The following is a 72,089-nucleotide window of genomic DNA, read 5'->3' as shown; positions in this document are numbered from 1 at the left end:
ATTATTGTAAAATAATAATAACCACGATGATTTTTAGGCTGAGATCGATATATAGTTGCTATCTCGATTGGTCAGTTTTCGAATGATGTTTACAGATTTTATTAGCTTTTCTACAAAGTTGGCTTAAAATAATGTACCTATTATATCAATTTAGGGTTTTGGTTAATTAAATGGGCTTCAGGCTCATTCTCTGTTTTTTTTTTTTTTTCTTTTTCGCGACCTATCGTCAATTTACAACCGATGCAAAAGAGTTTTGCGTTAATTTAAACCCAATGCAAAGCGCAATGCAAGTGTAAAATCAATAATAAATTTACCAACTAAGTAATTGCATCAGTCATAAGCGTTAACTGACATAAATACATTATTGTATAGTAGCGAGCATATCTGAACATACTCTCTAAACACAATTTTTAACTAAAATAGAGAGTAAGTCTTAAAAATATATCCCTATAATAAAGAATGGATAAGGATTTCCTTACTTTTGTGACAAATTTTTTTAATAGTATTTTACTCAAATGCATTACGTACTACTTATTTATTATTTTATTAAATTAATTTATATTTAATAAATTTGAATTGTAAAAACATATTAAAATAATCAATATCTTATGCTTAATTAAAGTAAGATTATGAAAAATAACTCTACTTTATATAATATTTTAGCTCAAATGTGACTAAAAACTAAAGAGTGTGCCCTTGCAAAAGTGAATTGTATTACTACGAGAGTTAGTTGAGTACCCTCGAGTGAAGTTTAACAAATATAAAAATGGAACCTTTTCATATTAATTAGTGATAAAGTAATCATAATTCATAATAATAAAATTAAAAAGTGGGCGTGCATGTTTTTTTCACGAGAAAAGTATCTCAGAAAGCCAACTAACACCTAGCTGTAAATATAATGAAGAGCTTCCTCTCTACAAAATAAATAAAGATAAAGCCCTCTTATATTCTTTGATAAAAATAGTTTTCTCAATTGTTAATAGTTTTATTATATATATAATGATAAAAATATATATATTATATATATATTTTTTAATGTTAATACATTTTTTTTTGGGTAAATACTCTAAGAAATGTTACTTTTGTCAGTACATTTTTACGTTAGCAAAAATTTGGTATTGTGCTGGCAAAACAGAATCTACTTTTGATATGTTGGCAAAAGAAATTGTCAGTGCAAAATGAAAGTGTTGGCAAAAATAATTTTTTCGAACACGTAAATGCGGTTGTAAAAGTTATACTTGTCATTGTAAATGTGTGGTAAAACTTTGACCTATTTACCTGCGCAGTTTGCAAGATAAGCTGGTAAAAGTTACTTTTACTAGCATAGTAGCAAACTTAGTAATATTTCTTGTAGTGATATTTCAAATTTGAAAGTTTTAAATTATAAACCACCCTATGAGTTATCATTATTTTTAAGAAATCATGTAATTTTATTAATAGCGATCAACTAATATGACTAGGATTTGTTGGTGAACTTGTTATTCCTAACCAGTAATAGTGATTTGATAGCGAGCCATCAAAAGAACAAAAAAGATGAACCAACAGCAAAACTAAGGTGACACATCGGGTGGATTTGACAAGTTTCAAGTTTTTTGGGTTCGGGGAAATGTATATCGAACCCGCCTGTTGGGGAGTGTAGGATTTTGAGTTTCAAGTGTGGATGGGTCGGGCTCGAGTTAGGACGTGTACGGGTGGGTAAGGACTGGCTTTTGGGTTGGGTAGGACCAGCAAAAGTGGCTTTCTTTATTTTTTTGTTTTTTTTCTAATATCATTTTTTACATTAAGCTTGAAGCACGAAGGAGCTATTGGATGTTGCTGCCAGAGTTTCTGCATGTCAGATGGAGGGGGAAGGAGGGATGAGCATTCCTTCTATTCGTACATGAGGCGAAATAACAAAAAGAAGAAGAACAATCACATGGGGGGTTTGTCGAACTAGTGCTTCACTGTTCTCGAGGGGTTAGGGATATGGTTATGTTTGTTGCTATTGATAGAAGAAGAAGAGAGGGAAGGGAAGGTTCGACTCAAGGGTTGTGATTTAGAATTAGGTTTTTTGGTTTTTTTTATTTGGGGTCTAGTGAGTAAGGTTGATAAATATAAAAAAAAAAATAAACAAATAATGTAATCGAGTTTGGGGCGGGTCTAGGTGAAACTCGAGTTCTGGAAGTGTGAAATTTCATCAACCCAAACCTGACCCAGTGTGTAGCCAAAGTTTCACCCGAATGCGCCCAAACATTTTGAAACCTTTTTTTTTTAGTTTTCTGGGTTCAATTCGGTCTAGTTTACCAAAAGGGTGGGTTTTCGAGTACAAATATGTTGCGCCCTAAACGAAACAAAATTAAACAAACTATGTCGCAAAAACAAAATTAATCGTAGTAACATAAACAAGTTAAAGACACTCAAAACCATCTCATAGAGACAAGACTAATTTTAGTAGCAAAAATCTAATCAAAGTAGCAAAACTATAGACCTTTACCAAACTACGCCTAAGCCCAAGTAGAGTTGGTAAGTTTAGTCAGATAAAAAAAAATAACCTTCTGGATTTAGGAATAACAAGAAATCCTAACAAATGATATAAAATATTTAAAACAACAATAATTAATTAATTAGCTAAAAATATGTATTTAAGATGAAAGATATTCTCTGTTTGTAATTTTTCTTTTTCAATCAACATAAAAGCATTGTGCTTATTGTGTGGTGTACATTGTGGATTTAAATAAATTAACCAAAATAATCAAATTAATTAAGCTTGCATATATACTCGACATTTATATGATTATTATGGACAATAGTACTTACATATTATAAAATATAATTACACACTCGACATTAAATTAATTAATTATGTGATTTTTTTTTTTATGAATTAGAGATTTGTATTGCTCAAAACAAATATATACATTCTATTAGCACCCATTTAAGGGCCTAAAATAATCAACTATACAATCTATACAATTATTCTTGTTAACTTCTATTGCACTTCCTTTTCGATTTTCCTTGACATGTTACAAAGTATACTTTGTCCATCGATCTATCTAACATTCTTAGGCCAGCATAGAACGATTTTTGGATTACACCCTTCTTTTAATCCTTTAGTAACATGTCTGGTTCTTGGAGGATGCCTTCCCATATCCTGATGTTTCTAGATCTCCACAGGGTATAAATAAGACTAGCTAATGCAGCAGATAAGACATGCTTCTTAAATTTGCTCACCTTTGATCTTCTTATCCATCGAATTAGTTTGGGCAGTGATGTGGCTACTGCTTTTCATTGAAGTTGAGTTTTAACTTCCTGCAAACAGTACACAGCAACAGGGCACTCAAAAAATAGATGAGAAGATATTTTATTCTACTGATTGCATAAAACACATTGTTCTTCTACTGCAATCCCCATGCTGTTAAGCTTATGTTGTATTGTAACTCACATGACAAAACTATGCTTTTGTGTGTTGAGTCTTCCCCATACTTGTTGACTCCAATGCACTTTTTTTTAAGCCTGGGCACAACATTTTATATCCATTAGACACACTATACTTTTGCTGCAGCACCTGTTGTCCATCTAGTAAATTTTTCAACTGGTCTTTTAGAGTTACAAGACACCTCCAATACTAGCTCCCCTAGACTGGAGCATTGTAACTCCACCAGTCTTCCTCTCCGACATACACACTGTGTATCCATCTTAATCACAAACTATTTTCCTTGTTATCTATGGCCCATATGTATTTCTCTATTGTAGCCTTGTTCCATTCGAAAACTTTTTTTAAATCCTATACCTCCAGCAGCTTTTGCTTGACATATAGAATCCCAAGTTATAGGACCTGGCCCATTGAAAAATGCTTATCCTTTCTACAAGAATTCTCTGCAAATAGACTCTATATTCCTAATCACTTTCTTGAGTAGAATTATCACCTGACACCAATAAGCATGTACGACCATCAACATTGAGTTGATTAATACCACTCTAGCTGCAAAAGATAGATTTTTGGAGCTTCATGTTCTTATTCTTGCTGTGATTTTCTCAGCAAGTATAGCACATTCTTTTCCATGATATTTTCTTTGCATAGATAGGTACCCCCAAATAAGTGAATTGCATTTCCTGCACGGTGAAACCAGAGGCCTCAAAGATTCGATTTACATCTTCCTTTAGTATGTTACTATAATAAATTGTAGATTTGTGTGGGTTTGGTTGCAGGCCTGAAGTCATTGAGAACAGTTTGAGACCTTGTAGCAAGTAATACACACTTCTGAAATCACCCTTGCAGAACAGTATGATATCACCTGGAAAAGCAAGATGGTTAAGCTTGAGCTCAGTACACATATCATGAAAATAAAAATCCTCCTTTGCTCCAATTTTCCCCAAAATCCTGGATAAGTATTCCATCCCTAAGATAAATAGCAAAGGGGGCATTGGATCCCATTGTCTAAGGCACCTCTTAGCTTCAAAGAAACCATCAATGGATCCATTAAACATGAGAGAGAATTTAAGAGTTCTCACACAATTCATAACAAGTTTAATGAATGCAATGGGAAAATGTAGACCATAAACCATCTCCTCTAAAAAAATCCCACTCTATGGTATCATAGGCTTTCTATAGATTTAGCTTGATCATGCAACTAACTTTGTTAGACTTATTTCTCCCATAATGCCTCACAAGGTCTTGGCATATCATAATATCATGTCCTATGAACCTCCCTTGAATAAAACCTTCTTGATTCTTTGAAACCAGATCAGGAAGGATAGTTTTAATTCTAGAACACAGTAATTTATCTTATAAATGACATTGCAATAAGCTATTGGCCTAAAATTATTGGGGCATTTGACCTTGGGCACCAGTATAAGAATAGTTGAGTTTATCTCTCTCACTATTTTCCCTGTTTCCAAGAAAGAGGTGATTGCTCCATATCAACTCACGGTTGTCTTGGAAGAAGTAACTTGAAAATTCATTATGCTCAATTATGTGAGTATATATTAATAATGTAACTTTGTGTGTTTTTATATATTGAGGTCACAATTATACAATACATCTTCGTTCTACATAATTCAGATTTTATAACCATTAATTATTTGGTTTAATCTCTTAATAAAGTCATCAAAATATTTTAAAAAATAAATCACATTTTTTGTGGTTCTAGTCTTGATGCTAATGAATTAGATATTGAATACTATATGGTATATTTTTTTAAAAAATAAATAAAACAATAGTGATTCATTTGTAGTATTGCTATATAAAATTATACATATATATAGACTATAGTCCTTGTGGTGTTGGTGTACAAACTTCATCATGATCTGTGTACACACATTATAAACCTCTATACTATAAATAGTCTTTGTATATTGTACTTATTGTACATGCTGGACGACATGAAACACTAAGTTAAAGAATTTTTTAACCATATTTGAATTTCATGATTCATGATAGAGTAATTAATTATACCTGATTTTTTTTGTACAGTACAACTTTGAATTTATATATATAAATATATAATTTATATAATAATACTAACAATAAAATGATGAGTTGTTTCTCTCAAAAATAAATAAATAAATAAAATGATGAGTTGTATTGACTATATGTACTGAACAAGTAATAATTAATTTTAGATAGCTAGAACGATTCTAGATTTTGTACATGTAGAAGTACGTAGGCCCCCAATAATTAATAGTATTCGGTGTTGGAGTCCAATTTATTTGGTGGAATTTATCTAATTTTTAATTAAAATAGTAATGATAATAATTTGAAAATACATAATTATTCCATTTCTAAAAAACACAAATAATTATTATATTTATTATAAAATTACAAATGATTATTCAATTAAATTGAAAAAATATAAAAATAAAATAAAATAAAAGGAGTGATATTGATCTTGAATGTCTAACGCAACCCACTTGTGTAGGTAGAAAATGGATGCAAATAGTATGTTAGTGTCTCTGCAAAACCAATACAAAGGGCTTGTAGGGTTTGTGTGACAGTCAATAGCAAGTTCTGTGATCAGTAAAGAGAAATATTATGTAAGCTATGCGATATCACATTATTTAGAGAAGGTCAAGTGTGATTATTTAGAGAATGTCAAGTGTGATGATCATTTTAAAACTGTGTTGGAATGAGACTACAGTTTAAGAGAACTTAAATGAATTGATGGGTACTACCTATATCAACATATTGCATCTTGTTTTCGAGAGCTCATTACTTAAGAACACTAAAATTAAGCGTGCTTGACTTGGAGTAATCTTAAGATGAGTAATCTCTTGGAAAATTTTCCTAAGAAGCATGCGAGTGAAGATAAAATATGCTAGAAATACTTGTGTTGATTTACAAGTTAGTCGTCATTTCAAGAAGTAATCAAAGTGAAGTACTCGTGTATAAGAGCTATTAATCTGTAGGAGTATGGCCAATACAAACTTAGAACGGATGTGTTATAGTTAGAATTTCCAAAATAGGTGTCAGCTTCCACTATAAAAAAAATCTTACTTTTAGTCACAACAAAATTTGTGGTTAAAAATAAAATAATTGTGACTAATTACAAATCATTATTCCTATATTGTGACTAAAATGTCTGTAACTAAAAGTATTAATCATAAAAATTACAAATTATTAATGTGACTAAAACTAAATTAGTGACAATTTGTGTTTAAATACATTTTTTTTGTCACAAATAACATTTAATGTGATTAAAAGTCACATTTAGTCACAAAAAAATTATGTTGTGACTAAAAAATTGTCACTAAAAGTAACTATTTTTTGTAGTGAATTTGTATCAGGATTCAGAAAGTTATGGTGTGGCTGCTATTAATACAATTCCGTGTATAGAGTATATATGGGAAGCAAGGAATGTTTGTTTTGGGGAACAAAAAGTGTATGTTGTAAATACTATAGTCAAAAACATTAATAGATTTTCTCATTTTTAAAAGAAAAAGGAAATAAGTAAAGTGAATAGAGATTAATTGGACTTGCTAAGAAGTTTGGCTAGTTGTAAATTGTTAGTTGTACAATGAAATTTTGCTCATTTCTCAAAAAAAAAAAAAAATGAGATTATGATTCAGTTTATAGAATTACATTGTCCAAATTAAAAATTTCACTACATCATTAAATAGTCTATCCTTTATATCGATTTAAATATATAGAAGCAAAAATACTAATGGTGTATGACACCTATTTTTCCAATCCAAATCCTTTGCATTAGTTTTTCACATGACATATATACTATTTGTATTGGTTTTCTATCGATACTAATGCATTGTGGTACACATTCAAGTGGGAAATCTTTGATGAAGATCATATAATATTTCTATTACATATATGATCTTGACAAATATATATATTTTTTACATTGTTAATTTCTATAATATTGTTGGAGGTCTTTATATGGTTTATTTATTATTTATTAATTTTATGTTTACTATAATATTATTTTTATCTTACCGAAAACATAATTTCAATCAAAGAACAAAATAAAATATTTAGTATTTGTTGATTTTCTTTAATTTATATTTAATGATCACAGTTATGATATATTTAAATTTTTATTGGCATGGAAATGACAAATATTCAAACATGTAGATAAAACTTAATTGTACATTTTTAAATGCATCAATATATCTCCTTAAACATGACAATTGAAATATGTAAATAATTACTGATTATATTGACACATATCTAAACAACTATATATTATAAATATTATATGTATAATTATTAGTTATGAACAATATATATATATTTCAAATGGGTAATATGAATATGTTTATTAATGACATATGTATATTTATATATATGAGAACAATAAATTACTGATTATATATATATCATACACATTTTCTTATTGGACAGGTTTATTAATGTGATTGGTACATATCACATATATATTTGTCAATAATGAAGTGTGAGAGCCCACAGGCCAACATGAATGTATTATATATGTATATATAAGACAAATCATAGATGCAGCCACCTTATTAATATCTTGTAAACAATATTATCAAGCCCATATATATATTTTTATTTTATTTATATATATGATATAACTAACATCCTCATCAACAACTTGTTTTTTTAATTTGATTTAGTGTCATTCTCATTTAAGAATCGATTAAACTATATATATTTTAAATACACATATACATATAGTTAATTATTTATATTTATTCTGCATGCATGATTATATACATATAATTATTTTATTTTTGATTAATGTATAAATTAATATATATTTCTAAAATGATTCACACACATTTCAGAGTGCATATCTAAATTAATATATATTTTCATACATAATATATATGCAGTATAACTAGAAGAATTATAATATGTAGTGTATCTATATGTTTATATATTTATGTTCTTAATACTTACAGAGGGGACAACGTATAAATTTATATATATATTTGGTTGATGTATATATTAATTTGTTTCATATATATATATATATAATATTCTAAGAAAAAAGATTGGTGAAAGAAGGTATTTTTGAGCTATATAGGTTGTTGGTTAGTTACAAATTATCACCATATATTTTTATATATTTAATCTTAAGGAACGTCCTTACTATAACTAAAGAAGAACGTGAAAACTTTAAACGATATAGATAAATAGTAGAGTAATATCTTTATATATCTTTAAACGATTAGGTTTGATCTCCCGTTAACAAATAAATCCAATAATTAAACCAAAAAATTAAACAATCTTTTAAATATTAATAATCTCTTTTTAAATTAAAAAAATCATCTTAGCCACATATCTCTCTAACAAACCTATCAAACCTATCTTGGGAGAATATTAAAAAAAGAATTAAATAGAATAATCTACTACTCCAATAATAAATTTATTTATAATTTTATAATTACACTAATATTATTTTTAATACATTATTAAATAATATTTCAAATATAAATATTTAATTTTTTCAAACAAAAAATTTATAATCTTTAAAAATAAAATATATTCAAAATTTTAACAAGACCAAAATCTTAAATAAAACTAGCAATACGTGGTTCGGCACGTACATTCACCTAGTATGTATATGTATGGCAAAAGTAGAACATTACGTTCCAATTAGATTTTCCTGAATTAATTATATCCTCATATATGTATATATATTTATAATAAGAGGACACGTGCAAGTCACACGTGAGTGGAAGATGAGTTATATATTATTATTAATTGATGAATTAATTTACAACTTTTTGAAGCGTGTGAGAAAGGTAGGGTGGGATTCACGTGAGATGATGACCCAAAAAAAAGACGACACATAGAGAAATTAAACTAAGAAGAAGAAGAAAAAAGGTTGGGCTGTCAATTCTAAATTTGGTTTGCAGTTGAAAAGCAAGTTTTTCAATTTTGTCTCGACGAGTTTTTTAATTTATCATCAAAAATTAATAAATTAATGCTGTAACAAATACTACAACAAACAACAACAACAACAACACTTTCAACCTTAATTTATAATATGTCTTTCTTCTTGACTGATCATTTGATCGAAGAAAACCAGACAATTAATTCAATTATATTGCTGTGTATATATATATATATATATATATAACACATTCAATTATACCATATATATGCATGTTATTATTATTGCCCATTACGTACGACTCTACATACTCCTATAGCAAAAGTAACTAGTTTTAATCACTTTGAATTTTAACTGGTAATGAGTAAGTATTTTATGTTTTTATGTATCACTTAATATTTTTATATTTAATCTGATGTGAGATAATATTGTCCAATATCCGAATGACCCTAACTACTATGTACATATATGTACATGGTAATTTAATTATAAATTTGGACAATTTTTTTAAATATGTCATGGAATTTTATTAACAGGACTTAGCTAAAATATTAGCTTACAATCCAATCAGGATATTTTTTTAATCAATCGTCTAATTTTTAGATCGTTTGACAAAAAAATTAAAATAAAATCAGATAAAAATGATTGCAGCATCACAGTTAACTTAAGAGCACCTATATTATGTTTCATCCACTGCTCAAAAGACACAACAGTAGAAACTATTGCAGTAAGTTTAACCTCATAGCTTGAGCACTCAACTATTGTCTAAGGTATGTAACTGCTCTACTAACATCTTCCCGATCACAAAAACTTGTTATTCCCAACCACTAACATAGCGATCGAGCCATTGAAGAGCAAAGCATGAATATATTTTCTTATATGTATAGACTTAGGGTTCTGGCATGTAAATCTTGTCATGCTAGGGGTGTTCACGGTGCGGGTGTGGTGCAGTTTTTGACCATTTTTCAAATCAACCCGCACATACAGTTTTTCTAATTTCTCAAACCGCACCCGCACTGCAAAACTAAAATGCAAAAACCGCACCGCAAGAAATGGTGCGGTGCGGTTTTTTCAATTTTTGTAGTTTGGACTATCACCAAATATTTAAATTATCACAAATACAAAAAACGTGAGCAACACTTGTCAAAAATACCATAAAGCTTGAAAATAAATATGAAAAAAATTAAGTTTTAACAATACAATAATTAGTGGGCTTTGAGTTGAACATTCACATATTGAACCTAAATAAATATAAAAAATTGGTATTTTTATAATGTGCGGTGCCGTGCGGTTTGAACTGCATATTAACAATTTAAAACCGTAAACTACACCGCACCGTGCAGTTTAGGAAAAATTTAAACTGCGAACGCATTGCAAAGAATTTCAAACTGTATTTTTTTAGTGCGGGCAATTTGAGCAGTTTGAGTGGTTTGATGAACACTCCTATTGCCCACTAATGGGGTAAATATAAATAACTTATTGACTTCGGGTTCATCTTGTGAAGCCCGACCCATGAGGCATTGATCTTCAGCTGGCGTAGATGCCACGTCATGTTGATAGTTATCAAAATTTATACTGCTTTTGTAGATAATAAAGAAACATTTATACTTGATTAGTAATTATCTTTGAAATAAATTCTTGATATTATGAGATTTAATAATAAATGAACGTAATAATATGCTCAACATTCAGAGGCTCATTAACTACTCTTTTAGAAGCACTACTTGCTGCTATCCAAAGATCTTTTTTGCTACATCTTTATTTCGCCTGGACGAGTCATATGTCCATCATCTGAATGACTTGACTTTAATAAGGATTTGATCTATTATCTTGATTGGACCTACGTTTGGACATGTAGTATCTGAACTAAGAAATCTTAGAATTACATATGTCTTCCTTCTGGAAACACGAATAATATTTAAGCCCCAAACTTTTGGAACTCTGGGGTTTTAGAGGCTTGTATTCTTTCTTCCGGATGGCATGAGGATATGTAGATTCTTAAATGGTGAAGACCTTTTCAAATTCTAAGTAAACAAGTTGTGGTTGACAATTTCTTATTTTTTGAAATGGAATGACACAAGATATTATTTCTTTGGTTCATGCAGATTATGTTTATTGAAAGAGCGCTTGCAGTGTCGAATTGTAAAACAATAGCTAACCATGTCAGTGAATGTCCTGAAGAGAATATCATCTTTTGAATATCACAATTACAAGCAGCGCATTAAATGCAAAACTGACAGCTTTTCTTGGATAAAATCTGAGCCATTGATAAACATGCACGCGAATTACCATTTTTTTTATAAATAAAGTAAAAATTATCTGTTTACCACTTTTGCCCATTTTTCGCTTTGAATTTGAATTTTCTAAGAAGGAAAAGGTGAAAATTGTTTTTTGGTTAATGAACCATTACTTCGACGAGTGTCTTCACCTTCTTCTTTGGATTAATGCACGAAAAAATCCAGGAGCACCACTGTCAGTTCTCACCATTGATTCCTTAAAGCCGTCAGAACCACTAGATCTTCAGGAGGAGATCGAAGCACTTATAAGTAAAAATTGCTCCCTTTGAACCAGGATTGTGTGTCTTGATCGACCTCCCATAGTAAGAATCTCTTTACGACCGATGTGTGACATTCTAATTCCTTACCGAAATTTTTTGTCTTCATCCATAGATTCTTTATTCCTCATGTAGGTATCGTTTATATTTCTAAAATGTGTTTAGATTTTGTTTTTCCTCTTTGATATTTGCATGATTTCCAATAAGAAGTAAACGAATAAGATTTAGGCATTTGGGTACTTTTGGACATTTTTCAAAACAATGTCATTAATTTATCTTTATACTGCTTGTAGTCAATAATAGATTTTGTGAAATTCTATCTCCATTAGTAATTTTTTTGATTAGATAGCCAAACCTCAGCAAAATACATTCAAGGATGACTAAATTTAATTCTTTTATTCAGGATTCTTATGGTTTTGGATGACATATCTTGTGAATTTTTACTTAATTCTCTGTGTACAAATCTGATCGTCTTGGAGCAATGTTAACTGAGGATCATGCTTTCGGATGTAGGGTTCAGTGGGGACCTCTCCAAGTACTTTTTGGGGAGGACTCTTTTGTACCCTTGCTATCTTCTTTAGTGTGGATATTTAATTACTTGGCTTTTTTTTTCTGTTCTTTTCCAGTTTCTATCATGGCTGAAGCTGCTCAAATCGACGAGGTGTAGATTCTAGAGCAAGAGGAAATTGAAGCTCCAAAAGTGGTGTGTAATTTATTTTAATGTATCAATACAAAAATAATTTCAAAATTAATGAGGCACTTTGAACATATGAGGAAGATTGAGGCCTCAAGAATATTCCTAGCCTGTGCAGGAATAGGCTTTCTGTTTTGGAGGAATCACCATGTCGATGCGCAGATGCCTTCGACGTTTGGAGCTGGGCTCATACGGAGATGTGAGCCCATCTTCCACTTAGAAGTTACTTTGCATGCTTCTTCATGAAAGTAGGCATCTCCCCCTTCAAGCTAATCCCCCAAGTTTATAAGCTATTGGCAGGTTGGTTCGTTCTTTGTAGAGCCAAGAAGGTGGAAGTCCCATCCCCAAAGAAAATCCTTTATTTCTACTAAGTAAAGTCAAATCTCATGTGGAAGAATAGGAGCGAAATTGGTTTCTACCAGCTTGAGAAATGATTCAGGACGTTGATCTATCCAACCAACACTGTAAAATACACTCATAACTTATAGGATTACTAGTTTTTCACCATTAGCTTTCCATTGAAGAGGGTTCCAACCCTGTCTTTGTATTTTAGCATTACAAGTAAGTAATGTCACATTTTTTCTTTCCAGCTTTCGTTCAATTTTTTATTTGAACATTTGATTAGGATTTCTTTTCAATATTTTTAGACAACATTGTTTGTTCAGCGGCTACTCCTTTGTTGCTCGAGAGAGAGACTTTGTACAAACATTTTCCTCAAGAAGAACTAAAGGCGGAGAAGTTAGTGGCAAGTTGTTATAATTGCTCCTCACCAGAGCATTGATGCCTACCACATATGTGATGTCCATAGAGACCCTCCCAAAGTTAAAGAAATCCTTGCGGAGATAGTCGTAGATGAGGCGAGGAAGACCATCAAGAGAGGACAAGCGATAACTGGAAGTCTGGACTCGACTACATCTGGAGTCTATGAATGAAGAGGTGAAGCTGGAAGTTCGTTTCAAAGCAATCATTCCGTGGAGGTGCTCTGGATGCCAGTACGTCCTCAAGAGATAATTTTCCCTACCGTCATTTTTTCACTCCACGCCTGAAAGAATTAGGTCACGTTGATCAGGGAGACTTTGATCTATATTTTTTTGAACTAGACAACTAAGATATCCTATGAGTCATTATTATGACAGGATAGATGAAATAGTTTAAAGTCCAAACTATTTTCTTCTGCATTCCCAATGTGTTAGAGTAGATTCGTTCGTCTTGATGAAATATCTAGGCTTCTCTCAATAGAGTAGCTTTTTAGGTAGGAGGATGTTTCATTATTTGTTTGCGAGAATCCAAAACACCATAGTGTTAATAGTTAGATCCTAACGTAAGTTTTTAACTTGTTTCCTGCTATTGCTTTTTTCATATGTCTTCATTACTTCCATATATATATATATATATCTAATTTTTATGTTTCTCTTACCAAAAATCCCATACTACCTAGATAGGCATTCTCATCGACTTCTTAAGCACCATCATCGTCCAAACCAAAGAGGCCAGGGACCTTGCCAAGCTGGCCAAAACCAAGAATAAATTTAGAACATCTTCTCAGACCAAAGCAAAGCACCAGCACCCCCAACTAAGGTGCCAGAGGCTGTTCTAGATGTTTAGGTTTGGGAAGCTACTTTTGGATCTCAAGTCCAAGAGGTGGCAGTGGAAGGTCATGCCTAGGAGGAAACTGCTCTTCATGTGGAACCTTTGCATCAGGTTTCACTTCCTATTCAATAAGTCATCACTATTGAAAAAGATGATGAAGAGGATGGAAAAGGAATGGTCTTCAATAGGAAGAGGCTAGGGTCCAACATTGACAAGGAAGGCAAGAAATTAAAGGGGGAGGCTATTTAACAACTAAGCTAACGCCATAAAAATAAAAGAGAGGAAGTTGAACGGAGAGAGGCGGAGCAGAGGGAAATCAAGAGGAGGGACGCGAAGAAGAAGAAGAAGAAGAAAAAGTCAAAATAGAGGAAAATGTCCCATGTTACCAAGGAGATTACTAATCCCAAGTCTTGGGAGGCTAGACCTAGTTTCAGGACACACATTCAAAGTCCTTTCGCAAAGCTAACACTTCCTCTACTTCCTTCCGCAAAAATTAATGACAAAATACATCGATAATCTCTTTTTTCTCATGAACCGCCAAACCTAAACAATCAAGGATAAAAAAATACCATTCTTTCTTCTTCTTCCAGAATCACACTTATGGAAGTAAGAAGAATCTTTGTTCCCTAATTTCAGCCAAGAACTTTTGCCACGAGAAGCCCAATACTTTCCTTTTTTTTTTTCATTAAGAGCATCCAACTCTTTCTCAATTTTCCTCAAATCCTTGCAATTAGATTGATTAAGGTGAGAGTCAACAAGTACCAGCTCTTTCTTTTTTGAGTAATGGCTTTTTCGTGACATAGATGAATATTATACCCAAGAGTAAAGCTTGGTAGCCACGACACCGATATTGCTAGACACATTAAGTAGAGGGTCGACGTGCTTCACTCTCCATTCTTGTTTAATAATTTTAATGCGATCTTCCTTATTAGCCCATGAATTCTCAAAATGAATGCAAAATTAAAAAGACTTTTTTTTTTTAGAAAATGACACAGGTCTACCCACGGAGAAAAAAAAAGGCCTATGATCAGAATAAACATTAATGTGTTATATTTTAGATTAAAATAAATATTTTGGATAAAGATTAGAAAATTATTCTGGGTTTAATTGTAATAAAATATGATCATATTTATTTTTTGATTTCCAATTTAAATTCAAATATATAATAAAATTTTTATCTAAAAATATAAATAATAAATTAGTAATTAATGAATCCAATTTATCCAAAAAAATCCAAGTTTATAATATTTAAATTATAATTATTATTTTTTAGAGATTCATGATTCATGTCCAACATTATTGGACATGAAATATAATAATATTAAATTATTATACTTTATGTCTAGCATTGCTAGACATAAAATGGGTTTCAGTTGTGGGTCCCATTGTCACATCCAAAATTGCTAAACGTGAAAAATACACATTTCATGTCCCTACACTACTAAGAAATTCAGAATTCCTGATGGTTTTACACCGTCTAGTAAAGAATCTCGATAGTCTATAAAATTGTCGCCTATACAAGTGTCGCAAATACTGGCCTATAATAGTCAACAGTGGAAAAATATCAAGGAAAAAGAATTCTCGACGTTTTAAAACTGTTGGCTATAGTCGACACTATAGGCCACGGTTTAAAACCGTTGACTATACTATAGTGGATTGTTCCAAAAAAAATTATCGTCTTCATCCTCCTCGAAACCACTTCTCGCATATGTCGCAGCCGCTTCAAAACTTTTACAAGCTTCATCCTCCTCCACTGTCATTGTGCTTGTCTCATCCTCCTCAAAATTTTCTTTTTACAAACTTTGGGTTACTTTTCACTTGACAATCCTCGTAAATTTCTTCGTATTGCAAGCTTCAGATTTCTTTTGCACACAAAGAGATCATGATTAAGAAACTAAATCATGGCTAATAAAAATTTAAACAATAAATAAGAGAATATTGTGCTTACCTTTGTGCTGACACGAGAGAGTGGAGGGAAGAGACAAAGAGGAGGAGACAGATGGTGTGGATTGTGCCCGCGGAGGAGAGAGAGGCGGGAAATAAAACAAAAATTACAAATGACTTTGAAAAAATGAGATATAATTTTTTTGGGGGGTGGGGGGGGGGGGTGTTATATATAAAGAGGCGGGAATTGAAATTTTAAAGTTTAAGATGTGGAAAAATAAAATTTCATATCTAAAACGCGTTAAAACCATCGGGCAATGTGCCGTCACCTATACATTGCTCGACGGTTATAAACCGTCGGCAATTTCCCTTTAAAAATACACGTGATTTTTTTGCGCATGTTTAAAAATTGTTGTCTATACCTCTCGATAGTTTAAAACTGTTGGGAATACCTAATTTTTCCCGACGATTTTAAACACTTACTTAATTTTTTAGCGACGGTTCTTAAAAAAATACATTTTTAGGACTGCCACGAATACCCCTTTTGTAGTAGTGCTAGATATCATGTCCAACACCAAAGGGGACATGATCAAAGACTTATCATATTCAACTTTAATGGCCATAAAAGATATGTTTTTGTAGTAGTGGCTACCTTGTATGCCAAAACAATTCTATAAACCCCAATCGCTCTTTTTTTTTGGTTTACATAAATCTTCCTCAGCCACATTCCTTAGCCTTGCAAACCCATGCTTTACATTTCCACAAGAATGCTCGGCAAATCATAGTTATTTCTTTTAACACTCTCTTAGGAATTAACATAATTTGTGACGAGTAAATATGAATAGTGAAAAAAAAATTAATGAGAGTGACTCTTCCCGCATATGAGATATTTCGGATGCTTAATTAAGTTCTTATCCTTCTTGTCATTTTTCCAACTAATAATATTTTACACAGGTTAGAGATAATAATTTGAGCCCCTGTAGCATATAATATATGGATTAAAAATCACGATAGCCAATCATGAAATTTAAAATCTTCTTTTTGGTCCAACTTATGCATTATACTTGTTAAGTACTCCATTCGAAGGACAAAGCAAGGGGGTGGGATCTTATAACATTATTTTGTTAATTATGGATATTATAATATTTATTTTGTTGTTTGGATTTCAGATTTGGCGCGGAGTAATTCGTGGCCAAGTCTAAAAGTTTTTTTGGTGGTGTCGGTTCTAAATTGACAACTATGGTGCAAAAAAATATTTTGTACCTGTGTTGGTTTAGCGCTAACATATATGTCCAAGAGTATTGGTGTCAGTTCTGAATAAACACCAAAGAATATACTTTATATGTTGACGGTATAAGTGTCAGTTTTATCATGAACTAATACTTTAGATATAAGTGTCGGTTTGAAACTGACACCAAATGCAAAATTTGTATTAGTGTTATTTTTTAATTAAGTGCACATGTGACATGCATATGTTACATTAATAATTTTCATCTTGAAATTAAGGTTCGACTTCCATCAACAATCATTTTCTGAATTGATTTGTAAATATTTGGATATATATCTATATCTTGTATGGTAGTTAGTAATTTCTTTTTAAAATGACTACTTTGTAAAGTAACTAGTTAATCGACACCTTTAACACAATACTAAATACACCAGAATATAAAAATATATTTTTATATAATATATATACATATTAATTTAATTTAATTACTTTTGCTTCAACAATATTATGCAATCAAATAAGAGAAAACATCACATCTATATAGAACCTATATATATATATGCATATGGAAAGTATGTATTGTATATATATCTTAATAAACAAATTAAAATCAATCTGTTAATTTGTCCAATTTATGAAATAAGATGTAATGTAACTGTGTATAATACATGTGAAAGCTAAATAAGAAATTTCTCTTTCAAACAGTTCGACATAATAAATCAGTTAATATTTCGTTATAATCATATTCTTTCTATAGCTAACCACCACACTTAAGTACATGCATGGAAGTTAAAATTTCTTAAATGATATGTTAAATTAATGAATCAATCGATATGTGTTTTAATTCACTTTTGTTGTCTTTGTTTTAAGAGATAGATATATAGGCCTATATATATAACATTATCTAGTCATCATGTCACCCAGCAGCTGGGACTTCATAAACAATTAAAATCCACATAAAAATCTTTATAATGTAATTGATATAAATATATATATATATATTTGTATATTAAATAAAGCGATCTCTTATTAATTAATTAATTAATTTCTTATATAGATTAAGATTTAACAACCGACGTTCAAAACTTACATTAGGTGCATGGAAGGTTCACCGGCCGGCCTCTCAAGTCATCAATTATTAACATCTCATAACTCAATAATTTAATGTATAATAATTTAAAGTAAACAAATAATTATTAGTATTTTGGAAAGGTAAATACCATTTTGAATTGTGTTTTGCAAAAATTATGAATTGGACTATCTATTTTGTTAAATGAAAAAATAGATACTGTATTTTTCAAAATTGTACAAATAGGACTCTGAACTGATTTTTTGTTAAAATAAAATATAATAATAATCCAATTTACAGATGTTATGATAAAATTGGTTATATTTTCTGTATCTGTTCGTGTAAAAAATTGTCTTAAAGTTAGTTATATTATAAAATAAAATTATTGAAAATTGAGCTAGAGTCCTATTTGTACAAAAATATAGGGTTCCTTTTATCATTTAACAAAACAAAAAGTCCAATTAATAACTTTTACAAAACACAGAGTCCAAATAGTATTTACCCTATATAATTTGGGGCTATAATTTATTATTTATAATAGTAGAGAAACAGAAAAAGTACAGTTATGCTAAATTCTTAGAGAATATTAATTAAAAAATTTCTTATTATTATCCGAGTTCTTCAAATTCTCAAACAATTTATATTCGTACTAATTATTAAGAAATCATGATGATTACACGATTAGAAATATTTTTATAACAAATATATATAATTTTGAGATGGTTGGAAAGCATTTTGAGACAATTAAATCCTTGCATATACATAGTAATATATAGTGTGGTTGATCGATGTTGATCCCAAGTACCAAATAGCATGCAAAGTTAATTATTGATTAAGCTATATGTATACATATATAACATTGTGTGTGTAAATGATGATGATGAACATTAATTGAAAGCACCAAATTAAAAGAAAGAGAGAACTAAAAGCAAAAGAACAACATCTGTAAAATCATAACAAGGACGTACCAAAAGGGTAACAACAGAACATGCCCATCTTGACATTTCCCCAAACCATAAAGCGGTTATATGTGGTTTTCAACCTCTAATAATAATATACAATCTCATCTCTTTCACTTTATTTTATTATTTTTACAAACCTAATTACACATGCCCTTTCTTTGCTACCCCAATTCTACCCCCATTACTTAGGAACCTCTTTGTTTTTGAATTTAGAAAAATTATAATTCAATTTATATAAATATATATAACATTACACATAGTCATAAAAAAATTCCTAAAACTAAATATTTTTCTTTTGAGAAAAAGTCTGTTATTATTGTTAGAGATTTTATAACAATGGAAGAAAATCAAGATTTATTACAACTCTATTGTAAAATAATACAAAGACTAAAATCAGAGATTTATTAAATATATGTTACAATACATATATATACACTATATATTACATATATATATATTTGAAAGGTAGAAGAGAAGATTACAACACATGTAATATAATATATGTATATATATAACAAGAGAATAATATATATATAAACACTCACTCACAACCTTGAGTGTAGATTAGTGGGGATCACCATGACTTGAACAAGGTATTACACCTTTGTCCAAAAGCTTATTTCCCCCTATCTCTAAGCACTAAGGGAACACTCATGGAAATAGCTTTGGGAATTATCAAGCATTTTAGGGTTTTCTAGCAAAGTGCTTTCTTGATAGAAAACTTCATCTCTCTCAAATGAGCACATTAGACTCCTTTATATAGTGTTTAGGTGATCACACTTTGAATTCAAACTCACCATCTCATTTCTCTCATATAATGAGCATTAATATAGTTTGTAACAACTATATTTCAAACCATTTGAATCCTATCATCAAATTGTGTAACATCTCTTTTATTACACAATATTATGATCAACCAAAAGAAGTTACAAAAGCAATTAACTTTGTAACTCTTCTCCATGTTATAAAGTGTAGGTTACAATTTTAGGTTAAATAAATTATATGTTACACAATTTATTTACCAAACACCTAATACATATTATTCACATAATAATATATATTACTACATTTTAATCTACACTTATTATATTATAAAATAATATAACAATCCCCCACTAGATTAAAATGTGTAACACACTTGTAACATTTATTTAATCAATCAAAATATTATATCAAAACATAACATTCCCCCACTTTGATTGAATAAATACACACTTTCAAAGAAGTCTTACTTAGGTGCATTAGGTAAAATGTCTTTCGACTTGAATTTTACCTTAGTGTAGTTACCACAAAGTTTGATGAAATTTTGGTTGCCGTAGCATTGAACCACTATTTCTTTAGTACAAAACCGGTGATAACACACACACCCTCGCTAATGCTCACTTGAGACCGCTTGTCTCGCTCTTGCACCGTTAATGGCCATGTGCAAAATTCCAATTCATAGACTCTCTAGAGAATACTCCCAATTCTCATAAGAGGCGGCACCACCTCTAGTCCATATAGGTGGAGTTTTAGTGTCTCACCACTCGTTAGACACTTCTTAAGCTTAAGTGAGTTTTCTTAAGCTTAAGCTCCATTAAAAAATCTTTTGGTTTTAACCCTCAATTTTACAACATGTACTCATCCATAGATGGGACAATTGAGTACCACATTCACTCTATTGACTTGTTATTACCTATTGAACTTAAGACTAGATTTTTACTAGTGTTAAGATAGGTTACCATCAATGAGCAAAACGCTAAGGGAGTTCAGGTCCCATCCCTCGAAAATTCATGCTTTAATCTTGTACGGAGATTAAGCGATTTGTTATAACCTCTCACTATTGATTCCATGTGAATCATGCATGCCAAAAATATAGTGTTCACTTTGTGACCACTTTTCTCCTTAAGTACTTAAGCTTTGAAAATTTAATCATAAAAGATTAATTTTCACACAACTCAAATTCTCAATAATTTTGATACCATGCATATCAAAATTAAACACTAATTTAGACACCAAACATGTCTAAATTATACTTTATTTTAAGACACCAAACATGTCTTAAACTTTTCATATTGGAGTATCACCCCCACACTTTCACATTTCACTATCAAGATAATATCTTGATTTTAAAATATAAAAGACCACTTTGTCTCTATAATTTTTCTTAAATTTAATTTCCTTCTTGAAATTATTTTTACCAAAAATTTGACACCAAATATGTCAATATTTTCACTTATGCACATAGCCAAACTTGATTTAGAATTTGAATTCAAAATCAAATAAATTAATCAACAATGTCTCAACACATTGTGGCTCACACATTGTGGCTCACCCCCACATTTCTAGCATAGTGTATATAAAATATCACTTTTGTGTATTTCCTCTTGAAATGACTTTTTAAGGTCACCTTAAAAAATATCATTTGACATTTTTAGTTTTCTCAATAAATCTAAAATGTCAAACTCACATTACTACTCATAAAATAATGTGATTATTTTACTCATAATTTATGGTTATCTCCTTATTGAAATTAGCCCAAAATTATACCAAAGTTAACAAAATTCTCAACAATTTTGTTCACAACTTTGATCATTTAAGATTCAAAATTGCTTCTCCAATTTTGTTATCTTTTCACTATTTTTGAATCCACAATGATTCATTTACTTTGAGTCTAAAATTGCTCTTTCAATTTATGACTCATTTCACAAGTTTGGATCCACTATGATCTTAATTGTTCTTGCTTATGATCACAATGCAAGTCCAATAAAAGTGTAACTCTCATAGTCCACTTTTCCTTATCTCATAATATGAGATGATTATCTCTTATAATCCAATAAAAGATGTAACTTCTCAAAATCCATCTTTTATTATCTCATAAAGTGAGATGTTCACCACCAAATTGAATAAGAATTCAAATCTATTCTTTATTCACAAAATAGATGATAATAATTTTCACATCAATAGTAATAAACACTATTATATTACTATCAACATTATTATCATACTATATAACTCATACATTAATATAATATGTATGTTACTAATCAACATCTTATATGTAACATACACATAATGTCAATATTAAATTTACAAATATATATGTTACATATCTCATATATATAACATATATACTATAATATACATATCATATACACATAATATATATATTTATTACACAACTATATATATTACATACCTCACACATATATAACATATATATACACATTAATATACATAATATATATTATATACACATATATAACATATATTATATATGCATGTCTCACATAAATACATAGAAGTAATTATTTCTACATATTTAATCTCACTAATATATATTATATCACATGCTCTACATATATATAATATATATTACTCATACATACATATTATATATTATATATCTCACATATATACATATAATAGCATGATATAAAATTTAAATATCATATTATATACTACTATATATATTAATATAATACAAACACATAATCACATATATGTCACATATATATAACTCATATATATATATTATATTACTATCATATAAAATAGTAAATCACATAATATTCACCATCATGCTCACCCATGAATGGCTTTCACATAAAATCTCTTATCCTTGTATTCTCACAATCTTGATTTATCACCTCTTTCATTGAAAAGGGGTAAGCTTTTGATTGTTAGAGATTTTATAACAATGGAAGAAAATCAAGATTTATTACAACTCTATTGTAAAATAATACAAAGACTAAAATCAGAGATTTATTAAATATATGTTACAATACATATATATACACTATATATTACATATATATATATTTGAAAGGTAGAAGAGAAGATTACAACACATGTAATATAATATATGTATATATATAACAAGAGAATAATATATATATAAACACTCACTCACAACCTTGAGTGTAGATTAGTGGGGATCACCATGACTTGAACAAGGTATTACACCTTTGTCCAAAAGCTTATTTCCCCCTATCTCTAAGCACTAAGGGAACACTCATGGAAATAGCTTTGGGAATTATCAAGCATTTTAGGGTTTTCTAGCAAAGTGCTTTCTTGATAGAAAACTTCATCTCTCTCAAATGAGCACATTAGACTCCTTTATATAGTGTTTAGGTGATCACACTTTGAATTCAAACTCACCATCTCATTTCTCTCATATAATGAGCATTAATATAGTTTGTAACAACTATATTTCAAACCATTTGAATCCTATCATCAAATTGTGTAACATCTCTTTTATTACACAATATTATGATCAACCAAAAGAAGTTACAAAAGCAATTAACTTTGTAACTCTTCTCCATGTTATAAAGTGTAGGTTACAATTTTAGGTTAAATAAATTATATGTTACACAATTTATTTACCAAACACCTAATACATATTATTCACATAATAATATATATTACTACATTTTAATCTACACTTATTATATTATAAAATAATATAACAATTATAAATCAAATAATGTCATTTACAACAACAGAGAAGATGGTAGAAGGAATATCTTCTAACCATATACATTCATTATCCAGCTGTAATGCATGTCTAGCCAAACTATGAGCGGCTTGGTTAGCATCTCTCCTAATATGAGAAACACAAGCATTAGAGAAATTGGACAAATGAAATTTAACATCAAAAACCAGATCATAAAACCCCGAGTGTTGTGAAATACAGCCATTTAAAGCATTGACAAGTATTAGGCAATCAGTTTCCACAAAGTCGATAGGAAGTTGATATTTCTGTGCCCACGAGAGACCAACAGACATTGCTTTAGCCTCTATTTCCTGCGGCTTGAAATTACCTATTGCTGGTGTAGACAGTGCTGCAATAACCTGACCAGCTGAATTCCTAACAATAACACCAATTCCAATCTTGCTCCTCGAAGAATCCAAAACCGCATCAACATTTAGTTTGAATACTATCATAAAAAGAGTTATAATTTATATAGACAAAAATAGTGTCCTACTATAAACTTTTCCATTATTTAATCTTTCAATAAAACTTAACCTTTTCTTATTAATGAGTGAATCCTAGCGCACTCTTTTTCTCCCTATTTACGTATAGGGTGCAATTATAGTAGACATTATTTTTGTACATTTCCGTAGAGACATGTATTTTTTTTTTGTAATTTACAAAAATTGTAAACTAACGTATATTTATATTATAATCTACATTATAATACAAAACAAAAGATAAATTAAATAGTCAATAATATATGTTATAGGGTAATTCCTACAATGCACCCTCTTAAAAAGAATGTACTGATACACTCTTAATTTGTTTCGGCATCCAGAAGAATTTTTTAATCTGATTTCTTTTTCATATTCATGTACGTTATATCTATTTAAGATATTTTAAAAAATTTTGAGAAATTCGGAATAATTTACAATATAGAAAATAATATTCAAACAATCTATTTTACACGCGTATAGAATAAAATAGTCACGCGTGCAACACATTGTTTGAACGTAGTTTTTGGTGTGTTAAACTTTTTCAAATTTTTTAAAATTTTGCATGATACCTTAAATAATTATAACGTACATGATCATGAGAAAAAATTTGACTAAAAAATTATTTCGGATGCTAAAACAGATAGGGATGCATTAATATATCCATTTTAAGGAGGTGCATTGTAGAATTTTCTTATGTTATATATATAATAGTAGTTAAATAATTAAATTTAATTTTATTATAAATTATTTTAAAAAATTTATCAATAGAGAATGAAATATTATCATATTATAATACAATGTACATAATATAATCATATTAAAAAAAAACAAATTATAACTTATCAAATTACTAAATTAAAATAAAAATAGTACTTCCATAATTTTTTTTTTCATTTTTCAATCTTTTATTAATAAAAAAAAAAGTAGCTTTTTCGTATTAATGAATGAATCCTAGCTCGCAGTCTATCTCCCAAAAATAAATACAGATTTTTTTAAAAAAAAAAATAATAATATATATTTATTATTATTATTATTATTTTGGTGCTGGTTCTGATAATATGTTTGTCTCCCATCTTACTGTGGTTGGGTTTTTATTAATGCATTTAGAGGAACCGTGGTGAAAAGACCAAAGTAGTGTTAGCAACGATATGATGATAATGATTGGTAAAGGGTATAATGGTCATTTGAAGAGAGGAGGGGAGGGATGGTGGTTGTGTGGATCATTGAGATGACTTTGTACTGACCTTATCTCTTTATTTTATTCCGTAGTTTGCGTTGGTTTCCAAAAGCCTCTCTTCTCATATAAAATGACAATTATAACCGACACATCTTTCTTTTTTTCTTTTTTCTTTTTCTCTGCAAAAAAATAAATAAACAAATTCTATTCTAGTTATAACAAGAGAAAAAAGAAAAAAAAGAAAAAAAAATAATTAGCTATGACTAAACTCTAATAAAGAAACATATATATTCCACTAACAAAAGGAACAATTTCTACCAAGCAAAAGGGTAGAATATTATTAACTCATCACTTTTATACTGTGCAATTAAATTCTTAACTTTTTTCTTTGATAGAAAAAAGAAATAATAACAGACATTTTAACACAGTAAAAAGTCATTTGTTATTTGTATATTTTAATATTAATTTATGTATATTTTAATTTAATAAATAATATAAAAAAATTATTATAAATATTTTAAGATGTCAAATAACAATACTAAAAAAGAAAGTCAGCTAAATTAGATACTTATAATTATTGTTGGGACATTAACTCAAATCTCATATTAAAAAAAAATACGTAAAAATTGTCTTAAATATAAGTATTCCACTTACTTAATTAGTAGGAGACTTTTAGAAAGGTACCCAAAAACAAAAGATTAAGTTTAGGAATACCTCTTTTTATATCGATTAATAAAAAAAAACATTCTCATATTATATTTTATTAAAATGTTCCTACTTTTGTAGATGGATTGCCAAATTTACTATCACCATTCACTTAAGTCACATAATTTAATTTAACTTAAAAATATAATGAGAACATAAATTGAGTATACTTTAAATGATAATATGAAAATAAAAATAAAAATAAATAAATAAAATAGATATACAATGTAATTTTCTCAAAAACAAAACTCATTTAGTCTCGAAAGAACTGGACCTAACAATATATCTATTTTATTTTATTTACATGGTATATGTATATATATCCCATAATTCACAAAATATACATATATCCTTCAGCATAATAGGGTCATTTTTGGAAAAAGGCTAATAAATAAATATAAATATATTTATTTATTTTCTATTTTTTAAAAAAAGAAAAGAAATAAACTTGGTCATTTATTATGATTATTATATTTTCTTAAATAAATTTTGATACGAAAGAATAAAAATTGAATAAATATAAAATAATGGTGAGATAGAGAGAGAGAGGGTGTGATGTGAAATTGAATTGTGAAGAAGAAGAGAAGAGAGGAATAGAGAATAGCGACTGCTTGCTTCTCTCTCTTTTTATTTTCTTTTGTGTTTGTTTGTTGGTTTGAGAGATAGAGAAAGAGATATGAGTAATTAACCTGTTCCTCTCCATATCCCATCATCATCATCATCATCCATCTTAGCCTCCATTTTTAATTTTTCATAATCTCTCTTTTTCCAGAAACAAACACTCAGTAGTACTAGTACACACTATAACCCACTGCAGAGAAAATTTTTTAGAAAAGGAGAGAAAGAGAAAGACAGACAGAGAAAGAGAAACAAATTCAAGAAGCTTTCAATCAATACCACAGAAGAGGAAAACGATGTCTCAGAGCTTTACATCCTTTCATATTCTGCAACTCCAACAGGTATATATATATATATTATATATTTATATAAGAACAAAGCAGAAAATGATAAAGGTATGTATAAATAAATTAAAATAAAAAAAAATCATAAAGGCTAACAAAAAACAGTTCAATACTTCTTTTTTTTTTCTTGGATGTGTGTGATTAATTTTATAACTAATTGATCCATATATACTGAATTGAACAGTAATACTAAAAGGGTGACTTAATTGAAGAAGAAGAAGAAGAAGAAGAGGTAGGAGAAAGAAAATGATGATGAAGAAGAAGATCATCAACATCATCATCATCATCAGCTTCAGATATGGAAATAACTACAACAATCTTCTCAAACTCTAATTATCATCAAAAGCTTCTTCATCATCAGCAGCACAACAATAAAAACAATAATTACAATCACAATTGTTGTTTGAATTCTATGTCCCAAGATTACCATCACCACCACCACCACCACCAAGCTCAAGCAGCTGCAACAGGCATCTTCAGTACACCCAACAACAACACTTTCACTTCATCATCCAATAATGGTAATTTCGACAGATCATCATCATCAGTAGTAGTAGTACCCACGGCTCCAGCCGCCTCACACCAACACCACATAGCTCAACAGATCCGAAGAGACAAACTGAGGGTGCAAGCAGCAGCCGGTGGCGGCTACGAGCCGCCGCCATTGGTCGGCTTAGATCACGAGGAAGATGTTGATGATGAATCAGGAACCTTACCATCCGCTGTTTACGAATCGGCTGGGATGTTATCTGAGATGTTCAATTTCCCTCAAGGACCCCACACTACTTCTGCAACTGAATTGTTGGAACAACAGGCGATGGCGCCGCCTCCTCCGAGTTACCGGTCGACTCCGAGGCCACCGCAACAACAACAGGTTAGCGAATGGTACGGTAGTAGTGGAAGACAAGGGATGATGATAGATAATAATAATAATCATCATCATCATAATTCAAAGTCTAATCATCATCAACATCAACACCAGATTTCTGGCATTAATGCAGACTCAGCAGCAGCCATGCAGCTTTTCTTAATGAATCCATCACAGCCAAGATCTCCATCTTCTCCTCCTCCTTCAACTGTTGTATCGAATTCCAATTCTACCCTTCACATGCTTCTCCCCAATCCTTCAACTACTACTAATTCTTTAGTTCAAGCAGGAGGAGGAGGGGGAGGAGGGGCTTTTGGTCAATTCACATGGATACCGGACACTAGTAGTTCTCATGAAGGAGGAGGTGGTGGTGGTGGTCCCACCACACACGAAATTGGCGGAATTCCTCATCATCATCACCATCCACATCATCATCCCCATCATCATCATCATCATCATCATCCGGTTGAAGGTCAAGGACTATCGCTGACGTTATCATCGCCGTTAGATGCAGCTGCCAAAGCAGAAGAGCTTCGAATGGGAAACACCGCCTTATTGTATTACGGCGGAGGAGGTATTGGTGGTGGGTCTTCTTCTGGACAAGATCACCATTATCCTTACAATAAGAATCATAATAATTACGGTAATGCCCCTGGTGGTGGTAGTGGACTAATTAACCACCACCAGGTCCACGTCGGATTCGGTTCTTCATTGGGTGTGGTCAACGTGTTGAGGAATTCTAAGTACGTGAAAGCCGCACAAGAGCTTTTGGAAGAGTTTTGCAGTGTGGGTAGGGGTAATCATTTTAAGAAGAACAAGTTATTCGGTTATAATAATAATAAGAATAATAGTACAAACCCTAATCCCGCCACCAGTAGCGGTGGCGGCGGTGGCGGTGGCGGTTCTTCTTCCTCTTCAAAAGATCATGTTAGTGCTCCTCCATTGTCAGCAGCTGATAGAATTGAGCATCAAAGGAGAAAGGTCAAACTGTTATCCATGCTTGATGAGGCATGTAATCTCTCTCTCTCTCTCTCTCTCTCTCTCTCTCTCTCTCTCTCTCTCTCAGGAGTCAAAGGCACATACATAGTTTCCTTTATTATTGAGTCCATAATTAATTAATGTCATTAGTATTTTTTTTATGACAAACAAACAAGAATTTCCGGCAAGTTATTCATTACCATTAAAAAAGATCCAATGGGTTAGTGTTTTTTATTTTGGTTTAGGTATTTGATTGGATTAGAGTTATAAGATTGCTTCAAGGTACAATTAATATTGGTAATTTGTTAATGTGAGCTGAAGTTTGGTGAAAACGTGAGAGACTACTATATTAGGGGTATATATGTGTCTAGTACTACTAAGAAAAAGGGACGTTCCTTGTGATTGGGAAGATATATAGCTAGCTAGACCAAATTAAATATATAAATATTATTTTTAATACAAAATATAATCATATATAATAGCTTCACACCAAATTACACATCATAGTAATCTATATTATATAATGTGACATTATAATCTTTGTTGACTTAGTTGAAAAGAGGTATAGAATCCTTTTCTTCTTTTGTTTTGGTTTTATGTATGTATATATATATATATGTATATATAAATATGTAGCACAATTAACTGTAGTAACTAGCTAGGGGCGTGTTTGTTGGCCGAATATATTGACCATAAAAGCAAAATCAGGGATTCTGATCTTCTTCTCTTATCTTATATATATATACAATCATTTCTCTGCACAAGTCTTTGATTCAAGCATATTTACTCCCTCCTTTATAGGATCATCAATCATCATCCCTTTCTCTTCTAGTACTCTCTCCATCAACACTAATTTTAAACTCCTATGTATATATATATATACAGTTCTCTCTCTCTCTCTCTCTCTCTCTCTCTCTCTCTCTCTCTCTCTCTCTCTCTTTTAATTAATTACAATAACAACAACAACAATTTTTATATATTATTCTTTTGAGAGAGGGAAAATTCAAATCCCCTCACTCTACAAATATATAAATATATATTATATGATTTAGACATTTGATCAGTTCATTAAACGTTTTTCGTTGGCACGTTACTTTCATCAACTCACTATTTTTTTGATATACTAACCATAAAATCCTTATGAATTATTATTACTTATGGATGACGTAATAAATTATTAATAATTATTATTACAGGTTGACCGAAGATACAACCACTACTGTGAACAAATGCAAATGGTGGTTAACTCATTCGACTTGGTTATGGGTTTTGGTGCGGCGGTGCCGTACACTGCCCTAGCTCAAAAGGCAATGTCTAGGCATTTTCGATGTCTTAAAGATGCTATATTAGCTCAGTTGAAACACAGCTGTGAGTTATTGGGTGAGAAAGATGGTGGTGGAAGCTCTGGTATCACTAAAGGAGAAACTCCTAGGCTTAAGATTCTAGAACAAAGCTTAAGACAGCAAAGAGCTTTTCAATCAATTGGGATGATGGAACAAGAAGCTTGGAGACCTCAACGAGGTTTGCCTGAACGCTCTGTCAATATCTTAAGAGCTTGGCTCTTTGAGCATTTTCTTCATCCGTACGTTCTCTCTCTTCTCTACCATTTTTTATAATCAATAATATTCTTCTCCTTGATTACATATTACACCATATATATATATATACATTAAAAAGCTAGGTTAATAATTACTAGATAATATATATGTGAACTCATATGATAAATGGTAAAAGGCACTAGCTAGTGATGTTTAGCATCTTTTTTGGTGTTGGGTATATATAATTGTATTAGATTTTATATAACTTAAGGTAATAATTTTTTTGTTATCAATTAGAGTGTCACCTCTAAATAGTGTTAGATACCTAATACCCGAGTGTTAGACAACTTAATTTTTAACATTAATAAAAACTTTCACATGCATAACTTGAGTGATCACTGTATTATAAATGTATCTATTGTGAATGTTCTTATATCACTAAAATTATTAGGCTATGTTTATGTTATATGTTGTGATATTAATTAGGTCTATATTACCAAAAATCATGCATAATTTCTTTTATATATATTAAATATTGATCATATATCTATATCACTTCATTAAAATACATCACGAAAACTATTTTTTTTTTCAATTTTTTAAAAAAATATTATTTATTATAAATATTTAATATTATTGTATATATACACATATGCTCATATTAAAAAAGAAAAATCTAAAGGACACCAGTGGTCTAGCACCTTCCTATGTGTTAATATCGCTATTAGTCTGATTAAGTATCGGGTCCCATATAATTTAATATAATAGTTTTTAGAGAGTATCGCTAACCAATCGCAAGGCACGTGCCGAGAAAGTGTTAGGCACTATTAATGCCTAATAGCAATGCTCTAAAAAAAACCCTAAAAAATTAATAAAATATATTTACATTTATACAAATAGTTTTAAAATGAAGAGTTCTTCACTACAAATTAAGAATCTATTATGTATTAGAGTGCTCTTGAATTAATTGCTCTATTCTTTTCATTTTAACGAGAGATTCCATGCAATTAGGAAAAGTTCAATGGGAGTTGAAAAGCCAAAAGAAGAAAAAATATTTTTTTAAAAAAATATAAAAGGCAATGTATACATATTATATATTATTATTGAGATATGATATTTAGTAGGTTATGCGTGGCATTAAAAACTTTATGATTAGTTTTATAACTAAAAACAGGAAGCACTTTGCATGGCGCAGTTATAATAAGTAAAGTAGTATATATTTTTTTAAAAAGGAAAGAGGGAATAGTTATGGCTATAACTATAAGGATATAATGGAGCAGTGTCCTTAGGCTTTGTCTTGACAGTCAAAAGCTGTGCCAAAAGATCAACTGATCACATTAATTAAACTATACATAATTTCATTTCTGTCTCTGCCTCTGAGAAAAAACAAGTTCTAATAATATTATTGAGTTAAAGGTAAGGGAAAAAAAAAAACTGATCAGTAGTGTCCTGTAGTTGATCCACTTTTTCTAACTCATTACGTACAGAGAGAAAGAGAAAGAGAGAGAGAGAGAGAGTTACACCTCTCATCTTCATTATTATTTCTATTATTTTAAGCTTAGCTTTATGGTATAGTGGCTAAAAGAAAGACCCTACTATTGCTAATAATCTTTTTTTTTTTTTTTGATGTTCACGCTTAATTAGGTAGGTGGGTAAATGAGTTATTGTTATTGTTTAAAAAGAAGGAAAAACGAGAAAAGTGTTGAGTGTGTGTGGTACAAAAAGCTTGAGGTTTTCTTTATAGAGTTTAGAGAAGGACACTGATGTCATTTTCCCTGGTCTCTTTCTCAGGTATCCAAGTGATGCAGATAAGCATCTGTTGGCTCGACAGACTGGTTTATCAAGGAATCAGGTAATTCATTCTCTCTCTCTCTCTCTGACTATACTTATATTTAATACCATATAACATGACTAATAATACATCACTTAATTGTTATTATTAATGTGTCTAATGTTTCCATGTATAGTATTTTTTTGGGGGAGTAAATTAGTATTCTTTATATTCACAATAAAACCCAAATACAACTATAAGGCAAAGCCAACAAATTAATTATTCATGTATGACTAATATTCCTTACAATTACATGAATCACTGGTAATTACTTTTGATCCCATAACACTGAGTTTCTTCTTTGCCAAATCTTATAAAAAATATACTATTTAAAAACTGATGTAGCGTTTTATATATTTGATTGTGGAAATTTTTAATTAAATTAAAATTAATGTTGATAAGAAAGTGAAAATGATAATAATATATATAATAACATATATAGGGCTCGTTTTGAACGCCGTATTAAGTCGTATTGTATTGTATTATATTGAATTGGATTATATATCATATTTTTATATAATACTATGTTAAACTTTAATTTATACTAAAATATTATATATTTAGGTGTCCATAAAAGTTACTACCACATATAGTTTTATTGCATAAAATATAACCCATAATGTTATGAGTGGAGGTTTTATATAGTCGATGAGATAGATAGAATTTGCATGGTTTTGGGATATGTTTTTGCTTTTGTAATTTGTGGAGATTGACAGTGTGGTTTTCCCTGTTCTCTTCTTCTTTTTCATATTATATTCAGCTTTACTTTGGATTCTAATACGCAATGACATAAATATATTCTGATAACAGAACCCCACAGACAATTTTTGAAAAAAAAGGTCAGTAGTTTGCTAAGTACATTAGAGACGAGACATAAGACTTTGCAGCTTTGATCTTCTCTCTCTCCTCCCCCCACATGCGCACTCTCTCTCTCTCTCTCTCTCTCTCTCTCTCTCTCTCTCTCTCTCTCTCTCTCTCTCTCTCTCTCTCTCTCTCTCTCTCTCTCTCTCCTCAACAAATGAGTCCCTCCAACCACACGATAAAAACCATAAAGACTCAAATTAAATATGGCTATAGTGTAGTAGTACTAGAGAAATAGTATTTGTCTCACACTTTTATTTTTACTTTCTTTGTGAAAAAAAATCTATATTATTAATTACATAGTGGTTATTATTATTAAATATTATTACATGTATATCTATTGTTTTTTTTTTAAAAAAAAAAATCTCATTATTCATATATATATATATACATAATTCATGTCATGCAGTTCAGAACTCTTATCACTGTTTCATTAGCTAGCTCATCGATCGAGTTGCAAGTACTGTTAACCTAGCTAGCTTTTTTTAATTTTTCCATGCATGCATGCACACTGTACTAGTCATTATATATATTTATATTATATATTATTAAGTAATTAGGGCTATTAATAATAATAGTGATAATGATCACAATATTTGTGGAAATTGATTTTAATGACTTGAGTGGTTGACCTGTCTCGTATGTCAAAATATATGGTGCAACTTTTTCTTGTAATTAGAAAAAAAAAATATACTATTTGCCTAACTCGTATATAACGGTTTTGTATTCTTTTGGTAAGACTAGTCATTTCAAAACATGTATTTAGGTGCAACATCTAGTCATAGCTAGCAAATAGAATAATATAATTAAATTTATATAAAATAAATAATATAAATAATAGTAGTTCCTATAATAATATGCTAGTGATTAAAGTATATAGTAACAAGTACGTACTGCACTTTTGTTTCTGGAGAAAATAATGAATAGTTTCGTAATAATCCAACTAAAAAGATCGATTGACTACTGCTATAATTCAATAATATATATAACAGCCTTATTATTATTTTTGACAAAGAGAGAGGTATACCCCAATATGGGTCTTTTTGTACACATTCATATATACAAAATAATAAATAATTAATTATTAACTTTGTTATTATTATATATATATTCAGGTTTCAAACTGGTTCATAAATGCAAGGGTTAGGTTGTGGAAACCCATGGTGGAAGAGATGTACCAACAAGAAGCAAAAGAAGAAGAAACAGTCTCATCAGATCAAGAAATAAGGTCAGATCATCATCACCATCAACACAACCATGATCATCAGATGATCGATAGTAATACTAATAATAATAGGAACAATAATATTATTATTAATAACAGCCAAAATAGTATGACTAGTGGTCACCACCATCAAATGCTCGCACAAACTCCAACGACAACTCTCGCAACGCAAACGACAACAACAGATATCAATGCCATGGAAAGTGACCCTTCACTCGTTGCAATCAATAACAATAATAGTAACAACACCAACAACAACAACAGCAGCAACAGCAACAGCAACAGAAATATTATTATTAATAATAATAATAATAATATTCATAGGCAACCCTTCTCGGAAAACCAAGCTGTGATCATGCAACAACAACAGGCCTTTCCCACAACGACGTCGTCTGAACTACTTGCGCCACCACTTGTCCAACAGAGTTTCGCCGCCGCAGAAGACACGTGTCGACGTGTCAGCTTAGTTCATAATAATAATGCAGGTGATTTTGGGACCACTACTTCTAATAATAATAATAATAATAATATGAATATTAGTGGGCCTGGGCCTGGGCCCATGGGTCATCTCATTACCTTTGGGACCACTAATACTACTGCTACTGTTCCTACGGCTGGTGACGTGTCACTCACTCTAGGGCTACGCCATGCCGGAAACATGCCTGAGAACAATACTTCTCCTTTTTCTGTTAGAGACTTTGGAAGCTGAGATTATTTTCATTTTTATTATTATTCACACCATTATTATATAATCCCAAATATTAATTTCTCAACATATATATTATATATGTTAATTAATTAGCTTCAAGGGGGAGAAAAGAGAGAGAGGAAAAAAAAATAGAATTTTGAATTTTAATTTTTTTTTCTTTTCCTTTTTTAACCTTTTCAATTATATTCTGTGAACAACAAAGGATGAAGAAAAAAATACGTTACTGAGACGTAGCTTTACTTTTACATTAGCTAGCTGTATGGGGATATTATTGTAATTGTATAGTAGATATTGTTTTTTTCCTTTTGTTTTTTGTTTTTTGTTTTTATTTTTTTCTCATATTCATATCCGCTTCATCCTTTGATCTCATGTGTACTTTAATTAGGTATTTTTAATTACTGTAATAATAATAATAACAACAAGAAAGTTAACATATCATATTCAAGATGAGAAACATGAGTTAAGATAAATTTAGGACTCATTTGGTGCTAGTATGTGTTTTAAATAATGTACACTTAGGGTGGATAACCTTCAATTCAATCCAATTGATCTAATTGAACCGAATCTAATCGATTCAATCTAAATTATTTATAAAAAAATTAGATTTACAATTACAATTAAATTAAATTAGATGTTAAAGTTTGAATTTTAATTGGATTAGATCGATTATTAAAATGTCAATCTAAAAATACAATTAAAAAATGTTTCAATCTAATTACATTTATATATTAAAAAATTATTTATTTAATAAAAAATACATGTTAATTATATTTTGAGTTTTTTGCAGCTAAACCTCCTCAATTATCACTCCACTTGCACTTAACTCTCTAAGCTCAAATTTTAACAGTAAAATCCTCCAAACTACTAAACTGTTTGCAAATTTAAGGTGTCATCTATTTTTTACAGTTAACTATCAATATAGAGTGCTTGTGGGTACACTTTTGTACATGTGTCAAATTTATATTGGTATACATAATATTATTATTTTAAAAATATAAAAAATTATTTCAAATTTTATAATATTTTTTTATTTTTTTTAAAATATATTATTTTTATTTTTTATAATTTTATAATTTTATTTAATTTAAATAATAATATTAGTTGCACCAATATAAACGTATCATGTGTACAAGAGTGTACACATAAACTCATAGTGACAGTTAACCGAATGACACTTTAAATTTGTTAGTTCAGTAATTTAGAGGATTTTACCGACAAAATTTGAGCTTAAAATGTTAAATGCGAGTAAAAAGATAGTTGGGAAGATTTAGCCGCAAATTTTGTATTGAATTTGTATAAGACAGAGTTGTTTTGTGTATTTAGTTTTTATGATGTTTTGTTATATATTCTATTAATTAGTTGTTGTTTTAGCTCTTTCAAACTTTCATTCTATTACACTTGTAATATAATGATATATTATTATTAATAAAGTATTAAATTTAAATAAATAGTAATATTTAAATTTAAATTTAATTAACCAAATTTAAATTTAGAGTATGATTAATCTCCAAAACACCGTAAGTATTGGTAAAAGTACAGGGTATCATTTCTGTTCTTTGAAAATAACATCATGAGTATTTTACCATAATTTATGTCGAATATGCACATATTTTTTTTGTTAATTATAAGCAGATAATCATAATTTATTCATTCATTTAGAATGTTATCATTAATTAATCAATTCATTTACACAGTACTACTACACAACTTAATACAATTTATACGAAAATTATCATATATTATTTCGTTATTTAATCATATAATTGTTGTGTTAATTAATTTTTTTTCTTTTTTATTTTGATGAGAATATATATCATATTTTGAGTATTTGACATGTGATTCGATCAAAAAAGATTATTTAACATGTGATTGATTTAACTTTTCAACTAAATTAAAAAGAAAAAAAAAATCTTGATATGTCATCAAGCTATTTATTGTTAAAGCATCCTACATTGATAATGTGTTAAAACTAAATAATATATATATATATGATGCATGGACTACTCTTCTCATTGCCAATTAGTTTTGAGATAGAATCTTATACACCTTACCATACACTTCCGCATTCTAATATGGTATCACATAAAATTTAATTACTTTGACCATTTAAGGATTACCATATTGTAATTTACTTAAGACTTAATCGTTAGGTTACAGAATTATAGCATATGTACGTATTATTATCAACAAAATTAAATTTAGTTATTTACTTATAACCGAGTTAAACTTAGATATTTATACCACAAATAATTCAAATAAAAATTCATTTTAGATGTACAATAACCTTTAGTAGCTAAAAAAGTTGAGAATCAATAAACTAGAGTACTCTTTAAAGTGGACAACAAATTAATTAGAATTTTTTAAAAGAATAATTTTTTTAATTGGTGTGTTGGACGTGAAGCATACATGAGATCGATTCTCAGTTACATAATTTACATAAATTAATATGTATATATGCGTAAAGTTTTTTTTTTCTTTTAATTCAAAATAAGAATTTCTTAAAAAAAAAATTATTGGCGTCTGAATCGTGGAGTAGGTTTTAGGTTTTACAAAACAAAGAAAAATTCCATTGCCATTTGTATGTATCAATATCATGTTGTTTATTTATTCCAACATATATTCCACAGAATTAATACTATTCACTCGGCACTAGTAAATTTGAGGAAAACGATTATTATATATATATATCTATATATTTATATCTTTTTTGATAAAGGTTATATCGCACTAATTCATATCAATATCAATTAGGTATTGTAAGTAATTTGGTGCATGAAAACATGACTCTCACACGAAGCAAACTTGGCCTTGAAAATCAACTGTATAATTCATTTCTAATATCTAGCTAGCTAGAGCTAGCTTCCCCACCACCATATGTATATTAAAAGAATTGATATGAAATTATTGTTAATGTGGTGTTTTAATCACCTCAGAAACAATTAAGAACTGAAATGACAATTAATAATATGAACTAATTAATCAAGAGAATAAAAAAGATATAAATGCAAAACAGAAATCAAATCACACCAATTTAACGAGATTCAATCAGTTGTTTGGCAATAGAAACTGTTCACTTCTCGAATGAAATAACTTTTGACTTTAATTTTTATTGATTCACACTTGGTGCTACAATAGTGATAATGACTAACAACTATGAACTCACAAGAAGATCGAGTTCTACAGCTTAAGTTATATACAGAGAGAATTTTGAAGAGGATGAAGAAGATGTTCTAAAAAAAGGTTATCTTTGACTATAGAAGAGGTTGGTATTTAAAAGTAATATCCAAGAGTGTTAGAGAGACAATATTGTCCTAACTAACTTAATTGTCGATATAGATTGAAGCTTTAAGAAAATTACTGGCTGTAACTGAATACTAGCTAGATTTAACTAACTTTAACTAACATGACCAAATTTACCTTTTGTTGAAGTTAGTGAAACCAGTAATGAATAGACTATTCAAAGAGCCCCTAAGGGCATTAGATGTTGGTGTCAATACTTAGTAGCTTTAGGCAATATCTAAGCTTGCTAATAGGAACTCATTTCGTGAACATGTCAGCTGAATTGTCCTTAGTGTTCACTTTGCTTACTTGCACTTCATTTCTACCAATGACGTCTCGAATGAAATGTATCTTGATGCCAATATGTGTTTTGACTTCTCATGAAATATAAGATTTTTCATCAAATGTAGGGCACTTTGATTATCACAGTACACCGTGATAGTTTCTAAATTGAAGCCAAGTTTCTTAGCTAGGCCTTTCACCCATATGGCTTCTTTGATTGATCCAGTGGTTGTCATAGACTCTGCATCAATGGAAGACAAAGATACTACCTTTTGTAGGGCTGATTTCCAATTTATGCATCCACCTTGAGCTGTGAAAACATAACCTGCAAGTGATCTCTTAGTGTCGATGCATCCAGCATAGTCATTGTCCACATACCCTGCAACTTCCCCTTTTGGATTGCGGCTAGCATAGTAAGCTAAACTAATGTCAAGGGTTCCTTTAACTTATCTCATTATCCATTTTAGAGCTTCCTAGTGTTGTCCTCCAGGATCAGATATAAACCTTCTTGTGATGCTCATGGCATGTGTCAGATCTTACGTACTTTGTACAAACCATGGCATACATTAAACTTTCCACTAAACTTGCATGACCTTTCTTTCATCTTTTGTTTGAGATGACTGATCTTTTGAGAGTTTAGAGTGAGCAACCAAAGGAATGATGACTAGTTTGGCACTGCTCGTGTTGAATTTTCTCAAAACCTTTTCTAAACAAGTCTTCTGTGATAGACAGATCTTCTCAGGCCTCTGCCTTGTGATTTCTAGACCTAGTATCTTCTTAGTATCACCCAAATCTTTTATTTCAAATCCACTGCTCAAAAGACCCTTTATAACCTCTATTTCAGTCACCTTTTTCCCAACCAAAAATATGTCATCTACATACAATAAGAGAAATAACTTACCTTTTGAGTAGACACAAGGATCAAAGCTATTTTTGTTGAATATGATTCTTGTCATGAATTCATCAAACTTGATGTTCCATTGTCTACGTGCATGTTTTAGGCCATAGAGGGATTCTACAATAAGCAAACTTTATTTGGATCACTACTTTCAAAACCTTCAGGTTGCCTCATATAAATATTCTCTTCAAGTTGCCATGTAAGACAAGTGTTTTAACATCCATTTATTGAATTTCATACTCACACTTACCAGCTTTGGCTATTGTAGCTCTTATAGAGGCTTGTTTGACCACTAGTGAAAAAATGTCATTGTAATCTACTCCCTTTCATTGAGGAAAGCTAGTCTTGGTTCGAATCTTATATATTCTCAACCCTTGGAATATCTTCCTTCACTTTCATTATCCACTTGCAATCTACAAGCTTTTATCCAGATGGTCTCTTGACTATGATCAAAGTTTTTTTCTTGATCGGTGAAGACATTTTATCCTGAATTGCTAGAAGTCACTTCATACCATCTCTGCTATTTATGGCCTTCTTATAGGATGTAGGCTCTACATTGTCAATCTAATTTATAACAGATAATGCAAACCCTGTGAAGTCTACAAGTTAAGAAAATCTCAATCTATTTGGTGGGTGTATATCTCTCCTTTCTCTATATCTGGCAAGTTGGTAAGTCTCAAGTTCACCTTGAGATGCAAAAGCCTTAATAGATGTAGATTCATCTAACCTCTTCTGTTAGGATTTATACCCTGAAAATCTTACAAAGATATTTTCTGATTATTAATAAAAAGTTGAATATTTTGATATATTCATGAATGTTAAATTATTAATATTTATTATTGAATAATTTATAATATATATATCAAAAAATTCCTTATTCATATATGAGGTTGTGACTTGTATAGAGAGAACTAAGATCGCTTAGCCATGAATTTTTAGTCAGCACCATATTAAAGTTATGGGATCTTTAATCAATGGTTCCTAATACAGTACACTGATGGCTATTCTTCAGTGAAAGTAATCTCAGTTCAGGTTACGGATATAGTATGACATCAAAGTGAAGGTGTTGTATATAATAGAGATTGTATATGATAAGGACCGATATGAATGAAGTCAACTTTATCTAACATGTCATTTACTAGAAAGACCTAATCCATATCAACACGATAATCAATAGTAGATCGACCTAAATCTTGAGTAATTATGAACTCATATTTATGTTATTAGTTTCTTTGATTCACTCGTTAAAATTTTTCGGAAAAGATGATTCTTACAACTTCTATTTTGGGAATCTAATAATGTGGATGGCTAAGAACATGATCTACAATTATGGAATCCTCACTTTCCTAACGGGTTGAATGTTGGTTCCCTTTAAGTATTAATTCTAGAAATGAAAAGTTGTGCACAAATTTAGATGGAATCTAAATTATACTTCCACTAGTGAATTAATGGTACTAAAAGATAAAAAAAAATATACAAAACATCCAGAACAACAAAGCTATTTCAGCAGCTCGAAGAAGTATGCTGAAAGTAGTGTTAGCTGGACTGGTGTATCACATTTGGGAGGCTAGGAATGATGTCTTGTGGAATCAAAAGGTGAGACATATCATAGCAATGGTGAAACAGTTACAATGGGAGAGCAAACTCAGGATTATAGAGACAATGCCGAGGAAAACCAAAGATATAGATAGAGAATGGATTGGCAATATGTAATCCTTTGCTGGAAAATGTAAATACTGTATTGTAATTACTTACATAGAAGCACATAGGAGGGGAAAAGGAATAATTTTGGATGTAATCAAGTAAGTTGTAAATGTTGTGAATGTTGTTGAGCAATACAAGAACCTTATTCATAAAAAAAAAAAGATTAAAAAAAATAATTAGAAGGGTAAATAGTAATTTGAATAAAACTAATTACAAACCAACACATGGAGGTAAACCTATTCACTAAGTAGCATGATATCTTGACAACTTCTCCCAAAAACTATCTTTCGAGACCAACTCCAGTTAGGATGGGTCTAACCCTTTTTATGAGGGTTCTATTCATTCTCTACAAGGTCATTTTGTTGAGGAGTCTTTAGAGCTATATGATGCCTTGATATTCCTTCTTTGACACAATATTCTTTGAACATCCCAGAACATGGTACTCAAGACGATTGTCTGTTCTAAGTTTCTTGATCTCCATCTCAATTTGATTTTCAATTAGTTTCTTCCACTTTACAAAGGTCTCAAAGGCTTCATCCTTGCTTTTGAGCAAGAAGATCCAATTCTATCTTGAGTAATCATCAATAATACTCAAGAAGTAGCTTGCTCTACCAAGTGTCTTTACTCTTAATGGCCCCCATAGGTCAGAGTAGATATAATCCAAAGGTTGTTTCGATGTGTGCACACCAGTTGGAAATTTTATTCTGCAAATTTTAGATAGTTTACCTTTTAGATACCCTTGCTTCTCAAGTTCAGTGAGTCTTCTCTCAATCACATCCCCAAACCATTAATATGCCAAAGTCTGATTTGATCAGTCAATTTGTTCCTATTAGTTTCATTAATCTCAGAACAGGTGGTTGGTGTGGGAACTGTTGGGTTTTATGCCCTAAATAAAACTCATTTCATATAATTAGATTTACTTATTAATAAAGATCAGAAATAACATTTTATGTTGCATGGTTCACATAATTTATTTCATGATTATATGTATATAATGTATGAATTCTTTTTAAGTCCAGAACATATGAGTTGGTTAAAGATTATAGTGTTGTCAGCACAGTGGAATATAATCTTAAATTATATGTTCAAAAGTTGATTCCCTGATTTGTCAGAACACTGGATTTAGACTGACATGGTATAATCAGCGATAGGTATTCTTACACCTTGGAAAAGTGTTATGTTTTTTCTAGGGCATTGGCAAAGTTTACCAGTATCGGATGTATGGAGTATACATCGGAAGGGACCGATATTGAACTTTGATTAGATATGTTAAAATTTACCGTAATATCTATTCAATTCAATATCACATGTTGATCCTAGATCAAATGATCGAAATCCTGATATGGTTAGGCTCAGTCTCAAGAGTGTTATTCGTGTTCTTTGATTTGTTAGTTAAGCCCTCTTCTGAGTCAGGGCAATACATACATTTTGGGAACACGGTAGTGCAATTGAGTGGGAGCGCTAACATAAATATGGAATCTATAGCTTCTATTTGGCAAATAGAAGTAAAGGATGATTTCCTTCGAGCTTAACCAAACGAAGATAAATGGTGGAGATCTCATTTCACTTAGGTGAAATATCAATTATACAGGGTTAAGTGTTTTAAGGATAAAATACATTGTAGGGTGTTACAGTAATTTAATCCTGTACAGTGTAAATCATCTATATAGAGGATCATTGATCACATTAGGGTTATAACAATGGATAACTAATGACGTGTCTATATCGTAGAACATATAGAGCGTTTCTATATGACTGAGAGTGAAATTCCAAGTTCTAAGTGTGGATTCAATGAGGAATTAATAAGTTAGGGAATTTACTTGGTAAATTCGGTTCGACTTATTGGAAGCTCGGTTATATAGACCCATGGTCCCCATACTAGTTGAGACCATACTGCTTGTAAGACTCAGTTAATTGATTTTAATTAATCAATTATAATTCTAAAAGTTAGACTATGTCTACTTTATGAATTCTCACAGTTTAAGGATGAAATCGTAAAGAAAAGGGTTTCTAGGCTTAATTATTAATTGAGAGACTTTTCATGTCTAATTAATAATTATTTTAAATGACAATATTATTTAATAATCTATTTTAGTTATTAAATAATTAGTTTTGGCATTTAAATGATTAGAATTGGAAAAATGGCATTTTTGGAGAAATTGAAATAAAATTGAGGAAACTGCAAAATCCAAGTGAGGCCCATATCACCCTATGGTCGGCACCTCTTTGTGTGTTTCCCAATTATTATTTTCAATTTTAATTGCCATGTAATTGCTAATCAAAGCCTAGCAAAAATAGGAAAGTGGTTGATCACACTAAATAAGGCAGTTAATTGATTACACAGTAATTAAGGAAACTGTTTTATTTGGAAAGTTATGCTCTCCCTTCTCCCTATATAAAGCAACCCTTGTTCTCTTCTCTTGCAAGTCTTTGTATGAAGCCATAAGTCACGAAATTCAAGAGAGAAAAGAGAGAAAAATTTGAAATCCTTGTGAGATGAGTAGTGCCCACACACATCAAGTGGTATCTCAATCATAGTATGGAAGACTATGGAATTTCTGTGTAACACCCTAACTAACATAGGCGTATTATGTAACACCCCGATTTCCCGAGATGTCACAGAGGATAGTCCGTATAAAATAATTTAATAAGATAAAGACAATCAAATACTGCTTTATTGAAAAATATCCAAGCATGAGATCTCATTGTTTAAAACAAAATACTTTTAGTACTGTAAACTTAAATAAGAACTAGTTAAGTCAAAATAATAGTTCCAAAATGTTTAGCAGTTAAAAACATTAAAAGCAAAATACTGTGCCAGCCCCCTAACATGCGGTCCACGCCTCGAGCTCTTCATTCTCACTGCTTAGCCTTACCCTTACCTGCACACAGAGTACCCGTGAGCTAACGCCCAGTAAGAAGAGCTATGTAGGACATAACCCTCCTAACTAGTTACTTGACATAATTTGCTCTTTTATATTAATCAACAGTAATTCACATTCCATAAATATATCCACAACGCATGTTGTTCTCACATGCACACATCAAGTCTCATACCGCACATTATACTCACATACGATAATCAACTATTCTCTCATGTTGATCAGACATGAGGTAACCTACCCTGCCTTGTGTTATTCTCACACTTGGCATCCAACAGGGCAATTAATTACCATAAGTTGTACTCACCCATGATAATGTTATAACCTGCAAGTGTTATGCTCACACAAGCAGCAAGACCCTAATATTATTCTCATGCTAACGATGCTCACAAAATATAAGGAAATCATAACACAATCAAATTAAATAGCAAACCAACCCAAGTTGTATGCATAACATACACCCTGTGTACAGATGTCCACTCTTCTTACCTCAGTTGCTAAGACCACACTTGCTACCTCGAGCACCTCAACGAATTTCCTTGTTGAGAACAAGATCCTAGACATTCATTAACACAACAATACACTCAAAATACATTCAAGTATGAATCTCTAAACTCATACAGAAACTTACGTAAAAATACGTAACACATAGGTCCATCAAATAAAATTAATCTAGATTTTTCTGAGCAACCTAAGTATTTTTCATAATTAATTTAATAAATAACACAAATAATTCATGAAAAATACAAAATTAACCGAAATTCGAATCTACCAATTTTGCAATAGTTTATATCTCATAACTAATCATATAAAATATATTTAGATTTTTCTGAGTAATCTAAGTATTTTTCATAATTAATCTATGAATTATACTAAATAATTCACAATAATTCCAAATAAATTCAGAAAATTATGAAACTTCACCAAGCACCTTAGAATAAAATAAGGAATCAAAATATACAAAAATATCTAAGAAAAACACCTCGTAAACGGTCGAACGCGGTCGCCGGCGTTCTCGTCGGCTTCGTCGCCGTAAAGTGTAACTTTGTCTCCGATGGCTCTTGAAGCGTCCTTTCGATAGGGGAAGCACTCCACAATGCTCAGGACCTCAAAACGATCAAGAAAAATGGTCCGAGAAGGCAGATCGGGGTTGTCTTCTTCGTTGGCGGTGTACCGCCTTTAATGGAGTCAAAATTTTGGATTTTCGTTTTGGACGTTAAAGCTTCGTTTTCTTACGTCAAAAACAATCCTTAGGGTCCCATGCACTCAAATATAACCTCCCTTGACCCAAGAACAAGCTTAAACACGTTCGAATTCGAGTCCGTAACTAAGCCGCACCTTTGAAGCTTCAAAAATGGCGAATCTCAAAACGACGACTTCCGCCCCTTATACCACGTTAAAAAGCTTCCTTAGGTCGTATATAAGTGATCCCAAACCCCCACGTTCACCCAGGTTTCACTCCGCTTGAAGAAACGAAAGTTTTCGGTACCGTATACGCCGTATACGTGCTCTCTCTCTCTCTCGTTGGTTCTCTGTTTTGGGTGAACGAAAATAGAGTTTAAAACCTAATTTCTATCGTGTTTAAACCCAAGCAAAATATCGCATTGAACCGAAGTGGAGCGATTCCCATTCCACCAAAATAGGCGTTAGGTTCGGTTCGGTTTTATTCGTATACGTATAGCATATATATATATAACTGTTAATAATATTAATAATAATAATAATAATAATAATGATAATAATAATAATAATGATAATATAACAATATCCACACATATGTATCTATTAGGCATTATGCACATGCCAATAAAATCAAATATTATATTATCATAAAAATAATCCCATACATATTTAAATCCATAAATATGTAACAAAAAAAATACTCTCAGCTAAATAAAATTACAAAAATACCCTTTCGGGGTTAGCGGATATTACAATTATCCCCCTCTAAAAGAAAATTTCGTCCCGAAATTTTACTCAAATAATTCTGGATATTGTTCTCGCATATCAGATTCAAGCTCCCAAGTAGCTTCCTCAACCACACTGTTTCTCCATAGGACTTTCACCAGGGTAATTGTCTTATTTCTCAAAATCCTATCCTTTTGATCAAGAATCTTCACCGGACGTTCATTGTAGGACAAATCTTCCTGCAAACCCAGTGTTTCATAGCTCAAAACATGCGATGGGTCTGACACATATTTCCGGAGTTGAGATACATGAAATACATTATGCACCCCAGATAATGATGGCGGTAAAGCTATTCTATAAGCTACACTGCCCACTCTATCCAATATCTGAAATGGACCAACATATCTGGGACTTAGTTTCCCTCTCTTGCCAAATCTCTTCACCGAGAGTCCTTTTCGTGGTGTCACTCGAAGAAACACATGATCACCCACTTTGAACTCAATGTCTCTCCGCTTCAGGTCTGCATAAGATTTCTGTCTGCTCTGCGCTGTGATCATTCTAGCCCTGATCTTCTGAATAGCTTCGTTGGTGTGCTGAACTGCATCTGGCCCTAGGAGTTTGTTCTCTCCCAACTCATCCCAATGCAGTGGAGACCTGCACTTTCTTCCATACAACATCTCATAGGGTGCTACCCCGATAGTAGACTGATAGCTGTTGTTGTAAGAAAATTCAATCAAAGGCAGGTATTTGCTCCATGATCCTTGGAAATCTATCACACATGCCCTCAACATATCTTCCAAGATCTGATTTGTTCTCTCAGTCTGACCATCTGTCTCTGGATGATATGCAGTGCTGAACTTCAATCGAGTTCCCATTGCTCTCTGTAAGCTTTCCCAAAAAGACGAAGTGAACCGAGCATCTCGATCACAAACAATAGAATACGGTGCCCCATGTAATCTCACAATCTCATTCACATAAAGTTCAGCAAAATGGTCCATGGAGTAAGTCATGCGTACTGGTAGAAAATGGGCAGATTTTGTATACCTATCGACGACTACCCAAATGGCGTCATGCTGCTTTGTAGTCTTAGGTAACCCAGTCACAAAATCCATGGAAATCTCTTCCCACTTCCATTCAGGGAGCTTCGGTGGTTGTAACAATCCCGCCGGTCTTTGATGCTCGCTTTAACTTGTTGACATGTTAAGCATTTGGCCACAAATTCAACTACATCCTTTTTCATACCGTGCCACCAATACAATGCTTTTAGGTCATGGTACATTTTAGTGGTCCCGGGATGAACTGAATAAGGTGTAGTATGAGCTTCTACCAATATCCCCTTCTTGAGCTCATCATTATCGGGCACATAAATTCGTCCCTTGAACCGAATTAATCCCGTGTCTGATATTTCATAATCTTTGGCGTTACTATTCAAAATTTCTTGCTTTAGTTCACTGAGCTTTTGATCTGTCGTCTGCCCCTCCTTAATTCTTTCTAACAAAGTGGATTGAAGTGTGACCTTTGCAAGTTGGCCTGTAATAAACTCTATACCAGCTCGTTCCATGTCTTCCACTAATTCCCTTGATACTCCTTGTAAAGTGGAAACTAGTCCGGACCTCTACGGCCGAGTGCATCCGCTACCACATTGGCTTTACCAGATGGTACATTATCTCGCAGCCGTAGTCTTTGACTAGCTCCAACCATCTCCTCTGCCTCATGTTTAACTCCCTCTGGGTGAAAAAGTACTTTAAACTCTTATGATCGGTGTAGATTTCACATTTCACTCCATAGAGATAATGACGCCGCATTTTTAGTGCAAAAACCACCGCGCTAACTCTAGGTCATGTGTCGGGTATCTCTGTTCGTATTCTTTTAATTGCCTTGAAGCGTAAGCAATTACCTTCCCTTCTTGCATTAGAACACAACCCAACCCTTGTTTAGATGCATCACAATATACCGCAAATTGTCCCTCTTCTGTTGGTAAACTGAGGATTGGTGCTGAGATAAGTCTATTCTTCAACTCTTGGAAGCTTAGCTCACACTTGTCTGACCAGGAAAATTTTAGATTCTTCCTAGTTAATTCTGTTAAGGGTGTGGCTATCTTTGAGAACCCCTCAACAAACCTTCTATAATAGCCTGCTAAACCCAAAAAGCTTCGAATCTCTGAGGCGGTCTTTGGTCTAGGCCATTCTTTCACCGCAAAGAACCTTGGCGGGATCTACTTTTATTCCCCCGTTAGTGACAATGTGGCCCAAAAATGCAACCTCGGACAACCAGAACTCACATTTTTTGTACTTGGCATACAATTGATGTTCTCTTAGTCGCTGCAAGGTCAAGCGTAAGTGCTCCTCATGTTCCTCCTCTGTCTTAGAATAAATCAATATATCATCTATGAATACAATGACAAACTGATCCAGATATTCCTTGAAGACTCGGTTCATGAGGTCCATAAAAGCTGCTGGGGCATTTGTAAGTCCAAATGACATCACCATGAACTCATAATGCCCGTATCTCGTTCTGAAGGCTGTCTTCGGTATATCTTCATTTTTGATTCTTAGCTGATGATACCCTGAACGAAGATCAATCTTAGAAAACACCTTTTTCCCTTGAAGCTGGTCAAACAAGTCGTCAATCCTCGGCAGTGGGTACCGATTCTTTATAGTCACCTTGTTCAATTCTCGGTAATCTATGCACATTCTCATAGTACCGTCTTTCTTTTTAACAAATAGAACTGGTGCGCCCCACGGAGAGTAGCTAGGTCTGATAAACCCTAACTTAAGCAATTCTTCCAACTGTATTTTGAGTTCTTTCAATTCCGATGGTGCCATCCTATATGGTGCGCGGGAAACTGGTGCTGTTCCGGGCACTAATTCTATCACAAATTCGATTTCTCTGTGTGGTGGTAACCCGGGTAACTCCTCTGGAAATACATCAAGAAACTCAGCAACTACCCGTGTTTCCTCCGACTTTCTTTCAATTTTCTTGGTGTCATCAACCACATTAACTAGATACCCTAAGCACCCACGCTGCAATAGTTGCCCAGCCTTCATTGCCGAAATAATAGGAGTGCGGGGTTTCTTTCCTACCCCCCTGAACTCGAAAGTCTCTCCATCTTCTGGTGTGAAAACAACTTTCTTTTGCTTGCAGTCAATTGATGCTCCATATTTGGTAAGAAAATCCATGCCCAAGATTACATCAAAATCAAATAAATCTAATACAATCAGGTCTACAAATAATTCTCTACCATCTATCCTGACAGGTATACCCCTAAGCCAACTTCTAGAGATTACAACCTCCCCAGATGGTAACATGGTCCCAAACCCCACAGTAAATAATTCACTCGGTGCATTTATATGATTTACAATTGTGCTAGCAATAAAGGAATGAGTTGCACCAGAATCAAACAAAACTTTACAAGTGGTGTTGGCCATAGGAATCTGACCTGATACAACCGAAGGACTGGCCTCAGCTTCTGCTTGAGTGATGGCAAAAACTCTGGCTGGAACATACTTGTCATCTTTCTTGGGTTCTGCTCTGTTCCCAGTCTGTCCCCACAGTGGGCAATTGCGTTTGATGTGTCCTTCTTTTCCACATTTGTAGCATGCTTTTGCGCGACACTCGCCGAGATGACGTTTGGTACATTTAGGGCATTCTGGAATGTTTCGCCCACTGCTGCCATTAAATCGTTGGTCGTTATCACTTTTGTACCTCTTGTCTTGACTTGGCTGCCCGGACTGGTCCTGTCCCCGTTTCTTGTGGTCATTAGAATTGGCTCCACCTTTCTTAGATTCTCTCCTGGCAGCATTTTCCTTCCAAATTTTGTTTTCACTCCGCTCCGCCGTAAGAGCCATTTCGACAACTTGAGCATAACTGAATTGACCCCTTGACACAATTTCCACATCTCGAGCAACCATTGGTTTCAGGCCCTCCACAAATCGATGTGCTCGCACTCTATCAGTAGGTACCAGATCTGGAGCGAATTTTGCCAATCTATCAAATTTTTGTGCATATTCAGTCACAGTAAGACTCCCTTGGACTAACCCAGTAAATTCATCGACCTTTGCTGCTAGAACTGCTGAGTTATAATACTTCTCATTAAAGACCCTTTTGAAATCGTCCCAGTTCATGGTATCTACATCCTTTGTTTGTTCCACCACCTCCCACCAGATACGAGCATCTTTCCTCAGCATGTAAGATGCACACTTCACTCGGTCATTCCCATCCACCCTTAGCATCTGCAAAATGCTTTCTATGCGACTTATCCACTCCTCAGCCACTACCGGGTCTATGCCTCCCTCAAACTCAGGTGGGTGTTGTTTCCGAAATCTCTCTGCTAACAACTCATGTCTAGCCTCTGTAGCAGGATATACCACTGCAGCTGGTGGGTCTCTATTTTCTGCATCCTGCCTTATTTGGACTGGCGGCTCCGGTTGACGTCTCAGCTGACGAAGTTCTTCATCCTGCCTATGAATGATTCCTTCCAGTGCGGCAATGCGCTCTTCCCATCCCTGTGGTGCTTGAGGCGGTTCATTGTTCCCTCCATCATCTCGGCCTTGGCCTTGGCCTCGACCTCGACCTCGACCTCGACCCACTCTAACTGACCTTCTAGGAGGCATTTCTAAACTCCTGAACCACACAAACCAATACACATCAAGATCATTTTGATCATCAATTTTACATGAAAATAATGTTACCCTCTCGCATGCAGAAATTCAAGGCAATTAATTATAAGTAATAACCACTTACAGTACAGTGAGTCGAGCTCGTCTCATGGCGGTGAACTTGACATGTTAGGGCTAACCACAATCTTTAGGACCGTATTGCTCTGATACCATATTGTAACACCCCGATTTCCCGAGATGTCACAGAGGATAGTCCGTATAAAATAATTTAATAAGATAAAGACAATCAAATACTGCTTTATTGAAAAATATCCAAGCATGAGATCTCATTGTTTAAAACAAAATACTTTTAGTACTGTAAACTTAAATAAGAACTAGTTAAGTCAAAATAATAGTTCCAAAATGTTTAGAAGCTTAAAAACATTAAAAGCAAAATACCGTGCCAAAATTTCCCTAACATGCGGTCCACGCCTCGAGCTCTTCATTCTCACTGCTTAGCCTTACCCTTACCTGCACACAGAGTACCCGTGAGCTAACGCCCAGTAAGAAGAGCTATGTAGGACATAACCCTCCTAACTAGTTACTTGACATAATTTGCTCTTTTATATTAATCAACAGTAATTCACATTCCATAAATATATCCACAACGCATGTTGTTCTCACATGCACACATCAAGTCTCATACCGCACATTATACTCACATACGATAATCAACTATTCTCTCATGTTGATCAGACATGAGGTAACCTACCCTGCCTTGTGTTATTCTCACACTTGGCATCCAACAGGGCAATTAATTACCATAAGTTGTACTCACCCATGATAATGTTATAACCTGCAAGTGTTATGCTCACACAAGCAGCAAGACCCTAATATTATTCTCATGCTAACGATGCTCACAAAATATAAGGAAATCATAACACAATCAAATTAAATAGCAAACCAACCCAAGTTGTATGCATAACATACACCCTGTGTACAGATGTCCACTCTTCTTACCTCAGTTGCTAAGACCACACTTGCTACCTCGAGCACCTCAACGAATTTCCTTGTTGAGAACAAGATCCTAGACATTCATTAACACAACAATACACTCAAAATACATTCAAGTATGAATCTCTAAACTCATACAGAAACTTACGTAAAAATACGTAACACATAGGTCCATCAAATAAAATTAATCTAGATTTTTCTGAGCAACCTAAGTATTTTTCATAATTAATTTAATAAATAACACAAATAATTCATGAAAAATACAAAATTAACCGAAATTCGAATCTACCAATTTTGCAATAGTTTATATCTCATAACTAATCATATAAAATATATTTAGATTTTTCTGAGTAATCTAAGTATTTTTCATAATTAATCTATGAATTATACTAAATAATTCACAATAATTCCAAATAAATTCAGAAAATTATGAAACTTCACCAAGCACCTTAGAATAAAATAAGGAATCAAAATATACAAAAATATCTAAGAAAAACACCTCAGAAACGGTCAGAACGCGGTCGCCGGCGTTCTCGTCGGTTTCGTCGCCGGTAAAGTGTAACTTTGTCTCCGATGGCTCTTGAAGCGTCCTTTCGATTGGGGAAGCTCTCCACAATGCTCAGGACCTCAAAACGATCAAGAAAAATGGTCCGAGAAGGCAGATCGGGGTTGTCTTCTTCGTTGGCGGTGTACCGCCTTTAATGGAGTCAAAATTTTGGATTTTCGTTTTGGACGTTAAAGCTTCGTTTTCTTACGTCAAAAACAATCCTTAGGGTCCCATGCACTCAAATATAACCTCCCTTGACCCAAGAACAAGCTTAAACACGTTCGAATTCGAGTCCGTAACTAAGCCGCACCTTTGAAGCTTCAAAAATGGCGAATCTCAAAACGACGACTTCCGCCCCTTATACCACGTTAAAAAGCTTCCTTAGGTCGTATATAAGTGATCCCAAACCCCCACGTTCACCCAGGTTTCACTCCGCTTGAAGAAACGAAAGTTTTCGGTACCGTATACGCCGTATACGTGCTCTCTCTCTCTCGTTGGTTCTCTGTTTTGGGTGAACGAAAATAGAGTTTAAAACCTAATTTCTATCGTGTTTAAACCCAAGCAAAATATCGCATTGAACCGAAGTGGAGCGATTCCCATTCCACCAAAATAGGCGTTAGGTTCGGTTCGGTTTTATTCGTATACGTATAGCATATATATATATAACTGTTAATAATATTAATAATAATAATAATAATAATAATGATAATAATAATAATAATGATAATATAACAATATCCACACATATGTATCTATTAGGCATTATGCACATGCCAATAAAATCAAATATTATATTATCATAAAAATAATCCCATACATATTTAAATCCATAAATATGTAACAAAAAAAAATACTCTCAGCTAAATAAAATTACAAAAATACCCTTTCGGGGTTAGCGGATATTACATATTACGTGATTTTTGAACATGTGCAGCTCGTTGCTAATCAACGAGGTTTATGGAAAACGTGATTAATTAAAATTTTTGCTTTTTAATTAAACTTATAAAATAATATTACAAAAGACTCGGGATCCCGGTTATAAAATCATTTACAAAAGAGTTAACTGTTTATACAAAATAAATGTCGCCTAGCGACTAGTTACAAAATCAGTCTTGCTGTCCCGAGGATCGTACTCTCCAGGCCTAACCGCCCCGACATGTACAATCTTCACAAGCTCGTTCACGGTTGTTAGGCTATTTTTAGCCTATGTTTTGGATCTAATTTATGTGCGTTTTTAGCTGTGTTAGGACGGAATTACGCTTGTTTTCTATGTTTTCAGGTTCTTTGGAATAAAAGATGTCTCGGGGCAGAAATTAAACAAGAGACGGGCTGAGCCAAGAAAACGCAAATTACGGGTTATTTTGTACATCTGGCCGCGGCTAGATATAGCTTGGCCGCGGCTAGATCCCAAAATAACGAAAATTTGGAGGCTGCTACAGTAGCCGCGGCGAGGCTCCATATGGCCGCGGCTAAAAGGTCCTTACAGAACAGCCTATTTTTCTTACTCATCTGGCCGCGGCGAGAGTGTATATGGCCGCGGCTAAAAGGTCCTTACAGAGAGGCCCCTTATTTTCACTTATCTCGCCGCGGCGAGAGGAAGCTTAGCCGCGGCGAGATCCCGTACGGACCAGGGGCATTTTCGTCCATCGAACCCTAAATTTCAGTTATAAATAGAAAACTGCGATTGGAAGTCAGGGAGAGCGATCAGAAACCCTAAAATACAGCTGAGAGCCGCAGGAAGAGCATAGAGATTCAAGTGAAGATCCAGAATTCATCCACCAACAGTTCTTTTCTTTATTCCTCTTTAATTTATTTATGTTGAATATTGCTATAGGAATGGTTATGGATTTGTTTCTGAACTAAATTTCCCATTTAGGGAGGATGATGATTGTTGTTTAATGTTTTGCCTAGTTAATGTTTAATTACCATTCCTCAATTCTTGTGTGTGAAATTATCTTAATTTGTTCTTAATTTAATGTTTAAGATTGATCACCTTGTGCATGCTCTATGATCTCAATTCGAAATTTGAAAAGTGAGAATTGAGAATGCTAAAATTAAGATAATCAATGTTCTATGTGAAACGAAAGTATTTGCATGACTTATGTGACGAGTAGATTATTGCTTAATGCTGATTTCATGTTAGTTTAATTAAGGAATTAATTAGATAACATGTGATTTAGAATCTAGAAGATCTGAAAGGAGCTAGGTTATTTCATAATCTGTCATTCACTCCAAGAATAGGATAGTAATTAAGCATTAACGATTTGGGTAAACAACAAATGTGGATTCTCCTCCCTATTGTCTCATCTTGCTCAACTTTAAATTGTGTTATTAAGTTTTCTGAATTTCTTTCATATTTTACTGTTTTTAAATCATAATTGCTTTCGATTTACCGAATAGAATCATAAGTATAATTTAGTGGTACTTAATCCAATTCCCTGTGGGATCGACCTCACCTGTGTGAGATTTACTACTTGATTGCGTATACTTGCGTAGTGTTTAAAATTATAGCAACAAGTTTTTGGCGCCGTTGCCGGGGAATTGTTAAAGATTAATATTACATAAAATTATACTAACTTCTACTTTGGTATATTTTCTCTTGCTGATTTTTCTAACCTTTTTCTTGCAATATTTTCTTGATCTATTTCAGGAATCCTAAGTGCATGCGCCGTCAAGGACAAACAGTCATATTACCAGTTGATCCTGAAATCGAGAAAACTTGCAGGAGGAATCGAAAGAACAAGAGGCAAGAAAGAGTTTCGAACCGCCGAAACATCGTAGATCATGGCTGCGAATGTGAACAATAATGCTGGAAACAATGGGGGTAATAACGGTAATAATGGAGGTGCCGTGGAAGATCAAGCTAATGGCCGTAGCTTGAGAGATTACATTCTCCCTACTCTGACGGGAGTGCAGTCATGTATCAGGCCACCGGCAGTGGATGCAAACAATTTCGAGATTAAGCCTGCCATCCTTCAAATGGTGCAGTCTTCAGTTCAGTTTGGTGGTCTCCCTTCTGAAGATCCTAATTTGCATCTCTCTAACTTCATGGAACTTTGTGAAACTTTTAAAGTTAATGGAGTTAGCGATGATGCCATTCGACTGAGGTTGTTTCCATTCTCGCTCAGAGAACGAGCCAAGAGTTGGTTGAATTCTTTGCCACCTAATTCTATTGCTACATGGAATGATCTGGCAACAAAATTCTTGTCAAAGTTCTTTCCTCCAGCTAAGTCTGCAAAGCTGAGAGGAGAAATCAATAATTTCTGCCAACAAGATAATGAATCTCTCCATGAGGCTTGGGAGAGGTTTAAAGATCTGATCAGGAGGTGTCCTCATCATGGTATAGAGAAGTGGATGCTGGTTCACAACTTTTATAACGGGCTGGTTGGTAATACTAGAACTTTAATAGATGCAGCAGCGGGCGGAGCTTTTATGAGAAAAAGTGCTAATGAAGCGTATGATCTATTGGAGGAGATGGCTCTAAACAATCAGCAGTGGCCAACTGAAAGGAGTCAATCTAAGAAGGTAGCTGGTGTGTTAGAAGTTGATGCCATCACAAAGTTAACAGCTCAGGTTGAGGCATTGACTAAAATCATTGCAGGGCAAGCTAAACAAGCCCAAATTGTTTGTGAGTTATGTGGAGGAAGTCATCACTTTTCGGAGTGTCAAGCAGATGTGGATGATTTGCCAATGGATGAAGCTAAAGCCATTGGGAATTTTTCACAGAACAACAACAACAACAATTATGGGTTCAACCAGGGTAACAACCGAAGAAATAGTGGGTTCTATCAACAAAGAAATCAGAACCAACAGTTTAATCAGCAACAAGCCTCTGGTGGAAGTTCTAGTTTGCAGACAGATTTACTGCTCCAATTTATGACTGAAACTAGATCTTCAATTAAAGACCTGCAGACTCAGATGGGCCAGCTAGCAACTCAGGTAGCAACCCGCCCTCAAGGAAATTTGCCTAGCACAACTGAAGTTAATCCCAAAGAAAATTGCAAGGCAATTACCCTGAGGAGCGGTAAGAAGTATGATGGGCCCGAGTTACCACAACCAGTTGAGATAGACAAAGAAATAAATGCTCAACCAGTGCAAAAACCAACACCAACAGCAGAGAAGGCTACTGACAGCCCATCACCACCACCACAGTCTCCACCGATTAGTATTGATCATCATGTAAAAATACCCTATCCTCAGAGGCTCAGAAAGTCAAGCTTAGACAAGCAGTTCACCAAGTTTCTAGAAGTCTTCAAAAGACTTCACATTAACATTCCTTTTGCTGAAGCTCTAGAGCAGATGCCAAGTTATGTGAAGTTTATGAAGGAAATTTTGTCAAAGAAGAGGAAGATGGAAGACTATGAGACAGTGGCTCTAACTGAAGAGTGTAGCGCTATTCTACAGAAGAAACTCCCTCCAAAACTCAGAGATCCAGGGAGCTTCACTATTCCTTGTACTATTGGTAAAATTGAAGGAATAAATGCACTATGTGATTTGGGAGCCAGTATAAACTTAATGCCTTTGTCAGTGTTTAAAAGATTGCAGCTAGGTGAAGCAAAGCCAACTACTGTAACTCTTCAATTGGCAGATCGATCGCTAGCTCACCCAAGAGGAGTCATTGAGGATGTGTTAGTAAAGGTGGACAAGTTCATCTTTCCAGCTGATTTTATTGTTCTGGATATGGAAGAAGATAGTAATGTTCCTATCATCCTGGGTAGACCTTTCTTGGCAACAGGGAAAGCACTAATTGATGTTCAGAAAGGAGAGTTAAAGCTAAGGGTACAAGGAGATGAAGTTGTATTTAATGTGCTCAAAGCAATGACCTATCCTACGGCTAGTGACAACTGTTTTGCAATTGATGTGGTGGACCAGTTGGTGGAGACAAAGACGCATGCTGAAGACCCTCTTAATCTGACTTTGGTACAAGAAGAGGTGGTGGAACAAGACGGTAAGGAAGCTTATGAGTATGCTTTGTGGCTCGATTCTTATGGACCACTGAATAGAAAATATTATGAAGAGTTAGGAGTCATACCAACAAAGCCTACCCCATCTACTGAAAAGCCTCCTCAACTAGAGTTAAAAGTCCTACCAGAGCATCTCAGGTATGAATATTTGGGAGAAAATAAGACACTTCCTGTTATTGTGGCTTCTTCCCTATCTTCTGTAGAGACAGATAAGCTATTACGGGTTCTAAGGAAGCATACAAAAGCCATTGGATGGACTTTAGCAGATATTAAAGGGATCAGCCCTTCAACTGTAATGCATAGAATCTTAATGGAGGAAGGAGTGAAGCCAACCATTGATGCACAACGTAGATTAAATCCACCAATGAAGGAGGTTGTCAGAAAAGAAGTCTTGAAGTGGTTAGATGCCGGGGTAGCGTATCCTATTTCAGACAGTAAATGGGTGAGCCCAGTCCAAGTTGTTCCAAAGAAAGGAGGGATGACGGTGGTAAAGAATGAGAAGAATGAACTCATCCCAACCAGAACTGTCACGGGATGGAGAATTTGCATTGACTACCGAAAACTCAACAAGGCCACAAGAAAAGATCACTTTCCACTCCCATTCATTGATCAGATGTTAGACAAGTTGGCAGGTCAAGAGTACTATTGTTTCCTTGATGGGTACTCAGGGTATCACCAAATAGCTATAGCACCGGAGGATCAAGAGAAAACAACATTCACATGTCCATATGGTACTTTTGCTTTTCGACGAATGCCATTTGGGCTGTGTAATGCTCCAGCAACATTTCAGAGGTGTATGATGGCCATATTTTCAGATTTAATAGAAAAGTGCATCGAGGTGTTCATGGATGATTTTTCAGTGTTTGGCTCATCGTTTGACCAATGTTTGAGCAACTTGGAATTGGTTTTAACAAGATGTGAAGACTCTAATTTGGTATTGAACTGGGAAAAGTGCCATTTCATGGTTACAGAAGGAATAGTGTTGGGACATAAAATCTCAAAAGAAGGTATTGAGGTTGACAGAGCCAAAGTATCTACAATTGAGAACTTGCCTCCCCCAGTTTCAGTTAAGGGAGTTCGAAGCTTCTTGGGTCATGCCGGGTTTTATAGAAGATTTATCAAAGATTTCTCCAAAGTGGCCAAACCGCTATCCAATCTTCTTGCTAGTGGAGTACCTTTTGAATTTGGGAAAGATTGTCTTGAAGCATTCCAGATTCTCAAGGAGAAGTTAATCTCAGCACCGATCGTGACTACACCAAACTGGGAATTACCTTTTGAAATTATGTGCGATGCAAGTGATTATGCTATTGGAGCAGTTTTGGGACAACGGGTTGACAAGGTATTCAGAACCATTTACTATGCAAGCAAAACCTTGAATGATGCCCAACTAAACTACGCTACTACAGAAAAAGAGATGCTGGCTATAGTGTTTGCATGTGACAAATTTCGACCCTACTTGATTGGCAATAAAGTGATAGTGTATACAGATCATTCAGCAATCAAATACTTGATGACTAAGAAGGATGCCAAACCACGACTGATTCGATGGGTTCTTCTTTTGCAAGAATTTGATCTAGACATAAAAGACAAGAAGGGTACTGAGAACTTGGTGGCAGATCACTTGTCAAGACTAGAACTGGAAGAAAGTCAGAATACGAAAGAGGTACAAATAAATGAACAATTTCCCGATGAACAACTCTTTAGTGTGAGGGAAAGTCTTATGGTACCATGGTATGCTGATTATGTTAACTACTTAGCTGCTAATATCACTCCTCCTGAGCTATCTCGCCAACAATTAAAGAAATTCTTTTCCGAGGTAAAACATTACTACTGGGAAGAGCCAATCCTCTACAAGCATTGTGCAGATCAGATAATAAGAAGGTGTGTGCCTGAAGAGGAGATGTACTCTATTCTTAATCACTGCCATGCTTTACCATGTGGGGGACACTTCAGTGGAACTAGAACAGCTGCCAAAGTGTTGCAAAGCAGGTTCTTTTGGCCAACGCTTTTCAAAGATGCTAGTACTTTTGTGAAGGCATGTGATCGTTGTCAGCGTACAGGAAACATCTCAAGGAGAAACGAAATGCCTTTGACAGGAATCTTGGAAGTAGAGTTGTTTGATGTATGGGGGATAGACTTTATGGGTCCTTTTCCTTCATCGTTTAGCAATCTATACATTTTACTAGCTGTGGACTACGTATCAAAATGGGTAGAAGCTGCAGCAACACCAGCTAATGATGGAAAAACAGTTCTTCGGTTCCTTCAGAAGAATATATTCACACGGTTTGGTACTCCCCGAGCGATCATAAGCGATGAAGGGAGTCATTTCTGCAACAAACAGTTCGAAGCACTTCTTTCAAAGTATGGTGTTCGTCATAGAACTGCCCTTCCCTATCATCCGCAAAGTAATGGCCAAGCTGAGATTTCTAACCGGGAAATAAAGATGATTCTGGAGAAAACGGTGCAGAGATCAAGGAAAGATTGGTCAAGAAAGTTGGATGACGCATTGTGGGCCTACAGAACAGCGTTCAAAACGCCAATAGGGATGTCACCATATCGGTTGGTGTTTGGAAAGGCGTGTCATTTACCGGTGGAGTTAGAACACAAAGCTTATTGGGCAATGAGAACTCTAAACATGGACTTAAAAGCTGCTGGGCAGAAAAGACTACTACAGTTGGATGAGTTGGAAGAATTTCGAAATGAAGCTTATGAAAACGCCAAGATTTACAAGGAAAGAACTAAGAGATGGCATGACCGAAATCTAGTCAGAAAGGAGTTTCAACCTGGTCAACAAGTTCTACTCTTCAACTCAAGACTAAAGTTGTTTCCTGGTAAATTAAAGTCAAGGTGGTCAGGGCCATTTACGGTGATCAAAGTGTTTCCCTACGGAGCAGTGGAACTAAGAGGTGAAAGTCCTAATACTTTCAAAGTGAATGGACAGCGATTAAAGCTCTACTTGGGAGGTCAATTTGATCAAACCAAGTCCGCCATGATTCTGGCGCCACTATGAAGATCTCGATCAACGTCTAGCTAAGCGACGATAAAGTTAGCGCTAATTGGGAGGCAACCCAAATTTCTTTATGATTTAGTGAATTATTTTTAGTTCTTGCTGTTATTTTTCTTTTCCTCAAAAAAAAAAAAAAAAAAAAAAGAAGTGGGACTCGCTCAGTGGCCGCGGCGAGATAGACCTTGGCCGCGGCCAAAAGGTCCTTACAGAAAGGTCTAAAATTTATCGAAATCTAGCCGCGGCGAGGCTCCATATGGCCGCAGCTAGAATGGTCAGATTTCCCTTTTTAAACTCAAAATCCCTAACATTTCAAATCAAACCCCACATTCAACCCCTACCTTCTCCAGCCGAAAAACCACCCTCCTCAACCTATTTTCTTCATCTAACCCCATTCAAACCAATTTTCATCAAAATTATCCATAAACTCTCATCCTAAATCATCATAATCCCTTATTTCTTTCATCTAACACCCTTTTCCCCTAAAAATCCACTCCAAAATCCCTATATCTCACTTAAATTTCAGAAAATCACTATTCACCTTCTTCTTCCCTAAAGCTTCAAGGTTCTCATCAATGGAGGTTGACTAAAGAGTGATTTTCTTTGAGGTAACAAATTTTAATTTCTCTACACAAGTTTGATTGGATTATTTGTGGATTGCTAGAGAATATTAGACTTTGTGTTGAAATTTTTTTTGGAATTTTTGCTCATACATTGTTGAATATTATTGTGGTGAGTGCAATTGAGTGTGATTGTGAAAAGGTTAATTCCCGGGAAGTGGATTTTTAAGGGGAGGTGCTGTCGAAATTTTAAAAAATCTTGAGAGTTAGAAAAAAATTTGGGGGCTATGGGTCCAAAAAGGTCAAGAGTGAGTGAGGAAGTGGGAGCGTCATCATCAAACCCACCTCGGGGTCGCTCTAATCTTGATAGAGTAAGGTTTACCAACATGGATGCTCAAGAGCGGTTTTTGAAATTGAAAGATAGGCCATTCATTGAAGATAGAGGAATAGACATTGTAAACCTAAGCCAAACTGCAAACATCCCTCCTGCCTTTGCGTCTATTAGAGATCAAATCTTAAATAGGCAGTGGACTAAGTTTGTAGATGTCACTGAGCGGGGTAACCAAACTCTAGCTTTAGAATTCTTAGCCAACTGGCCTGAGAGAGAGGATGGCAAAGTAAGAGTTAGGGGGGTTAAGGTGCCTGCTTCCACAGCCGATATCCATGCTCTTTATGAGCTTCCAACCTTTACTATAGAGCAGCAACCTTTGAAGCAGCAAATCCGAACAAAGAGTTTGGATTATGTGGATATAGCCGAAACTCTAGGGTATCCAGGACTTAGATTTCATACCTATGATGGAGAACCGTATCAATTGTTTCGGTGTGAACTCAACCAAATAGCCAAAGCGTGGCTGTACTTTGTCAGTGCAAGGTTGCTCCCGAACAAACACTTTTCTGATGCTCAGATTGACAGGCTTAAATATGTTTATGGAATTATGAAAGGGTATAATTTGAATGTGGGGGACATCGTTCGACTGACATTCGATATAATGGTTGAGGGTTCTTGTGGTGGTGGACTTGGGCTTGCTGGCATTATCACTGATCTGTGTGAGAAACATGGAGTACCACTGTACTCTTATGATACTAAGGTAGCGCCGCAGCGTAGTATCAATTTATCCACTGTTATGCGACTTAAACCTCCTCATCCTCATGGTCAACCACCAGCTCGGGGAGATCCTCCCGCACAAGAACAAGAGGAGCATGACGACATTGAACCACCACGTCTTGTCGGGCCTCTTGACCCTGCTATGCAGTACACTCACAATCAGCTGAATTATCTGATTCAGCAGAACATGCATATGCAGAATTACATGGCCCAGCGGAGTATCTTTGATGAGCAGCAGGTGGCTCAATTGAACACACTTGTCACGAGGATGAATATCGGTGTGGATGATCCAAACTATTTTCCCATGCCACCCCGCTTCAACCCTTATGACCAGCCACCGCCGCCAAACCCCTTTTAAGGGGCTCAGGTAAGTTTCTCTCACCCTGGTTTATTTTCATACATTGGGGACAATGTGCATTTCAGTTTGGGGGGGGAGACTTAAATTTTTCAGTTTCAGTTTATTTGTTTTATTTGAGTTTGTTTTAGTTTTTCTTTTAGTCTTGTGTGATAGCTAAATTGAAAGATTGATTGAATTGTTGTTATTCACTTGTGCAATGGATTAAAACATAACTGTGTGCTTGACTTGCAACTGTTTGAATTAAGATGGATGTGTGCTAGGAAGTGATTCATGTAGACTTAAAACATTTGCTATTCTCACATATCACCTCTGTTCTATTTGGTTTGTGGAATGATTGATTGAACATGGAATAGAATTTGTATGACATACTCTCTTGAAGCGAAATCCTTGATATTTTCTGTTTGGAAAGTGATTTAGGCAAGTTTTCTTTGGAACGATTGAGCCTTTCAAGCCTACCTAGAAATTTTTACCATAGTATACCCAAAGTTGAGCCTTAGCCTGTTTTAAAAATTTTTCACCACTTAACTGAGCTGAATTCATTATCTTAAATTCTTTTCACCCTGAACATACCTTATTATGCCATGAGCCTTGAAGCAAGTTTGGGGGGGGATAAGTGCTGTAAGTGAAAAAAAAAAATAAATAAAGTGTAGGAATGAGAGATTGTGAAAAAAAATGGAATAATATTGTGTGTTGGGCCTATGAAAAAAAAGAAGAAAGAAAAAAATGTATTCTTGAAGAAAAAAAAAAAAGTTAAGAAAATTATGAGGTACACACATAAGAAAAATTGCAATCTCTTATTTCTGTTTTTGGGATATATGGAAAGAAAGCAAAAGAAATGTCTAGGCTTGCTTGGTTAAAAGTGCTTATGGTATAGTATAGCTTAAATGACTTCTCACCTACCCATGTACCTAAGCCATGCGATGTTAACCGAAAAAGACCTATTGATTCCGAATAGAAATTTGTCAACATTAGTGGAGAGAGGTATGTCGTTCAAACTTATTGATCATGTGTTAGTGGGATGTTGGAAAGTTTAGAACAGTTGTGATGTCAATGGCAATTGAGATGTTTTATGTATGTATGAATTACTTACTTGTGAATTGCACATTCAACTTAGTTCTTAGAGTTGGCAAGTTGAAATTCTGGTTATGGATGGATTGAAGTTGTGCAGGTGAAGGTAACAGTTAAATTGTCGGAAAGTTTAGCTATCATTGTCAGTTTTTTTTTTTTTTAGTTTAGTCTTAGTACTCGGGGACGAGTAAAGAGTCAGTTTGGGGGAGTTTGTTAGGCTATTTTTAGCCTATGTTTTGGATCTAATTTATGTGCGTTTTTAGCTGTGTTATGACGGAATTACGCTTGTTTTCTATGTTTTTAGGTTCTTTGGAATAAAAGATGTCTCGGGGGCAGAAATTAAACAAGAGACGGGCTGAGCCAAGAAAACGCAAATTACGGGTTATTTTGTACATCTGGCCGCGGCTAGATATAGCTTGGCCGCGGCTAGATCCCAAAATAACGAAAATTTGGAGGCTGCTACAGTAGCCGCGGCGAGGCTCCATATGGCCGCGGCTAAAAGGTCCTTACAGAACAGCCTATTTTTCTTACTCATCTGGCCGCGGCGAGAGTGTATATGGCCGCGGCTAAAAGGTCCTTACAGAGAGGCCCCTTATTTTCACTTATCTCGCCGCGGCGAGAGGAAGCTTAGCCGCGGCGAGATCCCGTACGGACCAGGGGCATTTTCGTCCATCGAACCCTAAATTTCAGTTATAAATAGAAAACTGCGATTGGAAGTCAGGGAGAGCGATCAGAAACCCTAAAATACAGCTGAGAGCCGCAGGAAGAGCATAGAGATTCAAGTGAAGATCCAGAATTCATCCACCAACAATTCTTTTCTTTATTCCTCTTTAATTTATTTATGTTGAATATTGCTATAGGAATGGTTATGGATTTGTTTCTGAACTAAATTTCCCATTTAGGGAGGATGATGATTGTTGTTTAATGTTTTGCCTAGTTAATGTTTAATTACCATTCCTCAATTCTTGTGTGTGAAATTATCTTAATTTGTTCTTAATTTAATGTTTAAGATTGATCACCTTGTGCATGCTCTATGATCTCAATTCGAAATCTGAAAAGTGAGAATTGAGAATGCTAAAATTAAGATAATCAATGTTCTATGTGAAACGAAAGTATTTGCATGACTTATGTGACGAGTAGATTATTGCTTAATGCTGATTTCATGTTAGTTTAATTAAGGAATTAATTAGATAACATGTGATTTAGAATCTAGAAGATCTGAAAGGAGCTAGGTTATTTCATAATCTGTCATTCACTCCAAGAATAGGATAGTAATTAAGCATTAACGATTTGGGTAAACAACAACAGGATTCTCCTCCCTATTGTCTCATCTTGCTCAACTTTAAATTGTGTTATTAAGTTTTCTGAATTTCTTTCATATTTTACTGTTTTTAAATCATAATTGCTTTCGATTTACCGAATAGAATCATAAGTATAATTTAGTGGTACTTAATCCAATTCCCTGTGGGATCGACCTCACCTGTGTGAGATTTACTACTTGATTGCGTATACTTGCGTAGTGTTTAAAATTATAGCAACAACGGTCCATCAACTTTAGCCTTGCCTTTACCTACACATAAACGTAGAACTGTGAGTCGACAAACTCAGTAAGAAAAGCATAATAACACTCATACATAAATCCCGGTCATGATCAAACGCCCATACCCCTGATCATAACCCTAACTGCCATGTCCAACACGATACTGAGTCCAACTACTGTCGTGTCCAACACGGTACTGAGTCACTACTGCCGTGTCCAACACGGTACTGAGTTCTGAACGTTCATAGGGACGGTACTATTGACACGTAACAGCCTGATCGGTCGAACCGGTCATACTCCATTCTTGGTCATACTCCAGCCTGTACCGACGTGTTACTATATCCACCTGATCGGTCGAACCGGTCATACTCCGGCTGCTGGTCATACTCCAGCCTGTACCGACGGGATACGTCAATAGTACGGAACCACCAACCAAGTGTCAGCCTGATCGGTCGAACCGGTCATACTCCGGCTGCTGGTCATACTCCAAATCATCTCAAACCTTCCAGACCTATTCCATATAACCCCTAGAACATTTCTAAGGCATCAAAACCACCCAGATTGCACATAATCAAAAATCACCATTGAAGCTCAAGCTTTGAGTTCTAAACTCAAACTTGAGCAAACCTAGCTAACATGCAATCAAACCAGCTTGAATCTACTTAAACAAGCATAACTAAGCCTCTGGAAACAATTATAAACATCCACAACATCACAGCAACAGAACATAAACATTTCTTTCAAAAATTGATTAGTGGTTAAAAATACACTTTTATTTATTTTAAATGATAAAATAAATTGAGTTTTAATTGATATTTTCATGAAATTATTGTAATATATTTTATAAATGAAAATATTTGATTTTGATTCAATTTATGTCTTTCTTGTAGGAATTAAAGTGTATTTTTGTTGAAAGAAAGAGGAAGGAGCAAAGTTGAAAAGAAATGAAGAAAAAAATGGCATTTTTGTTGAAGTCCAAAGTAACCCAACCCAAAAAGGTTAAGCCTAGCCCATGAAGCTCATCATCAATTTTGTCTCTTCCAAAGCATGTGATACAATGATGATAAGTCTAGGTCATCATCAACCCTATTTTCCTCTTCCACACTCAACCTTCATCCAAAGAGTAGAAGTCAAAATCACAATGATAACAAAAATAATATTAATTTTATTTTTGATTTGAAATGTCAAATTTAATCTTAATATTTATTTTATAATCCTAAATTTTTATTTATTTATTTTTAGTCCTTTTATGGCTCTATAAATAGGAGCTCATTTTAGTAATTGGTGTGTAATTTTTAGTGTAGAAAAACTATAGCAAAATTCTCTCATCTTTTCTTCTCATCTTTTCTCTTTAGAAATTTTATGAGAATGATTAGCATAATGGCCTAATCTTCCTTGGAAGGTTAGGGATGATTCCATATGCAAAGTGAGGTTATTTTGTATCTTTGATTCACATGTAATATTTATTTGAGTAATGCAAGTTTTTATTTCACTTTTATTTTCTTGTTCTTCATCCATCTATACTCCTATATATGCTATTATGTACTAAATATATATATAGACTTAGTCATGCTCTTTCTATATATTTTTATTTAGTGATTGTAGTAATAGTAGTATTTATCTTGTTCTATCTTTTATGTTCATTTTTATTTACTTTTTATTAAACATATAGGTTTAGTCATGCTCTTCCTATGTGCTTAAAAATTAAGAATAGTAATATTAATGTTCATTTCCTTCACTATCACCACCATCTCTATTTCTATTTTCTTTGTCATTATTTTTACTAAAGATATATAGGATTAGTCATGCTCTTTCTATGTGTTTCCATTTAGTAAAAATAATATTTATGTTTAGTTTTATGTTTAGTCTTTTATTGCATTATTGCTTGATGTATAATGTCATTTCTAGGTTCTACATAAGATTAAATCATTTCTTTTATTTTCATTACAAAATCATTGGTTACTATTATCACTTATTATTAACCTTTTGTTTTTATTTTTCTACTAACGCTTTTGTCCATAATCACCTCCCTGTGGAATCGACCGCCCGATCTATACTACAACCACCGCTAGTGGAAGTCACATTTGGGCGTTAAACAAATTTTGGCGCCGTTGCCGGGGAGGTAATTTTTCGAAAGCTAATGAAATCTACAATCAAGAGGTTAGTAACTTTTTTTTGTTACATTTTATTTTCTTGTGAATATTTGCTTATGTTGTAAATATTTGTGAAGAAAAGAAAAAAATATCAAGGAATTTAAAGTATGCTCTAAGGTTGCGGTTTTATCCGATCTTCCTTATCAGAAATAATTTCTTTATTTTTTTTAAAAAAACACATATATATTTATATAATTTTTTTTTATTTGCTTTTCCAAAAAAAAAAAAAATTGCTTAATTTCATAATAGCTATTGTTTAAAATTTTTTTACTTTTCTTTTGTACTTTAGTACTTGTTATAGTGTGTTAATTTATATTACTTTTTGTTTTTTTTTTGTTTATTATTTTTTTGTTTAGTTAATTTTTTTTTCTTTATTTTAGCTCTCTTAGATTTTTGCATCTCAAAAAAAAAAAATTATAAAATACAAAAAAATAACGTATAAAAATCATAAAACACCTAGTATTTTTTTACAACAATGTAATAATACATATGACACAAATCGAGTTTGCTCTGTCTAAGAAAGATTGGTTTTTAAATAAGGTTTGTGTTAGTGTACCCTCCACCTTACCTGGGAATCTCGATTCTGTCTAGGTAAGGTCGGGACGAAGCGGTACCTTGGCAACCTTTCCAATCGGCCTGGGAGCATTCTTGTGTTAGTCTTCGTAATATTGCATTTTTGTACCTTATACTAAAAAAAATTAAAACAAAAAAAAAACCTATGACTAAAATAAAAGAGAAATGAATGAAGAAGAGAAGCAACGTTTTGAGTTTTATTTTCCAACATACTATGCTTCATGTAGAAACTTTGCAAATTATAGTACTACTGATGGTACTAATAATTTTAATGGTGCATTTCAACTTAGCGAAAGAGAGAAACTTCAAGCTCAAGTAATTTTATTAACTAGAAAATTGGATATTTTGAAAGCTAAGTATGAGGATACATATGAAGTTTATGATGAACCTTATTTTGACTATGAAGTAGTTGATAATAAGAATGGTAATCATAACTGGGAAAATATTATTGACTGTAGTTGGAAGTCTGAGTACAACTACAATGCACCAATCGATTTGGATTTTGCTGAGAAAGCTTATACGTTTTGTCAATCATCTCAATTTAGCAATAACGAATCTCTAGAGAAAAATAGTTTAATATTTTTTGCTAGTCTAGAGAATGAAAGAAAGATGAATGAAAACCAAAATGCTTCGCTCACTCAATTAGTAGAGGAAAATATGGAATTCAATGAACAAATTTCAAACAATGTTCTTCCTCCACAAATTGAGATAATACCATCACCCTCTACTCCAATCTCTTGCAAACTCGTTGGGGATGATGCTATTACTATTTGGAGTGACAATATTTCTCATCCTGAAATTCTTCCAACCATTTCAAATAAAAACAAGTGTTATCATACTGATGTGATAGACACAGTTGTGGAGGAAATTTGTAAAATTTTCTCAAGTGACCAAGCATACCATTTCCTTCATGACATTGAGAATGAATACTTTCCTTATCCTGAAAATGTCACCAATGCATCTATTTTTGAGACGAAGGATAAAAGAAAGTTCATTTTTGATACTGGATAGTACAAACATGTAGTTGGTAGACTTACCTGAGGAGATCACTTCTGTCTACCAATGACTGATCAGGTTCTTATGTTTTTTAGTTAGTTTGTTCATGTTATTTTATTTTATCTTTTCTGTTTTTGTATTTTTGTATTTTCTATGTTTGTTTTGGGTTACTGTTATTAGGTTATCTCCACTCTCACTCCGTGCATATTGTCGTCAATCAGGTCTACTCTTTTCCCTATCTTTTTTCATTTCATATTTTTTGTGACATTGAGGACACTGTCTAATTTTGAGTTGGGGGTGGTGAGCTCTGGTGAGCGTTCATTTAGAGAATTGTAATTGTCTTGTTGAATTTTTTTTAAGTCAAATTTTTTCAAAATTATCCAAGCATGATAGTAAAATTACAGTTTGAGTCAATATTTGCTATATTTTGTTACCAAGTTGTGATTTTCAGAGTTCTTTTGTGCACTTTCCAAACATGTGGTAAAATGGTTGTAAACACATATAGTTAAGAAAAATTTTGAGTGTAAAGTTTTTCATTTTTGGTGAGTTGTGAGAGTTGAGAAAACAACTTTTTGAACTTTCATTGATCATTTGAGTTGGTAAAGTCAAACTTTTGGAATTTCAAACATGACATTTACTAGAGGGATTAATTTTATGTCAAAAGAGCCTTTGTGTTTATTTCTTTGTAACTTTATTGTATTTCCTTATATCTTTATTTTTATATGTTGTCTCTTGTCAAAAAAAAAAAAAAAAAGAAGAAGAAGAAAAAAAGTAAAAAAAAAAAAAGATCATCAAATCAAAAAAAAAATATATCAAAAAAATATATATAATGAAAAAAAAAGAACAAGAGCAACATCATTTTATTTTGATTTTCAAGTAGTCTCCATCTGTTTTTTTTTTTTTGAAAAAAGAAAAAAAAAATATAAAAATAGCAAAAGTAATATCATTTTATTTCTATTTTCCTCAATTCTTTCCATATCTAAAAAAAAATCATGTTAGTTTTTTTTAATTAAAAAAAAAAAAAGAGAAGCATCACATGTCTCTCTAAAGAAAAAAAATTGTTATTATATTTCTTTATTTATTAGTTAGTTAGTTGGCTCTTTATTTTGTGAGTTTTTCATGTAAATCCCAAAGGTTGTTTGTCATTTGAATTCTATTGGTTTGATATGTCTATCTTGTGATCAATATTTGTTCAAATTGCTTGTCCTAAAAAGTTTATCCTCTCTCATTTGTGCGTTAATTGTTACATTTCCAACTCCAAAGAGTGTCACCCTTCCAATATAAATACTTTCAATACCCGTGAAAAAAAGTGGAGTTGAGACCTTTACACTTTTGAGATTTTTCGATACTATTTGTGTTAAGACTTGAAATAAAATAAATACAGTTTGGTGCACACACACACAACTCTATTGTTACAACTGAAATAACACTGATAGCAATCTTTAACTCTCTACTAATATTTTGAAAATGCTTGGATATTTTTGCGTGATTTGACTTGTTTATTCAACTCGATTATTCTTTTTCTCCGCTTGAATTGCTAGGGACTAGCAATAAGCTAGTTGGGGGTTGTGATTAGTGGTTAAAAATACACTTTTATTTATTTTAAATGATAAAATAAATTGAGTTTTAATTGATATTTTCATGAAATTATTGTAATATATTTTATAAATGAAAATATTTGATTTTGATTCAATTTATGTCTTTCTTGTAGGAATTAAAGTGTATTTTTGTTGAAAGAAAGAGGAAGGAGCAAAGTTGAAAAGAAATGAAGAAAAAAATGGCATTTTTGTTGAAGTCCAAAGTAACCCAACCCAAAAAGGTTAAGCCTAGCCCATGAAGCTCATCATCAATTTTGTCTCTTCCAAAGCATGTGATGCAATGATGATAAGTCTAGGTCATCATCAACCCTATTTTCCTCTTCCACACTCAACCTTCATCCAAAGAGTAGAAGTCAAAATCACAATGATAACAAAAATAATATTAATTTTATTTTTGATTTGAAATGTCAAATTTAATCTTAATATTTATTTTATAATCCTAAATTTTTATTTATTTATTTTTAGTCCTTTTATGGCTCTATAAATAGGAGCTCATTTTAGTAATTGGTGTGTAATTTTTAGTGTAGAAAAACTATAGCAAAACTCTCTCATCTTTTCTTCTCATCTTTTCTCTTTAGAAATTTTATGAGAATGATTAGCATAATGGCCTAATCTTCCTTGGAAGGTTAGGGATGATTCCATATGCAAAGTGAGGTTATTTTGTATCTTTGATTCACATGTAATATTTATTTGAGTAATGCAAGTTTTTATTTCACTTTTATTTTCTTGTTCTTCATCCATCTATACTCCTATATATGCTATTATGTACTAAATATATATATAGACTTAGTCATGCTCTTTCTATATATTTTTATTTAGTGATTGTAGTAATAGTAGTATTTATCTTGTTCTATCTTTTATGTTCATTTTTATTTACTTTTTATTAAACATATAGGTTTAGTCATGCTCTTCCTATGTGCTTAAAAATTAAGAATAGTAATATTAATGTTCATTTCCTTCACTATCACCACCATCTCTATTTCTATTTTCTTTGTCATTATTTTTACTAAAGATATATAGGATTAGTCATGCTCTTTCTATGTGTTTCCATTTAGTAAAAATAATATTTATGTTTAGTTTTATGTTTAATCTTTTATTGCATTATTGCTTGATGTATAATGTCATTTCTAGGTTCTACATAAGATTAAATCATTTCTTTTATTTTCAAGAACTTGTATACTCAAAATATAATGAACTTTAATATTGTATGATTAGTGTCAACTTTGTGAATCAAAGGTACAAAATAGCTAAACAAGCATATGGATGATTCTTAAAGCCTTTCTCTCTTTTACTATTGATTATACATTTATTTGGTTTCTTTTAATATTTATTATCAAATTAAAAATCACAAAATCATTGGTTACTATTATCACTTATTATTAACCTTTTGTTTTTATTTTTCTACTAACGCTTTTGTCCATAATCACCTCCCTGTGGAATCGACCGCCCGATCTATACTACAACCACCGCTAGTGGAAGTCACATTTGGGCGTTAAACAAAAATCATAGTTTTAGCTTAGAAAAATCATAACTTTAAACAAGATAGCAAGCATGCATTATAACCTAGATAATCCATTCATTTTAGACCTAATTAAGTTTCTGAAAACAACATATAAACACAGCAACAATCAGCCACCCAAAACTAACATGCAACCTACCATTTCACTTTAAAAACTTCAAGAAACATTAAAGAAAGATGAAGAAAGCTTACTAGCAAATAGAGATCACTAAATCTGCTCAAAATGAGCTTGAATCACCAAGGAAAACTCCACTTCCTTGCTGCTCAAGGAGGGCCGAAAAGAGAGATCAGAGAGGTTGAGAGAAAAGCTTCCAATTTTTTTCTAATTTTTAAACTTTGTAATTTTTTGATAAAAATGAAATAAAACCTATTAAACATAACACTCCATTTCAGCCAACACTTAACATAAAAACACATTTATTTTTCATTAATAAACTCACTAGAAGACAAAATACTAA

At 32.9% G+C, this 72,089-nt stretch overlaps 3 protein-coding genes and 1 non-coding gene across 5 annotated transcripts; 1 reads left to right on the top strand and 3 right to left on the bottom strand.

Moving 5' to 3' along the window:
- The first annotated feature begins 26,632 nt into the window (after positions 1-26,632).
- LOC115712978 (BEL1-like homeodomain protein 4) lies at positions 26,633-35,387 on the top strand. 2 transcript variants are annotated; one of them, XM_030641429.2, is made up of 6 exons: positions 26,633-27,068; positions 27,256-28,947; positions 30,114-30,499; positions 32,247-32,307; positions 34,263-34,375; positions 34,472-35,387. In XM_030641429.2, exons 2-6 carry the CDS (start codon positions 27,370-27,372, stop codon positions 35,079-35,081), a joined length of 2,748 nt encoding a protein of 915 aa, XP_030497289.2. In that variant the 5' UTR covers positions 26,633-27,068; positions 27,256-27,369; the 3' UTR covers positions 35,082-35,387. The 2 variants fall into 2 exon arrangements, with proteins under 2 accessions (XP_030497289.2, XP_030497288.2); XM_030641428.2 differs by having other exon boundaries at positions 34,263-35,387.
- A 10,712-nt stretch (positions 35,388-46,099) lies between these two features.
- On the bottom strand, positions 46,100-46,711 carry LOC133037164 (uncharacterized). The gene has a single exon (XM_061114009.1). It carries the CDS (start codon positions 46,709-46,711, stop codon positions 46,100-46,102), a length of 612 nt encoding a protein of 203 aa, XP_060969992.1.
- Positions 46,712-48,211: 1,500 nt separating this feature from the next.
- Positions 48,212-53,084, bottom strand: LOC133037163 (uncharacterized). The gene is made up of 3 exons (XM_061114008.1): positions 52,146-53,084; positions 51,653-51,719; positions 48,212-50,657 (listed from the first exon to the last, which is right to left on the bottom strand). Exon 3 carries the CDS (start codon positions 50,645-50,647, stop codon positions 48,212-48,214), a length of 2,436 nt encoding a protein of 811 aa, XP_060969991.1. The 5' UTR covers positions 50,648-50,657; positions 51,653-51,719; positions 52,146-53,084.
- A 2,346-nt stretch (positions 53,085-55,430) lies between these two features.
- On the bottom strand, positions 55,431-55,537 carry LOC115718327 (small nucleolar RNA R71). The gene has a single exon (XR_004011906.2). It is a non-coding gene; the product is annotated as a small nucleolar RNA R71 (small nucleolar RNA).
- Positions 55,538-72,089: the final 16,552 nt, after the last annotated feature.

This window comes from Cannabis sativa, chromosome 4 (genome assembly GCF_029168945.1).
Source record: "Cannabis sativa cultivar Pink pepper isolate KNU-18-1 chromosome 4, ASM2916894v1, whole genome shotgun sequence".
NCBI classification, from domain to species: Eukaryota; Viridiplantae; Streptophyta; class Magnoliopsida; order Rosales; family Cannabaceae; genus Cannabis; species Cannabis sativa.
Note: the sequence above shows the minus strand (reverse complement) of the source record. Positions and strands in the feature narration are given on the sequence as shown.

Excerpts from the sequence above, each read along its gene's own strand:
- LOC133037164 (XM_061114009.1), bottom strand. The coding sequence starts at position 46,711 with ATGTTGTATGGAAGAAAGTGCAGGTCTCCACTGCATTGGGATGAGTTG.
- LOC133037163 (XM_061114008.1), bottom strand. The coding sequence starts at position 50,647 with ATGCCTCCTAGAAGGTCAGTTAGAGTGGGTCGAGGTCGAGGTCGAGGT.
- LOC115712978 (XM_030641428.2), top strand. The coding sequence starts at position 27,370 with ATGGAAATAACTACAACAATCTTCTCAAACTCTAATTATCATCAAAAG. Across the intron at positions 30,500-32,246 it reads TTTGAGCATTTTCTTCATCC|GTATCCAAGTGATGCAGATA; the intron begins GTACGTTCTCTC and ends TCTCTTTCTCAG. Across the intron at positions 32,308-34,262 it reads CTGGTTTATCAAGGAATCAG|GTTTCAAACTGGTTCATAAA; the intron begins GTAATTCATTCT and ends ATATATATTCAG.